The sequence below is a fragment of the Daucus carota genome, chromosome 2 (genome assembly GCF_001625215.2).
Source record: "Daucus carota subsp. sativus chromosome 2, DH1 v3.0, whole genome shotgun sequence".
Lineage (NCBI taxonomy): Eukaryota > Viridiplantae > Streptophyta > Magnoliopsida > Apiales > Apiaceae > Daucus > Daucus carota.
In genome coordinates, this window is record NC_030382.2 from 1417636 (window position 1) to 1489724 (window position 72089).

Here is a 72089-nt window from a genome sequence, read left to right on the forward strand (position 1 = left end):
ACTTCAGTTCTGTTTGTTTGGAACAGCTTGTGTGAAAGCTGTTAGTTGCTGGTGATACTCTCAGTGTTTTGATGATCACACTGCCAGCAAGCTAATAGCATAAAACTGGTGCTTGTTAGCGAGCTATCAAAGTTATATATGAATGTGCTAACAGCTTAATAAGTTTCAGTGATATGTTCTACTGTCAGCAAGCTTACAGGTTATCATTCAGGCTTATCAGCGAGCTTACAGCGTGAACATAATAACAAATGGATAAGGATCAAAGTCGAAAAGCAAGGAGATTTATTAGGAATCGATTTGTAAGGACTTTAATATTTATATATGACTTATATAAATATTAGAGCTCAGTTTTTAAATCAGTATTTCAAACAAAAACGATTTCCTAACTTGTAGGAGTGTTTATCTCTATTTCGTTCTTATCTAAAACTACTCCTATTTGATTTCAAATTATTGTTTTATAAACAAACGTTTACTGAGTTGTTTCAAACGTCTTTATGCTTTTACTCAGTAAAGATACATCGTTCAAACGTTCATTATTCAAGCAAATTAAACGTGAGGTTGTTGGGCCAAGAACGTTGGATAGTTTGTTGAGTTATGACCGTTTGGAATGATGGTATATAAACTTGAGTGTGGTTTCCGTTTTGGTAGAACAACAAGAACACACTTCAAGCTTCTGAAATACAACACACTTACATTGCAAAATCTTTACTTGAGCTCTAGTGCTTATATTTGATTATATATCTATATTGAGTTCATAGTTTCGGTTGTATTACATTCATACATTGTATTGTTCAAGGTGTAATGTTTTGTTGCTGTGTATCGAGCTTGTGAAACAAGGGAACAAGGGGACTAGTTAGCTAGAAGAGTATACTTGGGAAGTATAGGTCTTGGAGAGCTTTTGGTTCGTGGTTCAGGGGTTTCAGCAAGCTGATAACAGGAACAAGGGTTAAAGGGAGTTATATTATTGAATCATTGTAATCGTTAACATTATTGATTAATAATATAATCTCTTACCAGTTGGTAGGGGACCAGGACATAGACCATTAGGGTTAGGGGTCGAACCTGGCTAAAATTCTCTGTGTTGCTAGCTTACTGATTATATTTGTTTTGCATTGCATCTGCATTGTTAGCTAGCTGACTGTTTACTCTGAAATTAACAGCAAGCTGTCTGTGACAGTATAAATATTCGGTAACTTTAAAAATCGGTCATATTAGCCATAACACCTATTCACCCCTCCCTCTAGGTGTGTAATTTCAATTGGTATCAGAGCTGTGTTTGTACTAATACTTCTGTAACAGGAATAGTATCGATCGATATGGCTGATAACTTTCAGGGAAAGTCCGATTTTAGAGCTCCTCTCCTCACGGGTTCTGACAATTACAATTGGTGGAAAGGCCAAATGGAGGCTCATCTATCCAGAGATCCCCTAATGCAAAGAGTTGTGCAAAGAGGTCCTTATGAATATCTTGATAGCGATGGCAAAGTCAAGGACGTTGATGTTCTCACAGCGGACGAGCTATCAAAGGTTGCTGCCAATGGAAAAGCAAGGAGTACATTAATCAATGGGCTGAATCAAGCTGAATATGACAAGGTCTCTTCTCTCAAATCTGCAAAAGAAATTTGGGATGCATTGGAGACATATCACGAAGGCTCACAGGCGTTAAAGAAGGTCAAGCTTGGGAAGCTTATGAAAGAATTTGGAAGCTTTGCTATCAAGAAGGGAGAATCCATTCGAGAAAGCCAAGCTAGATTCCAAGTCACTCTCAACAGTCTTGAAAGACTTGGCAAAAAGATTCCTCAATCGGAAATCAACATGAATATTCTAAATGCTGTTCCATTCGAATATGGTGCCAAGGTCACAGCATTGGAGTCAGCTCTCAACATTGATACTATGGATCACCTGGCTATATTTGCTGAGTTGGAACAATTTGAAGCAAAGATTGAAGCTAACAGCTCAGAAATCAGCAAGCTGCCAACAGAGAAAATGAAGAATCTTGCACTGCACTCCTCTGTCAGCAAGCTGGAAACAGATGAGGAAACAGAATCAGATGAGGATCTAGCTCTTATGTCCAGGAAAATCAAGAGAATGATTGAAAAGAAAAACAAAATGAAGCGAGAAAAGGGCAAAGCGTTTGGTGCAAAGAAAGATCCAAAATATGATGCATGTTTTGAATGTGGCAAGAAAGGGCATTTCAAAAGGGATTGCTACAAGCTGAAAAACAAGTCAAAGCCGCCTAGACAGCAAGCTGATTACAAGAATAAAAAGAAATCCAAGGCACTTCTAACTTGGAGTGATGATGAAGATGAATCAGCTTCTGATGATTCTAGTGATGAGATGGTTAACTTGGCTCTTGTTGGTCTCGATGGCTCAATTGATACAACAGATTCAGATACAGACACTAACAATGAGGTAAACTCTATTAATTCTGAATTACATGCTATTGATACAACTACTTGTGAACTAACCATGCAGGATAAGAGTTGTTCATCAATAATGGAACTCATTGATCTTAAGAATGAGAATTATGAGCTCGAGAAAGAAAACGTTCATTTGAAGAAAGTCATAGGTGATTTCTTGAATGAAAAGAGTGCCAAAGCTAGTAGTGGAATCATTGCTGCCCTCAAGGAACAGATCTCACAACTTGAAGGGAACAACATGCAAATCCAAAGAAGGAATGATACACTCATGAAGGAACTCAGCTCGCTGAGAGCAGATCTTAAAGCTAAGGATGCAAGCTTGGAGGCGTTCGAGTTAAGCAAATCTCAAAGCTTAGCCGAAATCTCTATTCAAGCTGAAAAGATCAAATCATTGGAGCAAGAAGTCAAAGATCTTCAGAAAGCCATGGGAAAGTTTGTTCAAGGAGAAGAAAGTCTCAAATCTATAATGAAACAAGCTAAAGGTTCTCATGACAAAGGAGGCATTGGTGCAGCTTCTACATCCACTTCTTCAATGAGATATGAAGGGAAAAATGGCATTCCATATAATTATGCCATGCCTTGGGTGACTTGTCACAAGTGTGGAAAGAAGGGCCATCTTGCTAATAATTGTCCAATGAAGAATTCTCAATCAGCAAGCTGGGGAAGGAAGTCAGCTCACAGACAGTATGCTGACAACAGAAACAGACAGAAGACAGCTCCAAGACAGTATGCTGATAAGACCAGCAGAACATAGAAGAAGAGTTCTAAAGTGGTCCAAATGTGGATCAAGAAATCTGATCTTAATGTTCTATATGTTTTATCAACTAACACTGCTGGACCCAACAAAATTTGGGTACCAAAACGTTGAGTTGTTTGTGTTTGTTTTGTAGGTTTGTCTCGTGTCTAAAGTAAAGCCAAATCAATGGATATTGGATAGTGGATGCACTAGGCACATGAGTGGAGACAAATCTCAGTTTCTAAGCTTGAAGATGAAGAAGGGTGGACGTGTCACAATTGGTGATAGCAAAACTCTTCCTATTCTTGGCAAGGGAACTATAGGTAATAGTATCATCTCTATTAACAAGGTACAATATGTTAAAGGTCTTACTTATAACTTGCTTAGTATAAGTCAGTTATTTGATGATGGTCATATTGTTAACTTTGGTAAGAATAAATGTACTATACTTGTTGGTGCTAACAAAACTCCTCTAGTTGCAAAACGAGAAGGAAATATATATGTTTTGAACTTTGAAGAACAGGAGGCAGGTGTTTGTTTAGCAGCTGTGGATAATAATCCAGAAATTTGGCATAGAAGGCTTGGACATGCTCATATGGATCATCTCAGCAAGCTGTCAGCAAAGAAGCTTGTTCGAGGACTACCAAAGCTTAAATATGTCAAGATGGAGACATGTTCTGCTTGTCAATTGGGAAAGCAAACAAGGACTCCACATAAGGCAAAGAAAATGGTATCTACTTCTAAACCTTTAGAGCTTCTTCACTTGGATCTTTTTGGTCCCGAAGCGTATAAGAGTATTGGAGGTAAACAATATGCCTTTGTTATTGTTGATGATTACTCTAGATTCACTTGGGTATTATTCTTGCGTACTAAAGATTGTGCTTTTAGTGAATTTGAGAAACTAATCAAGTTGCTTGAGAACAAGCTAGAAACAAGACTTGTAGGTATTCGAAGTGATCATGGTGGAGAATTCCAAAAAGACTTCATTACTTATTGTGAAGAAAGAGGAATCTCACATGAGTTCTCAGCACCTCGTACACCTCAGCAAAATGGAGTTGTAGAGCGTAAGAACAGGTCCTTACAAGAAACAGCTAGGACATTGCTGCAGGAGAGCAAGCTGCCAAGAAGTTTTTGGGCAGAAGCTGTCAACACAGCAAGCTATGTTCTTAACAGAGTGCTTATCAGGCCAATTCTCAACAAGACTCCTTATGAATTGCTAAGGAAAAAGAAGCCTAATATCAGCTATTTCAAGGTTTTCGGATCTAAGTGCTTCGTACTCAAAACCATTGATAGGGATGGTAAATTCGACTCTAAATCTTATGAAGCTATATTTTTGGGCTATTCTTTAACAAGTCGTGCTTATAGAGTGTATAATCTTGCTAAACATACTGTTGAAGAGTCTATTGATGTTTCATTTCAAGAGTCTACTGATGATCTTGCAAGGGATGAGGAAGAATGTGCAGGTACAGGTACTAGCAGCAAGCTGACAGTGAAGGAAACTGGAAATCAGCAAGCTGACAAGTCAACTGCCACGACTTCAGAAGGAAATAAAGCTACTGAATCCACTCCATCTCTTGAAGAAACTTTGGATAAGATGTCAAAGCTCACATTGGATGAATCCAGAGGTCAAACTTCATCAGCAAGTCAAAATGTTGTTGATCAGACTCCTCCTAGGCAGACTACAAGGAATGAAGAGGTCATAGCTCAACATAATCTACCAAAGTCAACTAGAACAGTGAAGAATCATCCACCTCAGTTGATCATTGGAGATAAATCAGCTGGAATCAAGACAAGGAAAGCTCAAGCAAACATTTGTGCTTATGCTGCCTTCATAGCTCAAGAGGAACCAAAGAATGTTCAAGAAGCTTTACAAGATGAAAATTGGATCATGGCAATGCAAGAAGAACTCAACCAATTTGAAAGATGTGATGTTTGGGAACTTGTAGATCCACCAGAGGATGCTTCAATTGTTGGAACCAAATGGGTATTCAAGAATAAAGTTGATGAATTTGGTACTATCACTCGGAACAAAGATAGACTTGTTGCACAAGGATACAATCAGCAAGAAGGAATTGATTTTGATCAAACTTATGCTCCGGTTGCAAGATTGGAATCTATTAGGATGCTATTGTCATTTGCATGCTACAAGAAGTTCAAGCTACATCAAATGGACGTCAAAAGTGCATTCTTAAATGGATATCTAAAGGAAGAAGTCTATGTCAAGCAACCACCAGGATTCGAGGATGAAAAATATCCAAACCGTGTCTACAAGCTCAAGAAGGCACTTTATGGATTAAGGCAAGCACCTCGGTCATGGTATGAAAGGTTAAGTGAATTTTTGATCAAAAATGGTTTCATTAGAGGTAAAATTGATCCTACTTTGTTTACTATCTTTAAAGGTCAAGATATATTAGTTGTTCAAATATATGTAGATGATATTATATTTGGATCTACTAATGATTCTTTGTGTAAGTGGTTTTCAAAGTGCATGCATAGTGAGTTTGACATGAGCATGATGGGAGAGCTCAATTATTTCTTGGGGCTTCAAATTAAGCAAACTTCAGAAGGAATTTATGTGCATCAATCAAAGTATATCAAGAATCTACTCAAAAGATTTGGATATGAGAATATCAAGGCGAAATCAACACCAATGAGCGTTGTCAGCAAGCTGACAGCAGATGAAAATGGTAAAGATGTTGATATTCGAATGTATAGAGGTATGATTGGTAGTTTACTTTATCTTACAGCCTCTAGACCTGATATTATGTATAGTGTTTGTGTTTGTGCTAGATTTCAAGCAAAACCAAAGGATTCTCACTTACAAGCTGTTAAAAGAATATTTAAATATTTAAGTGGAACTATTACTTTGGGCTTATTCTATCCTATCACAAATGCTTTTGATCTTGTTGGGTATAGTGATGCAGATTATGCAGGTAGTCAAACTGATAGAAAAAGTACAAGTGGTGTTTGTGCATTTTTGGGTCAAAGCTTAGTTTCTTGGTTAAGCAAGAAGCAAACTTCAGTTGCTCTATCTACGGCTGAGGGGGAGTATTTAGCAGCTGGTAGCTGTTGCTCTCAAATGCTATGGATGAGACAACAATTGAAGGACTTTGGAATCAAGTGCAAGCAAACTCCTATCTTTTGTGACAACACAAGTACAATCAATATTTCAGAAAATCCAGTCAATCATTCAAGGACAAAGCATATTGATGTTCGACATCATTTTCTGAGAGACAATGTTGCAAAAGGTGCTGTCAAGCTGATTTTTGTTGCTACAGCAGATCAGCTAGCTGACATTTTCACAAAACCTCTTCCTGAAGAACGATATATCGTGCTGAGAAGGGAATTGGGTATGTGTGATGTGCAGTCAGCAAGCTAATAAGCTTGGTCCGGGTACTATCAGCTTACTCTTAGTACTTTCCATATTTTAAATTATTTTTGCATGCGGGTCAGTTTAAGGGTTTATTTGCAGTTTAGGTTAATTAATAAACTATCCGTTATGTGCTGATTTACATGAATTTATGTGTTGAATTTTTCTACGTGATTATGTGATAATCTATGTGAATTTAAGAATAGGTTAAAATTCAAATTTTAGGAGTTGCTATTTAAGTGGAGATCTGATAAGATTAGTTAACTTAGATTTGTTTGTATATTTTATCTGATATATATTATGTCGTTTCTCCGAAAAATTAGTTTTAAAGATTTAATCCCTAAATCCTCTCCCGAAATCATTATCAAAAGATTTTTAAAATCTATCCTATCTCCGAGTCTATACAGTTTCTTCTTTAAAAGCTCTCAACAACCCACTAGGGTTTTATCTCTCTTCACAAATCGACTCTTTCTCTTCACCATTGCGACAATCGGTGCTCGGGTAGCTATGAAGAAGAAGACTAGAGCATCAATGAAGACATCCACTTCTGGTTCAGTCACCAAACGGAGGTTAATCGATGAGGATGATATCGACATTGATCCTGATTTGGTCGATATCGAAAGTAGTGATGAGAAGTCTGGGGCTCCGAAGGTGGAGAAATCGGGCAAGAAGGCTCGTATGTCAGCTGAAGAAAAGCCAGATGTTTTGGGTCTTGATGATCGCAAGATTATTTTGGGGAAACCTCTATCGGGTAAAGCTTTCTTTAACTGTGGTGTAGTTAAGCTTTTCACTGATTTAGGTTATGAATCCTTCTTAATTGACATGCCTAAGATTTGTTATCCCACTCTTGTTCGTGAGTTTTATGTCAATCTTCAATCGAACACTTCGGGTCATTATGTTTCGCATGTGAACAACACTAAAATCACATTGTCTTCTCTGTTTTTGAATGCAATTCTGAAAACCCCTCCATCTTCTGTGTCGATCTATACTAAGCGTGGGTTTAAGCAGTTTGATGATTTTGATGTTAAACAACAGTTTAATGTGTTGTTTGGGGTTGATGGTCCAGTAGATACTTTTCCCTCTACTACTCAGATATTGCCTTTAGCTCATGCTGTCTTTAGAGTCTCTATTGAAAATTTGAGTCCTAGATTGGGAACTCGTTCCAATCTGTCTGCACAAGATGTTATTGTTGTTTCCATGTTGTTGGCTGGGAAACAATTTGATTTGGGGGATTTAGTTTTGAACAATATGATTGCTGCTGTTGAAGGGAAAACCACTGCTGGTTTACCTTATGGGTTACTCCTCACTAGGATTTTTGAGTGGTATGGAGTTAGTTTGGATGGTGTTGAGTCTATTGCTGCCAAAGAATTTCTAGATGTTAAGTGTTTAGCTCAGTCCAACTTGAAAGTTGAGAAAGATGGTTCGTTGTCGGTTGTGGAAGTTCCGGTGGTTCCTACTCCACAAGTCTCTCCAGTTCCTTCTGCTTCTATTGATCTTGGTATTCCTGCTAAAGATATTCTTGACTTTATGGATGAACTGCGAGCCAATCATAAGCAGTTGGTGGATGGTCAGAAACAGCTTTCTGAACAGATGGAGGAATTGTCAAATCAGTTCGATTTTTGGAAGGATATTGTCTTTGGAGGAAAAACTGGTAATTCTCCTGAGAAGTGCAGTTCTGGAAGTTTTGGGTATGAGTTAAGCAAGCGGATGTTTGGGTCTTGCGGGTCTTCTGATGTCAAGTTCACTTTTACCTCTACGGATGATGCTTCTGACAGTCCACGACCACGTACGGCGATGGATGCTCTTAAGGAGGCTGCAGGTACTGATTCTGAGTTGGCTGCTGCTGGAAATCTAATGCTGGAACAGAATCGCATTGCTGTGGAGCTTGCCAAGAAGCTGGATTCTGAGAAGGAGAAAACTGTGGACGATGACGAGGCTTAAATTTTTCACCTTTTCGATGATTAAGGGGGAGACAATTTAGGAATCTATCTACTTAATAAATAAGACTTGTGTGCTTAACTGTTTAATTGCTTCAGACTAAGTTGTTGAATTTGGTTGAATTTGGTTCTCAGGTGGTTTATCCTGAGTTGAATTTGTTTAAGTTGTTTTTGGATATTTGTTGGTTGCCAGGTGGTTTATCTTGGTTAGGATTTTATTTAAATTATTTATGCAAGTACTTGATTTGGTTGATATCTGATTGCATAATATATTCTGCTTTGCATAAAATATTTGTTATATCTGATGTATGTGCTGTATTGGTATATTTGTTAAGGTTTAATGATATTAGATTGCTGTATTCAGGGGGAGTATTATTACTTTTCCTAAATATGGTGTAATCATCAAAAAGGGGGAGATTGATACTCTCAGTGTTTTGATGATCACACTGCCAGCAAGCTAATAGCATAAAACTGGTGCTTGTTAGCGAGCTATCAAAGTTATATATGAATGTGCTAACAGCTTAATAAGTTTCAGTGATATGTTCTACTGTCAGCAAGCTTACAGGTTATCATTCAGGCTTATCAGCGAGCTTACAGCGTGAACAGAATAACAAATGGATAAGGATCAAAGTCGAAAAGCAAGGAGATTTATTAGGAATCGATTTGTAAGGACTTTAATATTTATATATGACTTATATAAATATTAGAGCTCAGTTTTTAAATCAGTATTTCAAACAAAAACGATTTCCTAACTTGTAGGAGTGTTTATCTCTATTTCGTTCTTATCTAAAACTACTCCTATTTGATTTCAAATTATTGTTTTATAAACAAACGTTTACTGAGTTGTTTCAAACGTCTTTATGCTTTTACTCAGTAAAGATACATCGTTCAAACGTTCATTATTCAAGCAAATTAAACGTGAGGTTGTTGGGCCAAGAACGTTGGATAGTTTGTTGAGTTATGACCGTTTGGAATGATGGTATATAAACTTGAGTGTGGTTTCCGTTTTGGTAGAACAACAAGAACACACTTCAAGCTTCTGAAATACAACACACTTACATTGCAAAATCTTTACTTGAGCTCTAGTGCTTATATTTGATTATATATCTATATTGAGTTCATAGTTTCGGTTGTATTACATTCATACATTGTATTGTTCAAGGTGTAATGTTTTGTTGCTGTGTATCGAGCTTGTGAAACAAGGGAACAAGGGGACTAGTTAGCTAGAAGAGTATACTTGGGAAGTATAGGTCTTGGAGAGCTTTTGGTTCGTGGTTCAGGGGTTTCAGCAAGCTGATAACAGGAACAAGGGTTAAAGGGAGTTATATTATTGAATCATTGTAATCGTTAACATTATTGATTAATAATATAATCTCTTACCAGTTGGTAGGGGACCAGGACGTAGACCATTAGGGTTAGGGGTCGAACCTGGCTAAAATTCTCTGTGTTGCTAGCTTACTGATTATATCTGTTTTGCATTGCATCTGCATTGTTAGCTAGCTGACTGTTTACTCTGAAATTAACAGCAAGCTGTCTGTGACAGTATAAATATTCGGTAACTTTAAAAATCGGTCATATTAGCCATAACACCTATTCACCCCTCCCTCTAGGTGTGTAATTTCAGCTGGTGATGCTATTTCAGGTGTTTAGCATTTCGGTTGCAGGATTCAAGTTCTTGTGTAATCAGTATATAGTGAACTGATTGTATTGGAACTAATTTTGATAAATTATAATGAATTCTGCTTTGACTTGTTTTCTTACTCTTAATACTTATTCTAACAGATTTAGATTTATTTTGCAGGATAAGAAACCACTAACGAAGACTGTTCTATTGTTAAGTTTTAGCTTGAAAATAGATATGCATTTGAGAAATCTGATTGCGAACAATAATCATATTCGAACTATTCTGACTTAAAATTTGTGTCCACTGTTGACATTATCGAGTATATATTTTATGCAAAAAAAATCTTGATATTTACTTTGCAAATAAAATTTGCAGGACTTTCTGATTCGAATTATTCAGTTACCTTTTTTACTTAAATCATGTCCGTATGAGACATTATTCGACTTAAGATTGTTTACAATACTGTAAATTATGCAGTCGATCATTTGCAAAATATTACAAGTCGAATTCAATAAAATTCGATCAGCAAATTCGAAAAGAAAACACGATTCTTTGATGAAATAATCTAAACTCTTGAAAGAATATATCATGTGAATAAGCCCAAAGAACAAAAGCTTTACTCGGCTACTTACAAACTCAAGAATACAAGCTCGATACCTAAGAATCAAGACACAATGAAGATTCACAAACAAAAAGTCTTGTTAATATCATGACAAAATTAGTCAAAAATGACTTTGAAGCAGAGATCATATCTTTGTAAATGGAATCTATTATACATTATAGTCTTTTCAAAAAGAGACGAATCATAGATTCTTAACAAATATATCCTTTGGTTATAAAAAGGAATGCACTATTGATATTAATATATATGTAAATTCTCAAGAAAAGAATATTATTGCAATATTAAGGGGAAGCCCTATCCTTTTAAATTTTTTTGGTCTTTATCAACCAAAAGGGGAAGAAGACGTGCAAGTACCAAATTTGAAATTTTTTTTTGCACGATCTAAAATTAAAATTTTCCTATATAAAAAGGAAAGAAATGTGCATATCAAAATTTAAAATTTAAATGCACAATCCAATTTAAAAATGAGAGAAACATCAAAATTTTTAAATTCTACTAATCATTCTTATTTTAGGAAATGATCAAAGGACTTCTCGATACGCTATCAAGAAATTATTGCGAGGATTACAAGTATACTTCCTAAACTCTTTATATGTTATGTGAAAAATATTTTTTTAATTCATGCATACATCAAGGGGAAGCACACACTTGTAAAAATTTAAATTTTAGGTTTGTTTGATAAATACCAAAAATGATTATTTCTAAGTGAAAGGTTAATTTTAGCAAGTGATTTGAAAAATGATTTCTATGTCAAAAATATTTTCAAAAGATTTTCTATGCAATAATCATGCTGTGGAATATCGCTACTATACGATTTTCTCTTTCTTACTATTGCAAGATCAAATTGACATGAAGATGGGAAAAAGGATTTTCACATGTTGATATTCTTTAAAAGCTTCATGTAACATTATTTTCAAAATCTAATATTTAAAGTGATTTATTCCCTATTTTATCAATTTCTTATTTTCCGGGATAAATTAACTTTAATTACTTAAAAATAAATCTTTCTCTACAAAAATCATTTTCTATCCAAAAGAAAGATTTATCCTCTCATCTCATTAATATTTTGCCTTACAAATATTAATATCAGTTTTTTTACCATGTGAAATATTTTCTCTTCGGTCTGTCAAATTACCCATTTTTCGGAGAAAAATATTTTAATACTTAGAATGCTTTCCAAAATTATCAAAATCATGATTTATCATGAATTTCAATATTCTAAGTATTTTGGTGTCAAAAATTAGTCAAGGGTCTACTCGTTTTGACCAAATACTAATTTTTCCAGTTTTCGTATATTTCCTTATTTATCGAAGGAAATCAATTTAAATACTCAAATATACTTCCCAACACTCCAAACTACTTTATCTTTGAGGGAATATATTTATAGTATTTATTCAAGTCAAGAGTTTTGTCTAAATCCTTTTTCAAATCATCAAAAGAATTTTCGTATTTTATCGTATTCCGAAAAGCGATTTTTATCGTTTTAATTCCGGATAAAATACTTCCACTTGCAAAAATGACTTGAAACTTTGGGGATGTCATTTTTATATGTATAGGCATGTTAGGTAAAAGTTTCGTAATTTTTTGAGAACTTTCGTTTCGTAGCGTTTTTCTGTCTGTCGTCTCGAACTTCGAGTGAGCGTTTGACCAAGCTATAGTTGACCAAAAATCACCAAACTTCACAGAATTTCATTTTCCAATATTTGGAGATTTATCATATTTTTGGTTGAATTTATTGAAGACTTTCGAAAATTCGTCATATTTATTAAACGATACGTAATACGCATTTAATTGCAAAACCGAAGCGTTTCTATTGTTTAATATATATATTCAAATCTGATGAGAATTGTGGCACATGCTTGAATTCCCCACCAACCAACAAACTTGGCTCACAATTGGCCGCATCACTCTCAATCTCATCATACACTTACATTTAATCCTAACCCTTCATTCTACCTAACCCCTTTTATAAATAAACCCCCACCCCCACCCATTTTTCTTAAGCTAAAAGCCATAGAAGTGCTGAGATTTTTGAAGTATACACTCTCTCTTTCATCTACAAACACTCTCTACAAATACTTCTTCTCTAAAACCTCCATTCTTATATATATACATATATACACAAGGTTTTAGTTATATAAGCTTTTGTTCATCCAACCAAGCTTTGTCTCACCACTTTAGCTCTTTAACCACTACCATCTTGCCTCCCGAAGGGCTGCCCAAATTCTTCCGTGTGCTTATAGTCCTACCGAACCTCCGGCGAATTTTTCCGGCGAACTTTTCGGTCGTTCTCGTAAGTGGTTATATTTTTAGCTTCATCAATCCGTGTCTTAACCGACCATTTTATTTATACAAGAGCTCGTTATTATCATCGATCTACTCTCTACAAAAGCTCTTCATCTCATATCTCTATTAAAAGAGATTTCTTATTTCGAACAATTTAATTACACGAACTAAAGATTCGTGATATTCGAAATATACCAACACGAACTAAAGTTTCGTGAAATATTTAACGAACTAAAGATTCGTTATATTTGAGTTTTATTATACAATAATAACCTTTATATCATACGATCTAATATTCTCAAATATATATTATACAAACGAACATTGATTCGTAATATTTTGTATACGAACTAAAAATCGAAAAAGAGATTTATATTTGACGACGGTCAAATCGATTACATCAAGCTTGATCAAATTCCCTACTAGCACCTTGTGTTCCGTTGGGAAGGAAACGATCTAAAAAGCAATTTATTTTCTTTAACGTTTATTTAGCACTTATCTCGCCAACTTATTTAATCTAACTTTCCGCGATTAACTTAACTTGTTATTTTTGCCTGGTTAACATCCTACTAGCACCTTTAGCGCTCCGTGGGAACAATAACCGGATAGGCCTACTATACGTATTTATATACTTTCTGCACTTTATAGTTGTTATCATTATAAGTGTATAAATATTGTATTGTTGGTTTTGCGGAAATATTATTGGCTTGTGCTAAAGTAAAAGAAAATCTTGACTCTCTCTATGAACTTCATTGATTTAATCTAGTCTCGAAAGACTATATAAAAGAGAATAGTTATATTGAAAAGAAGCAAGGACTTCGCTATTGTATTACTTCGAAAATAGACGTATTTTCATATAAAGAAGTAATTATATAAGTCTTGTGCCATCGAGCCTAAATAGACTTAAAACTCCGAATATAGTTTATTCGATCTACACGGAGTTTATAAATACAAGTATTCCTTGATTCTTTAAGATCGTATATTTATCAAAGAAAGAATACTTTTACTCCACCCATAAATTATTTGGAGTAAGACATAACATATACTTCGATTTAATATTTATCTTTCGAAAAGTATACAAGTTATAAATATTCATTGTTGAATATTACTACACTCGGCCTAGACATTTCTAGTCCAAAACCTTTTTATAAAACCCAAGTTATTTGTCGTAGATATTGTTTTCTAAATTTTGTAGTGAGGAAAAGTGAAGTGAGGTGATCTTCGTTTCAAGACCCAAGTCCTAAACGGGTAACGGGGAGTTATTCGTTTTGCGCCGTGAGGAAGAGGAAAGACCCAAGACCTAAGACCTTTGTCCAATACCCGCAAAAGTTTAGAAGTTCAAAGACTACACCCAAGGTACAACGACTTTGAGGAGGTGACGGGGAGTTACGATCCAAGATGAGTCTTGTAAGTTTACATTTATAGTGAGGAGGTAACGGGAAGTTACGCTCCAAGATATATATTTGTAAAGGCTTCTCCGCCTACTGTAAAGGAGTATCTTTATAGTAGAGAAAATCTCGAGTCCGGGGAGGAGCTCGGGGACTGGAGTAGGGGTGAGTGGACTCCAAAGGTTGAGTTAGCCACCGCGAACCTGGATAAATCCTTGTGTGTGGTACTTTACTTTCTTTGCTCTTTGCTTCCGCACATATATATATACTGCTCATCTCTCGATACAATTTTTAAAAAGGCGATAAACTTTTTATTACACCGTATAAATTTTTAAATTGGTGATTAAGCTATTCAACCCCCCCTTCTAGCTTAATTAACCTCGTATCGGACCTAACAATTGGTATCAGAGCAGTTACTTTTAAACGTGCTATTTGAGATTACAAGCACAAGAAAAAGTAGATCCAATATGGCTTATATAAACGCTATTGGATGTAGTGAAGGTCTCTCAAATTCTAGACCTCCTTTATTTGATGGTACAAACTTTGCTACTTGGAAAACGAGATTTAGAATATATGCAAGATCTCAAGGAGTCAAAGTTTGGATGGCCATAGAAGATGGTCCTATTATTCTGACTAAAATTGTCGACGATGTTACTATCGAAAAGAAAGTAAGTGAATATACTCACGAAGAAGAAGATAGAATGAATATCGCCGCTAAAGCGGAAATGGTTCTCACAAGTGCACTTGCAGAAAAAGAATATAAACGAGTAAACAATTGCAAGTGGGCACAAGAAATGTGGAACAAGTTAGTGGTAACCTATGAAGTTACTACGGATATAAAAGATTCTCGAATGGATACTTTGATCCAAGAATACGAGAACTTTAAACTCCAAGATGGAGAAAATATCATCGATATGGAAACAAGATTTACTCGTATAATCGATGAATTATCTCAACTCGGGAAGAACTATACTCAATATGAAAAGAATCGTAGGGTTCTTAAATCTCTCCCTCCGAGTTGGAAAGTTAAAGTCACTACTATTAAAGAGATGCACAATCTCAATGACTATCACATCGATAATCTATTCGGAAACCTTCGTGCTTACGAGGAAGATAATGTTCCGGATATTGTCGTCCCCAAGGTGGAAGACAAGAAGAAAAATATGGCATTAAAATCCATATTAATCGATGAAGATGAAAATGACGAAGATTTAAACGAGGAAATTCAAAATCTCGATGAAAGCGAAATTGCTTTACTAACGAGACAACTTCGTCGTGTGCTTCAAAGCAAAGCTCAAAGGTACGGAAAAGGCTTCCTTAAATCGAATAATCAACAAAGAGTTTTTAACTCTAATGAAAGGCCTAATTACTCTCAAAATTATTCTCCTAACTATAAGAGTAATTTTCCTACCAACTCGGGCTATAAAGGTAAAAATAATCAAAGTCCGAATGGCTATAATAATGCCAACACGAGCAACAATAATATTTACACTCTTCCAAAACCAAAAGAACAAAATCCGGAGGAAACACAAGATGTGTGTTTTGAGTGTAAACAACCGGGTCACTATAAACGAGAATGTCCTAAACTATCTAAGGGTCGAATTCTCGTGGCCGAAAACGGTTGGGATTTAAGTGAAGATGAGGAATCTCCCGAAGCAAGTGAAGAAGTGGTTAATCTTTGTTTGATGGCAATCGAGGATGCTTCTACATCAACGGAAATCTCCACTAATAACCAAGAGGTAAGTTCTTCTTCACCAACTTTAGTTGATATTCCTTTTCTTAAACTCTCTAGTTTATATATATTAAATATGGAAAAAGGTGAGTTGATCAAGCTATTAGTGGAAGTAAATACTCGTTATGATTATCTTGATCAATTGTTCCTCACTACTTGGTCCGAGAAAGAAAAGCTTGAAGATATATATCAAACTCAACAAAAAGAGTTTTCTCGGATAAAAGAATCAAAAATTAAACTTGAAGAAGATATGGTAAATCTTCAAAATTCCTTTATAAAATCCAAGGATGCAATTACAAAGTTGGAAATTGAGAACGTTTCCTTGATATTAGAAACGGAAGAAATAAAAGATGAGAAGCTTCAATTAAATGAAAATATTCAAAAGCTTCATGTTGATCTATTAAATTTGAAAATCCAAATTGAGTCACTTACTCAAGAAAGATCAACTACGAGTTATCAAAAAGATAGTCTCGAAACCTGTTAGGTCCAGATATGATTGTAGAAGGGGGGGGGGGGTTGAATACAATCAGTACCAAATCGTCGCGGAAGTGAATCTGATTGAATTTGATTTGTTAATCAGATTATAATTAATTAATATAACAATGTTTGAAGTCGTTATATAATTAAAATGGTTCAGTTTTAATGTCCACTAAAGTTCGTAGAATAAATTCGACAGGGTATATTCTAGATTTAGTGATTAAAACAACCGGGTTATCAAAGCACAGAAAACTGTGAATATAACGATCAAGCAAGTTACAAACAACTTGAAAGCTTTACAAATGCTTTGAATACAAAGTGAATGAACACTTGAAAATGAAGAATGGATGCCATATTTATAGGCAAAGCATTGTACATGCAAGACAATCACTAGACAAGACAATTACAAGCTAGCAAAGACAATTACAAGAAGGGTAAGACAATCTAGGCTTGGGCAAGACAAAAAGGGGCAAGGGAAGACAATCACAGATTGTCTACCATGCTTTAACCAAGTCAGAAAGACAATCAAAGGGGAAGGGAAGACAATTGCACTGCCAGTAAGACAACTGCCAGAATCGGCAAGACAATCCAGGATTGTCTTGCACACCAACCACTTGACTCGGCAAGACAAGACAAAGAGATTGTCTTGCTGTCATACTCATACCTTCGGCAAGACAATTCACAAGAATTGTCTTGCACACCATTGAACCACTGAAATGAATCGGCAAGACAATTAGAAATTGTCTTGCTGATTCAACCAAGACCCAGGCAGACAATGGAGAATTGTCTTGGAAGCAAAGTGAAGTCACTCGGCAAGACAATCCAGAATTGTCTTGCTGAGGTGGTTTTTGTGATTAAATAAAGAAATAAAATAGTATATTAAAATAGAAAATTATTCACTTAATTAATTTAATCATATAAATTCATAAATTAAATTAATTCGAGAGTGAATTAATTTAATAAATAAATTACATAATTAATATAATTATTTGAGAAGTGAAATAATAGTCTATTAAAATATTTAATCACACAATCTTCAGTAGAACAGCTTCCGGTCTTCTTTAAACTTGAATAACTTCTTCTTGATTTGTCGAACGAACGAACTACCACTTCTGCTTGACTTCAAATATTTAATTTGAATAACTGATACACAGATGTACTGTCTGGTTCATCTGTATCTAGTTAAATCAAATATTCTTCGTCAAATAAACAATAAGAATTTGGTTAGTTCGTCGAGTCTTCGTCTTGTACGTACATCTTCATTAAATGGAATCTTCTGATGAAATAAAGTATAGAAACTTTATGTCTTCTGAATTCCTGGACGTGCCACAAAAGATTATTTGTGCACCGAGGCTTGAACATATTAATGAACTTCTTTCAGTGGCGTGCAGCAGCATCCTGGAACTTATCTGACATATGATTTCCATAAATCATTTGACGTTCTTCGTACTGATTCCGATGACTTGCTATTTACTGAGCTTTCTGATCTGAGTTGAGTTGTACCTCTTTAAATACAAATAGGCTGAACATATGCCTTTCAATCTCCCCCTATTTGTTTGTTAACATAACATGCAAATTTCCTAGAGGATAACTCAACTAACAGATAAGACAAAGATTTAAACAATAGAATATAAATAGCAAAAGTTTATGGCTTGCATTAAACATTAAACCATGATCATAAATAGATTACAAAAGGATGTTCCTTGAACATATATAACAAATATCCTAATCAATCTATTCACTCAGAACGAGTGACTTCTCCTTCTTCAGCATCAGAATAGTGAATAATTGGAGTAGAAGGCTCATTCTGAGTAGGCTCTTCAGCTGCAGTGGATTCTCCACGCTTCTTTCTTTCACGAGCCAGAGCTAGCTGGTGAAGTACTTCCAGATCCACAGGGTCTTCACGAAAGTCAGATTGCTGAGATTTTGTTACACCCTTCATCCTCCGAAAGTATTGAGAAATGTTTCTTCGAGTGCAGTAGGATGAGATTACATCATCAGCATCAGACTTGGCTTTAGATGCGAAGCCCTTGGTCCTTAGTAAGGTGGATGCTAGAGCCAGACGTTTGGCAGGGTACTTTGGCAAAGCCTTTTCATTTAGATAGACAGTGTAGAGGATTTCCAAGTGAACAAACTTGACACAGTATGGGTTCTTAACAACCTGAGGACTGTTGAAAACAGCACAATCCAACAGTTTGTCACGAAGAAGTTCATTCAAGTTTGAGCAACGCTTGACTTTGTTGCGAAGTACCCAGAGCTCAGATACAGAGAATGATTTGAGAAATTCGACAGATAGTCTGAATGAACCATTCCTCTGTGTGTAGACAATCAGCTCCCATTCTTCTAGCAGTCCCCTAACAGCAACAGTTACATATTCCAGTTCTAAGGCAAAGGCATGCATAAAAACATCCTCATCAGGGTTCACCTCTCGAAGATCATAGATCAGAGATAAGAACTTCTTATCATCGAAAGTTTCCCTTTGAGGTCCATTGAATATTCTCCTACCAATGTCCCAGCCTTTTCCTTCTTTTCTTTTAATTTCAAGATTCTTCTGCTTGATCGCAGCATCATAGATTTTCTGCTTTTCAATCTTGATTTGTTCCTCTGTGATCAACTTGTCTTCCAGAAGTTTTTGATAATCACGAAGCTTACGCTTCCTGGCTTCATTTTCTGCTTTGAACTTCCTGACATTCTCCTCGTGTTCAGGATCAACAGGTTCTTCCTGAAACAAATAGCTTTCCTCAAATTTACCTTCTTCTTCAGCCTGACGATAGGTAGCATCGAATACGTCATCATCATCCATGTCTTTGGGATAATCATCATAATTGTCAGTGTTGAAGACATTTTCAGATTGATGTAGTGGTTCTTTGCCTTTAGACCTTTTATCAGCTTCAGAAGATTCTTTGCCACTTGCTCTTTCTCCACCCTTGTCACTCCTGTCAGCATCATCCTTATTACTCCTATCACCAGCATCAGCATTGCTGTGATCATCTTTGTCATCCTTATCTTCCTTATCCTTCTCCCCCTTAGTTGAGGGATCCTCTGGAGTAGACTGAGCTGTTGACGGATTAAGCTTTAAGTGATGAATAACTTGAGCCAGAGTTTGCTCCAAGTTTCCAAGCTTTGTCAGACAGAGCTCCTGAGATTGATCAAACTTGTCCATCCTAGAGTGAATACCCTTGACATGAGCATCTAATTCCTGTTTGAGAAAAGAATATGAAGGATCAACAACCTTTTCCTGTAGAGTCACCAACTCTCCACTTCTGAATCTGGCATTCTCAGCATTCAACCTTGAAATCTCAGCTTTCAGAGCAGCCAATTGTTCCTGTAACAGATCAGTGTTGGTGTGTGCACTCACCTCACGAACACTCAAAGATTTATCACTATCCTCTCGTGCATGTGTTTCGCTCGGTGTTTGCCTGATTTCACTCGTGTTTGTCACACCGTCACCAGTACCTGTATAGACAACCATAGTTCCCTGAGATGGAACTGTAGGTTGTGAAGGAACAAATTGTCCTTCAGATGCCTGTGAAGGCTGATGTACTTGCAGGTTGCCAAGTATAGCCTGATCCAAAAAGAAAGAGTGATCAGAAAGTTTTTCATATGACAATTTTTGAATATCTGTGCTCTCTCTAAGTGAAGAATTAAAAGACAAAGGTTCAACTAGCGTGAGTGCTAGTTGCGTGCTTGACTCTTTACAGGATACCGCGGTCGGACGACCAATTTCAATAAATGCATTCTGTGGAGAGAATGAATCTAGAGACTGTATATTTACCATGTCAGTGTCCAAATCCTTTTGGGAGGAAATGGATGCGGCTGCAGTTGTCTCCGGTTCTGCCACCCTTTGCTTCTTATGAGACAGAGCTGCGGGTTCTCTCAGAATTGCACTACCACTCCGTTTTCGGGCTACCTTTCGAACAACTGTTGTATGAGTAGTGTCGGTTGATGTGTTTGACGAAGAATCAGTTGTTGAAACGAAAACGTCAGCTTGGTTATGAACCTGGGTGTTTACAGGTTCAATGCTGGGAGTCTGGAAATCAAATCCAATATCACAATCAAAATCTGCAATATCAATATTAAAGGTATCAGTGAGATTAGAAAGTACCTGAGCTACCTGTAAATCTGTCCTGAAGTCTTGTAGCTCTGTATTGATAGCAGAATCAGCAGGCAGAGGCTGAGAGGTGGATTATGGTGGAGGAATGGTATGTGGATGTGTAGGTGAAGGTATTGGTTCAGATTGAGAGGGAAGAATGGAGGCTTGTTGGTCTGGGAAGAAGTTGTATTGTGGAGGGGATTGGTGTTGAGATTGGTGAGGAGAATTGTATGATGATTGGTGAGGTGATTGTTGTGGTGAATTGTAAGGTGGGTTGTAGGGAGAGTAATGTGAGGATTGGCTGGATGATTGATAATCTTGTAGAAGTTGAAGTGGTTGGAAGTTTTGAGGAGGGGATTGTTCTTGATGTTGTCCTTCTTGAAGTTCAGGTTGAGCCGGTTGTTGTTGATCAGGTTGATATTGTTGTTGTTGTAGTGGCTGTGGAACTTGGACAGGTTGAAGGGGAACATTAAACTGTTCCAACATGTAAGGAGTCACAACAAGAGGCACACTCTCATGCTTCTTTTGATTAGCAAGTCTTGATTGAATCTTGGTGCAAGTTCTTAGAATGGGCACCACTGCAGAATCAACATACATGGCTCTATCTGCATCATTCATCTTGTCACTTAAGAATAGCATTAAGAACCGTGGAAAGTGACACTCAACCTTGTCATTGTCATGAATGGATCTCTGAGAGACAGAACCCATTTTTCTGATAATCTCCTTTAGTAATATCTTCCCGAAGTTAATTCGACGATTGTAAGCCACAGAGAATCCAAAGATTTGAAGCATAGAAGATATGTTGTGAAAATTCTGCCTTGTAGTGGGAGCAAATACCTTTGCCAAGGTATCGAAGAAGACATCCCATTCAGCCTTCAATTTGCTTTTAGACATTCTAGGGAGAAAAATCTGTCCCTGGTAGTGGATGTCTTGGAAGAATTGAGTGAGTTCAGCACTGGTTGGTTCCTCTTGAAAGTTATTCCTTGGAAACCCTAGAATCCGGTTCACATCATCAACAGAGATAACAATCCTTCGTCCATTTGGTAGATCACCAATCAACTTATAATTCTCGAGAGTTGTAGAGTTGACGGCATTAGAGTAGAAGTCGAAGAGTGGTTGCACTTGTATGGGAATATCAGCGGTTAGTGCAGTACTGACAAGACTTTGTTGAGTCAGGAAATGGATCCACCTCTTGAATCGATCAGAACAATCCTCGAAGTTCAGGTTAGCACAATAGTTGGTCTCAGCAATCTCAAATTCTCCGGCCATTTTTAGTAATTAAAAATTGAATTAAGCGAGAAATTTTCAAATAAAAGATTAATTCTCAATTATCTCGCAAAGTTCAATTAATAATTAAAATTGATTAATTAATTATTAATTCGAAATATTAGAATAATATCGAATTAAGAGTTAATTAATTAGAATGGCACTTAATCAATTAATCCAACTCAGAATTTCACAAGCCAAACGAGTCCTTAATATCAAAAACCCCAAAATCAACACAAACCCTAACTCCAAAATCGATTCAAATCAGTTCGAAGGTCACACCAAAAACACAGATTAATCGAACTCTAGGCAAACCACAGCACAAACTCAGTCGAAAAAGCCTTGAAAACGGACTAAAAACCGACGAGAATCCGGCAGAGGTTCGGCTGAAATCCGGCGATTTGAACCAAACCAGCAAGCAAACGCTTGAAAAGATGTAAACCAGCAAGTTTTTGACGAAAAACTTGAAAAACAAAGGTCGGAAACCGTGTGTGTAGAAGTGGGCAGATGAAGAAGATGAAGTATGATCAGCAAGACAATCGAATTGTCTTGCACGATTGTCTTGTAGATATATATATACGCACGCAGTAAGACAACGAGGAGAGTAGTCTCGGTAAGACAATTCAAAATTGTCTTGCCGAGACCGAGTATTGCAGACAAACGGCTGTGTCAGTAAGACAATTGAATTGTCTTACTGAAACATAACATGACTATTGGCAGACTCGGTAAGACAATGAGATTGTCTTGCCGAGTTGATTGAAAAACGGCGAAAAACCGGTTCAGCAAGACAATTTAATTGTCTTGCCGAGCCAAACTATAGACAATTACATTGTCTTGCAGAAAAACAACTAATAATAATATGATTTTTGATTATTTTAAAAGATAAAACATTTTGCAATTAAAATAAAAAATCTATAATAAAGAAAATACTATAAATTACACAAATATTTTGTAAATTTCAACTTTAATTAAGTATAAATACTTATGACTTTAACTTTAATTCAAAAAGATGAATTAACTTAAAATCAAATATTTATGCTTAATTAATTTTGAAAAATACAAAATAATTACAAATAATTATCTAAATGCTTAGAGAATATTACAGGGGAGTGTATGAGCACTTAGAAAATTACTTACTAATGTACAAGCAAGCATAATTACTTAGAATATTATCAGATAATATACAGGAAATCATATAAAATCTAATAATATAAATATAGTTACACAGAAAATTCACAAAAAGTATACAAACACATATAATACATATGAAAAATATATACAAGAGAACTATGTCATATTTAACATCCCTAACTCACAAACCAGCTTAGAGAAAGTGGATTCATCCAGTGGTTTCGTGAAGATGTCAGCAATTTGCTCAGTCGTGGGTACAAAATGTAACACCACTGTACCATTCATGACATGTTCTCGTATGAAATGATACCTGATATCAATGTGCTTGGTTCTTGAGTGTTGAACCGGATTGTTGGAAATGGCTATGGCACTTGTATTATCACAAAATATAGGAATTTTGTTTACTACAACACCATAATCATTCAGTTGATTCTTGATCCACAAGATCTGAGCACAGCAGCTACCAGCAGCTATATACTCAGCTTCAGCAGTAGAGGTAGACGCTGAGTGCTGCTTCTTGCTATACCAGGAAACCAACCGACGTCCTAGAAATTGACAGCTTCCAGACGTACTCTTCCTATCAATCCTGCATCCTGCATAATCAGAATCTGTATAGCCGGTTAAGTCAAAACCAGTATTCTTAGGGTACCAAATACCCAATCCAGGTGTACCCTTAAGATATCTAAAGATTCTTTTGACGGCTATAAGATGTGATTCTTTAGGATCAGCTTGGAACCTAGCACACAAAATGTTACAAACATGATATCTGGTCTACTTGCAGTAAGATAAAGTAAAGAGCCAATCATACCACGATAGCTTGTGATATCAACTTTCTTACCAGATTTATCCTGGTCAAGTTTTGTGGCAGTGGCCATGGGTGTCTTTGCCGGTGAAGTGTCTTCTAGATTGAATTTTCGAAGAAGATCTCTGACATACTTGGATTGGCAAATGAATATTCCATCTTCCTTTTGGCTTACTTGAAGACCAAGGAAGTAGGACAGCTCACCCATCATACTCATCTCATAGTTACTCTGCATTAACTTAGCAAATCTCTTGCACAAGTTATCGTTAGTAGAGCCAAATATAATATCATCAACATATATTTGTACAAATATCATATCCTTATCATGCAATTTGTAAAAGAGAGTTTTGTCTATGACACCTCTAGTAAAGTTGTTTTCTATTAAAAACTCAGAGAGAGTGTCATACCATGTCCTTGGTGACTGCTTGAGTCCATAGACAGCTTTGAATAGGAAGTATACAAAATCAGCAAACTCTGGATTTTCAAAGCCAGGAGGCTGTTCCAGATATACTTCTTCTTCTAGCTTTCCATTCAGAAATGCACTTTTCACATCCATTTGATATACCTTGAAGTTGGAGTGTGCAGCAAATGCAAGAAATATTCTGATGGCTTCAAGACGAGCAACTGGAGCATAGGTTTCATCGTAATCAATTCCTTCTTCTTGTGAATAACCTTTTGCAACCAGTCTGGCTTTGTTTCTTACAACAATGCCATCACCATCTAACTTGTTACGGAAGACCCATCTAGCTCCAATGGTAGATTTTCCTTTTGGTCTTGGAACCAGGGCCCAGACTTCTTGTCTCTCAAATTGATTGAGTTCTTCTTGCATGGCAAGAACCCAATCAGGATCAGCAAGTGCTTCTTCTATTTTCTTTGGTTCTTGTTGAGATAAAAACCCAGAGAATAGGCATTCATTTGTCGTAGCACTTCTAGTCCTTACACCAACATCAGGATCACCAATAATTAAATTAAAGGGATGACCTCTGCTCCAAATCCTTTCCCTTGGAAGATGTGTCCTTGATGATTCAGCAGTATTATCATTGAGCTGAAATGTGTGACTAGTTGATCCATCTGCTCCCCCTGAGTTGTTGTCAGGTTGACTTGATGATCCACCACTGGCACTAGTGGAATCTCCAGTGTTTCCATCATTTCCTCCACCATTGCCTGGATCATTACCATCATTGTTGTCATCTCCTGTTGCAACCTCAGGTGGTATATCATCATCTGAATCAGAATCTGGATAGTTGTCAAACTTCAGAGATTCAGATGGATCAGCAGATTGTAAACTAGGGAGTTTAGTGTCATCAAATGTAACATTGACACTAACTTTCATTGACAGAGTATCAATTACAAAAACTCTATAAGCACTTATTGTATAACCAACAAAAATTGCTTCAGATGCCTTGGGCTCAAACTTGTTCAAGTTCTCTTCACCATCCTTGAGAACAAAACACTTGGCTCCAAAAACATGAAGATGTTTGACATATGGTTTCTTGTCTTTATACAAATGAAATGGAGTTTTCATATGATCCTTGTTGATCAAAGTTCTATTCTGGGTATAGCAGGCAGTAGACACAACATCAGCCCAAAAGTACAGAGGAAGCTTTGCTTCAGCAATCATAGTCCTTGCAGCTTCGATCAGTGTACGATTCTTTCTTTCGACGACTCCATTCTGCTGAGGAGTCCTTGGTGCTGAATACTGCCTTCTAATTCCCTTCTCAGAGTAAAAGTTAATTAGAGTTTGATTCTTGAATTCCGTGCCATTATCTGACCTTACAGCTTTCACTGGAACACCCTTTTCTAATTCAACTGACTTTATATGATCAATCACTGTCATCGGGGTTTCATCCTTAGAAGCTAGGAAGTAAACCCAGGTAAATTTCGAGAAGTCATCCACAATGACTAAGGCATATCTTCCTCCATCAATTGATGCAACATTCACAGGACCAAACAAATCCATATGCAGTAAGTGAAGTGGATTTGTAATGGTATTGATGGTCTTGCCTTTGTGAGATGCTCTCTTCGCTTTTCCTTTCTGACAAGCTTCACAAAGATCATCAGATGAGAATTCCAGGGAAGGCAAACCTCTCACCAGATCTCTCTTGACTAGAGAGTTCATTGTTTTGAAGTTGAGGTGTGAGAGTTTCTTATGCCATAACCAACTATCTTCAGCAGACGCTTTGGCGTAGAAACAGTGAACTTCGTTTCCAGGTCCTGAAGACAAATCAGCTACGAATATATTGCCTTTCCTTATGCCACATAGTGAAGGGCGTTTATCCTTGATATGTTTAATGATACATATCTCCTTTTCAAAATGAACATAATATCCCTTGTCACAAAACTGACTAACACTCAGGAGATTATGTTGAAGTCCTTCCACTATAGCAATTTCTTCTATGATGATCTTTCCAATTTTGTACTTTCCATATCCCACAGTACGACCTTTGCTATTATCAGCAAAGCTCACTGTTGGGCCAGCTCCTTCTCTTATGTCTTCCAACAGGGATCTATTGCCAGTCATGTGCATTGACGCTCCACTGTCAAGCACCCAGGTAACACGAACAATTCCACTGGCACCCTGAAAAAGACAACTTGATTAAACATTCTTTGGGACCCAAACTTGATTGGGTCCAGCAAACTTAAAGAACTGATTTCTATCAGGTGTAACAATAGAGCCTCTTGGACTGATACTTGGTTCAGACTTGACTGAACTTACTTTCTTAACAACAGCCTTATAAACCTTAGTTTTAGGCTTTGGAACATAAGTCTCCTTCCTAACATGAGTAGGACTAGCAGTCTTTGATCTAGCATGCTTGTTGTTTGTGTGTTGTCTAGGTGATGTGTTTTCATTTTTAGCATGCAAATTTTTAAAATAAGCAGACATCAAATTGAAAGCACAAGTCATACAATTATCAACACTACAAGATTTATGACATGCATCAAAAGCAGGAACAACAGAAGTATCAGTCATAGTAGTAGGAACATCAATAGATTCTACTCTAACCTTGTTATCAAATTTAAAGTTCTCAGTAGAATGACACCTATTGTTCTTGTTCTTACTATTAACAAAATTATTGGGCTTGTTGAATTTAGTTCTCTCAGAGTTGACACCTAAACCAGCTTTAGGCAACCTAACATTGCCTTTCACTTTGATTGGTTTCAGTGATGTCAAGATCTCATCTCTCTTCTCATTACTCTCTTTCAATTTAAGGTCTTCCTGTTTGAGTTCATATCTAATGACAACAGGAGTCTCTAAAAGAGGTTCAGCTTCTGAGGTTTTAAACAAAGGTTTAAGGGAATCTTTCAAAACAAAAGGAATCCCTCTTTCCTCAGCACTCTTCTTAAAAGGAGTAATGTTACTAGCCTTACCTACGGATTTGTTATAGTCAAAACCTATTCCAACAGTTCTCTTGATCTCTTGTTTATCATTAAGTTCTTTGACTATAGTGGAGGCATCCTTAAAGGCTTTACACTTAACTTTCTCTTCGTCTAGCTGAAGTCTTAAAGCAATCTCACCTTTCTCTAGAACTTTGACTTTAGCACATTGTAATCCTAAGTCCATAGTCAATTGTTCTATTTTAGGTTTTAATACTTTCATCTCATTCATCTTATAAGCATGAATTTCTAAGACTAAAGTATCAATTTTAAGATTGGCAGCTTTCATCTTTTTAATAGCATCATCTCTTTCAAGTCCTAATTGCATAAACAGTTTAGGGCATGTAGGATCTACCTGAAAGCTTCCAGCAGGAGGAGGTGAAGATGATCCAGTATTAGCCATGAAAGCAACATTCCCTAGCTGCTCCTCTTCATCACTATCTGTATCATCCCAGCTTTTGCCTTCTGCCATATAAGATTTGCTTTTGAAACTTTGACTTCCAGAAGTACCATGATGCTTTCTAACCAGTGCATCATACTTCTGCTTCAGCTCATCATACGAATCTTTTCTTTTTCCTTGAACCTTGGGCTGTTTGCATTCAGTTGCAAAGTGTCCAGGTTCACCACAATTGAAGCATTTGAACTTGCTTCTGTCCACCATCCCAGTCTTGTATCCTCCTTTGCTTGTAGAAGATGAATAGCCTCCCTTCTGAAACTTACTAACAGTAGGTTTGTATTTATAGGAAGGGTTCTTCCTGAATCTCATGTTTCCAAACTTCTTGGCAAACAGTGATAGAGATTGATCTTCTAACTGTTCAAGCTCTTCCATTGTATAGAACTCTTCGTCACCACTGGAAGAAGCAGTTTGACCAATCTCAGGTACAACAAATTCCTGAGTAGTCTTAGAAGGAACAACAACATCCTTCTTCTTTTCTTCCAGTATAGGTGACTCAACAACTAGAGCTCTCGAATGGTTCTGTGTTTTACCCCAGCCATATCTCTGTTTACTCTGAACTTGCTCCAGTTCATAAGTTTTCAAAACTCCGTAGAGTCTTTCCAGAGAAATCTTATTCAGATCTCTGCTTTCCCTGATGGCAGTGATTCTGTGTTCCAGATGTTCAGGAAGTGTTAAGAGAAACTTCATGTTGACCTCTTTCTTGTCATAGAATTTCCCATTCAGATTTAAATTATTTATCAAATTATTAAGTCTGATAAACACTTCTGAAATCCCTTCTCCGGGATTGGAACCAAACTGTTCATACTGAGCCATCAGTATCTCTTTCTTGTTTTCCCTAACTTCCTCTGAGCCTTCATTGATAATCTCTAATGTATCCCAGATTTGCTTGGCGTTTGTACAATTTACAACAGCATTGTACATCACTGGATTTAGAGATTCAACCAAGATTAGTTGAAGAGCATCATCTAAGTTCATCTGTTCACTCTCTTCATCTGTGTACTCAGAAAGTTCTTTCGGAATGACCTGATGAGGTATCAACACACCATCCTCTTCGTGTGCTAATATTACATTCATCGGAGTAGTAACACCTTTGTCTAAAATCCCGATGTATTTTCTGTTCGCTGTTCGGAGGAATAGGAACATGTGCCTTTTCCATAGGCCAAAGTGTTCCTGGCTGAACGGTGGGATTTTAATGCTACTGATCTTTTGCGTACTCATTTTTTTTAAGAATTTAAAGTGAATAGTGTTTGGAGAGATTTGGATTTTTGAAAGAAAAATATTTTTAATCAAAATTAATTTTTGGAATAAAATTAATTCGAATAAAAAATATTTGGACGTTACAGAGTTTGTATAGGATCTGATACGGTAAAATGGTATCAACCGCTCTGATGCCAATTGTTAGGTCCAGATATGATTGTAGAAGGGGGGGGGGTTGAATACAATCAGTACCAAATCGTCGCGGAAGTGAATCTGATTGAATATGATTTGTTAATCAGATTATAATTAATTAATATAACAATGTTTGAAGTCGTTATATAATTAAAATGGTTCAGTTTTAATGTCCACTAAAGTTCGTAGAATAAATTCGACAGGGTATATTCTAGATTTAGTGATTAAAACAACCGGGTTATCAAAGCACAGAAAACTGTGAATATAACGATCAAGCAAGTTACAAACAACTTGAAAGCTTTACAAATGCTTTGAATACAAAGTGAATGAACACTTGAAAATGAAGAATGGATGCCATATTTATAGGCAAAGCATTGTACATGCAAGACAATCACTAGACAAGACAATTACAAGCTAGCAAAGACAATTACAAGAAGGGTGAGACAATCTAGGCTTGGGCAAGACAAAAAGGGGCAAGGGAAGACAATCACAGATTGTCTACCATGCTTTAACCAAGTCAGAAAGACAATCAAAGGGGAAGGGAAGACAATTGCACTGCCAGTAAGACAACTGCCAGAATCGGCAAGACAATCCAGGATTGTCTTGCACACCAACCACTTGACTCGGCAAGACAAGACAAAGAGATTGTCTTGCTGTCATACTCATACCTTCGGCAAGACAATTCACAAGAATTGTCTTGCACACCATTGAACCACTGAAATGAATCGGCAAGACAATTAGAAATTGTCTTGCTGATTCAACCAAGACCCAGGCAGACAATGGAGAATTGTCTTGGAAGCAAAGTGAAGCCACTCGGCAAGACAATCCAGAATTGTCTTGCTGAGGTGGTTTTTGTGATTAAATAAAGAAATAAAATAGTATATTAAAATAGAAAATTATTCACTTAATTAATTTAATCATATAAATTCATAAATTAAATTAATTCGAGAGTGAATTAATTTAATAAATAAATTACATAATTAATATAATTATTTGAGAAGTGAAATAATAGTCTATTAAAATATTTAATCACACAATCTTCAGTAGAACAGCTTCCGGTCTTCTTTAAACTTGAATAACTTCTTCTTGATTTGTCGAACGAACGAACTACCACTTCTGCTTGACTTCAAATATTTAATTTGAATAACTGATACACAGATGTACTGTCTGGTTCATCTGTATCTAGTTAAATCAAATATTCTTCGTCAAATAAACAATAAGAATTTGGTTAGTTCGTCGAGTCTTCGTCTTGTACGTACATCTTCATTAAATGGAATCTTCTGATGAAATAAAGTATAGAAACTTTATGTCTTCTGAATTCCTGGACGTGCCACAAAAGATTATTTGTGCACTGAGGCTTGAACATATTAATGAACTTCTTTCAGTGGCGTGCAGCAGCATCCTGGAACTTATCTGACATATGATTTCCATAAATCATTTGACGTTCTTCGTACTGATTCCGATGACTTGCTATTTACTGAGCTTTCTGATCTGAGTTGAGTTGTACCTCTTTAAATACAAATAGGCTGAACATATGCCTTTCAAAACCGAAATTGCTCGAATCCTTGAAGAAAAAGAAAAAGAGCTCAAAATAGAAACTCGCAAAATCAAGGATGAACATTCCAACATCTTAGCACAATGCAAAGATCAAGAAAGAATTTTAAATGCTAAGATTGATGCCTTAATCAATGATAAAAATGATCTTGAACGAACGATTCAACGATTTACAAAAGGCAATGAAATGTTGGATAGAATGGTACATTCTAAAATATCCTATAATCATGAAGGATTGGGATATGATAAAAATGCTCAAGGAAAGAGCAATGCTCAACCAAAGGAACGAATTTTTCAAAAAGATTCTAGTTGACCAACACTAAAATGTTCATATTGCAATAAAAATGGACATGACGTTTAAAGTTGCAAATTCAAGAATGGTGAATTTAAGGGGAAGCATATATGGGTTTGTAAAGGAACAAAACAAAATCCCAAGGTTGAAAAATATGTACCATACAAAAATGTTTCTAATGAGCAAAGGCAACCAAGATTTAATTATCATCAAAAGCCTATACCGTTTCAATATAGAAATACAAGGAATAACATATTTCCAAATGGTCAATCCTCTAGGAATTATCATGTACCAAGTTATGATTTCTATTCTCAAAATACAATGCGTTATCCAAATAATAGATCATGTGTATCAATATGCAAATTCTCATAAAAATGATTCGAGAGATACACGGTACTATGATAACTCAAGATATCAATGTAGGAACAATGCACCTAGAAATGAATATGCTACAAGAAATGTTCTTCCTACTTCAAACCCTTATCTTTATTATGAAGTACTAACCCCAGGACCCTCAAGACAAAAGGGTACCTATAAATTTAATTGATTTATTTTGTAGGAATGCCTTGTTGCTAAGCAAAACATGTGGTACCTTGATAGTGGTTGTTCAAGGCACATGACAGTGAATAAATCTCTTTTGAACGACATTAAAAAGGTAACCGCTGGAGTTGTCACGTTTGGAGATAGCAGCAAAGTTAATATTATTGGCATTGGGGATATTGGAAATGAACATTTTAGTATTGCCAATGTGCAACTAGTTACGGGACTTAAGTATAACCTACTTTCGATAAGTCAATTGTGCGATAATGGTTATAAGGTAATTTTCTATCCAACTCATTGTTCGATTCTTAATAAGGATGGAAAATTAGTCCTTACTTGTCCTCGTAGTAAAAATGTGTATACTTGTGATATAAGTAAGCACAATAATGTATGTCTAATCACTACTCAAGATGATCCTTGGTTATGGCATCGAAGATTAGGACATGCTAATATGAAGTTGATTAAAAATATATCAACAAATGATCGTGTTAGAGGTATACCAAAGTTGAATTACCAAAAAGATCATACTTGTGAGGCTTGTGAGATTGGCAAGCAAATAAGGGCATCTCACAAATCTAAATTCATGGTATCTACCTCTAGACCTCTCGAGCTATTACATATGGACTTAGTTGGTCCAGTACCCGTACAAAGTCTCGGAGGATGTTCTTATACCTTGGTTATTGTTGATGATTTTTCACGATATACGTGGACGGAATTTCTCAAAGCCAAAAGTGATGCTTTAGAGTCTTTCTCGTCCCTGTGCAAAAAGATTCAAAATCAACAAAACAATACCATAGTCTATATAAGAACTGATCATGGTAAAGAATTTGAAAATTCTAGCTTCACTGAATTTTGTGAAGAACATGGAATTACTCATAATTTTTCCGCTCCCTATACTCCTCAATCAAATGGAGTTGTTGAAAGTAAAAATAGAACATTACAAGAAATGGCAAGTACTATGCTTAATGAATATCGTCGTCCTAAATATTTTTGGGCTGAAGCTATGTCTACTGCTTGTCATATACTAAATAGAGTTTTGTTATGCCCTATAACTCAAAAGACTCCATACGAGCTTTATTTTGGCAAAACTCCTAAACTTAGTTATTTTAGAGTTTTTGGATGTAAATGCTTTATTCTAAACTCCAAAAATTACCTTACGAAGTTTGATCCTAAATCAAGCGAAGGTATATTTCGCGGTTATTCAACAAATAGTAAAGCATATCGAGTATTCAATCTCAAAACTCTGGTGGTGGAAGAATCTATGAATGTTGCTTTCGATGAAGCAAAACCACCCTCGAAGTATATTGATCTTGTTGATAAAGAAGATGCACAACAAGATGGGATTGAAGATGTTATTCGACAATTCCTATTATAAGGAGTCATCCATTAGATAATGTTTTGGGTGATTTAAGTAAAGGAGTTCAAACTCGTTCACAAGTTCAAAATGTTGTGAATCATCTTAGTTTTCTATCTCAAATAGAACCTAAGACTGCTAAAGAGGCTTTACTTGACGAGGATTGGATTTCTACAATGCAAGATGAATTAAATAAATTTACTCGAAGTAAAGTGTGGGAACTCGTTCCAAAACCCAAAGATACTTCCATAATTGGAACTAAATGGGTATTTAGAAATAAACTCGATGAAAATGGAACGGTAGTTCGTAATAAAGCGAGATTAGTCGCTCAAGGATATACTCAAATGGAAGGTATAGACTTCGATGAAACCTATGAACCAGTGGCACGAATAGAATCAATTCGAATGCTTTTAGCATTTGCGTGTCATAAAGTTTTCAAGGTATATCAAATGGATGTTAAATCCGCCTTCTAAAACGGGATTCTTGAAGAAGAAGTTTATGTAAAACAACCTCCCGGTTTTGAAGATTCTGTTAATCCAGAGTATGTATATAAATTATACAAGGCTTTATATGGATTAAAACAAGCTCCAAGAGCTTGGTATGAAAGGTTAAGCAAATTCCTATTAGATAATAAATTTAAGATGGGAATTGTCGATAAAACCTTATTTACGAGACAAGAAAATGATAAGAAAACCTTATTTACGAGACAAGAAAACCTTATTTCCTATTATAAATTATTTAAGATGGGAATTCCAAGAGACGATATCATTTTTGGATCAACAAATGATAATCTCTGCAAGGAATTCTCTGAAAATATGAGTAAGGAATTCGAAATGAGTATGATGGGAGAATTAAATTTCTTTTTGGGCTTGCAAATTAAGCAATCCAATGAGGGCATTCATATTTCACAATCAAAGTATTGTAAAGAAATGGTCAAGAAATTTGAAATGGAAAATGCTAAACCCATTTCTACTCCTATGTCTTTATCGGATAAATTAACGGAAGATCCTAAAGGAATACCCGTTGACACTAAGAAATATCGTGGAATGATCGGAAGTTTATTATATATAACTGCTAGCCGACCCGATATTCAAAATAGTGTTTGTAAATGTGCAAGATTTCAAGTTGCCCCTAAGGAATCTCATTTATCCGCCGTAAAAAGAATTTTGCGATATTTAAAAGGCACTGTTGACCTTGGCCTTTGGTATCCAAAAGGTGTCCATTGAATCTAGTATGTTTTTCTGATTCGGATTATGCCGGACATTTGGTAGACAGAAAAAGTACTAGTGGTACGTGTCAGTTCCTTGGTGGATGTTTAGTTTCGTGGTTTTCAAAGAAACAAAATTCCATATCAATATCCACTACGGAAGCTGAATATATTGCTGCTGCAAAGTGTTGTGCTCAAATATTATGGATGAAACAAACTTTGGCATATTATAATATTAAATTTGATGTTGTGTCAATTCTATGCGACAATACAAGTGCTATTGATTTAAGTAAAAATCCTGTACTGCACTCAAGGTCAAAGCACATAGATATCCGACATCACTTTTTACGTGATCATGTCAATAAAGGCGACATAAAAATGACTCATGTTGAAACTGAGTTTAATATCGCTGACATTTTCACCAAGCCATTAAGTTCCGAAAGATTCGCTAAATTACGATTGGATTTAGGAATGTTGGAACCGGCTAAATAATATTTTGGCAAAATTTATTATAAAATAATATATGAGTAATGCTCATTATTTCAGATATTTCATGTACTTTAAATATGGTAATTAATTCGGATCTTTCAAGTATACTCTAAAAGTTTAGATTTGTCAATAAAGAAATTTATTGATCGAATTTTTCTGAGTCAAAATTCGGGAGTTCATAATTATAATTATATTTATTGTACAAGCAAATTTTAATATTTGTGAGATATCTAAATATGAGAATTATTCATGAAATATTATGCCAAAAATAATTATATCCATTATATTAATCTTTTGTCCATTAACACTATTATAAAATTAATTTATGTGGACAAAACCTCTTTAAGAGTGAATAAAATAATTTAATATGAATCTATTTTTGTCCTTGTGATTCAAGAATATATAATATATGGACAAATGAATATTTAAATAAATAGATTCAAATTCTTTATTTAGTGAGAATTTATCCAAATCAAATAGTTAATTGTCCAATTATTAACTTATTCAAAAACTCGAAGTTAAGGACAATTTACAAATCATGAATATTCAAATATTCCGAGAATTTAAAATCAAGAGAACTAATATCAAATCTCGAATATTTATATTTCAACAAAATAATTCAAAGAAACTTTCTACTTGTCCAAATAAGATTACAAAGTTGATATTCTGAAATGGACAAAATTACATGTCAATACTCGAAATTAAAATTTGAATTAATTTTTTTAATTTATTTCGAAAAATTATCCGAAATAATCAAAATAAGCGTCCAATTAATTCAATACTCAATTTTGGGCAATATCTTTTATTCTTGTATTAAAAAAATCCAGTTATTTTCTCAAATATTTTTTGTAAATGCTGGATAAATTATTTTCAGTTTTAAAATTGTTTTCTCAAAATGTATAATATTTTTAAAAATGATTTTTCAAAAATCAGTTATAAAAACGGCTTTAAACCGACCCGAATGGATCAGACCCGACCCATCCTACATCTTTTAATCTCAGCTGTTGATCAGTTTTAGGGATTTAATCGTAGCCGTATATTCAATAAATACATAAGCCGTAAAATCAGCTGCTTACCTCATTTTTTTTCACCGCCTCTCAGCTGTCTCTCTCGAGTCTCTCTCGCTCTCTCGATTCTTCTCGAAACCCTACCTTTTCTCTGACCAAATCGCCTGATTTCTTGATTGAAATCTCAGTTTTATGTTCGGATACTATACTTTCATGGATCATCTCATCGATTTTGAGATCGATTCTCTCTGCATGTCGGGTTTGAGAAATCAATATTCGATTTCGTGTCCACACACTCAATGTCGATTAATTGATATTGAGATTAAGGCCGAAATCTATATTTGCTGCCTAGATCAATTTAAAAACTCGCGTTTTCATGTTTGAAATCTCTGAAATCGCAAAAATGTTTTAGTTCGATTTAAACCCTAGTTTGAAAATCTCTTGTTTTGGGTTCCAATCGACTTAAATCAGTGTTCTTAGGCATTATTCTTACAAAACAAAAGCTATTCTTCAAAAACCCCAAATATTTTGTGTTCGATTTTAAAACCCTTGTTTCGAATTGGTGTGGTTTTGTGATGAATCGACTCGGAAATGGCTTGATATGCTTTTGTTGATGATTCTGAGTTGATTTGCGTAAAAAGCCCCAATTTCGATTCGCGATTTTGAAACCCTAGTTATAATCGATTATATTTTGAATTGCTCTTACTGTATTTCGAGTGTTTATTGCAGGAATGTGACAAATCGGAGTCAATCAAGTCACTTCGGAATTATAATGAAAGCCGAAGCTCTCAAGTGCATGGCTTTATAAGTGTTTGTTCGAGGCTCGATTTGTATTTAAAGGTAAGTCTCGAGTGTATTTCGACCTCGAGCTCTGGTATGATCTAAAACCCTAATCTTTTTTATTATTTTTTCACTTTTTCGCCCCACTGACACTTTTATTTAGACTCTCTGCAGGTGTGGTGTTGAAATCGGTTCAATTAAAAGATAAAGATTGGTTTTGGCGCTCGAAAATTTGAACTAATATGGCTTGCTAGGCGCTTGAATTTTGTATTTTTGGTTGTGGATTTAGGTAAGTCCCAAGTAGACTTCTAAGCCTTGGGCACATGTATGATTTCACGATCCCTTGTAATTTTAAATTAACATTGGCTGCTGGATGTTGAATTTGATATTGGATGTTTGTGGTGACTGTTGCCAGTTGGATTTTATGGATATATGGATGATGTATGTGCATATATATATGTGTAGTTGTTTAAACTGAATTGAGTTGCTTATTTTAATTGCTCGATATTTGTGATGTCTAGTATGTGTGAATATATGATACATCTTGGTGACATGGCCTTTATGTGTACAATTCATATCCTTTAGTTGCCTTATATATGTATACATGTGTATCATCTGTAACTTATCACTTAACATATAATGCATGCCTAAATAAGACACATACACACACTATGCCCTCATGCAAAGACCTGGCCCGGGAGTCCATTGAGCTCCTTGGTATGTGGATCCCTGGCATGAAACGGCCACATAGATTTTAAGATATAAAATGCTTATTTTGACAAATTGGTGCTTGAATTAAATGTTGTTATTTGATTGATGTGGCTTGTGATGCTTAATTGAGTCCATTAGACTGTTTAGAACCCTTTCAATCAGTCATTTATGTTGAATTTCAGCCCCTGTATGCAATAGTTGTATTTTTTATATTAAGAAAGTGGCTTAGGTGTCTTGGAACTTGTTTCATTACTACTTTTGTGTGCTCCTTGTCCCCCCTGCATTTTTAGAAACTGGACCCCAGCTTTAGAACATTGAATGCTTCTCTTGACTTTATCTGCACACTCACACACTTTTTTTTTCAAAAACAGTGCATATCTCACATTTAATTTATACTCAAGTCACATTGTTGTTGATAGAGGAATTTGGTAATCAACAAAGATGAGGTTCATGGCCGGAATCAAGATCCGTGACGGTGGTTTTGGTCGCCGGAGAGTGGTGGTTGTTTGTTTTAGGGGGTGGCTGAGATTAGGGTTTTGAGTTGGTCTCACGTGCTCTCAACTCATGATCCCCTAATGTGCCTACGTACCCCTATATTTATAGGGGATCAAGCCGTACGTAGTTCTATTACCAAGACTCCTAGTTTGATCAGGACTAGGCCTCTTAGGGATAAGACCAACACGGAGATGGTGACTTATCTCTTAGACGTCCAACGCCTTTAGAGTCCTACTCCAGTTAGAATTAAGCCTTGAGGCCAACTACCTCAGACTCCTAGTCCAAGTACATCACGGATACGACATCATCTCCACTACGGGAGATGACACTAACCGCTACTTTTCGTAGCATGGAGGAGACGTCTAGTAGAGCTGTGACCAATTCCTTGAGGTGCAGGGCGCACCCTTCCCCCTTAGTGAAGGTTCTCACTAAGAGGTAAGACAAGTAAGGAGCCAAGTTACACAATCGTCTCAGTCCCCCAATGAGGGCTAACTCACCAGAATACAGGACCCAGACATAAGATCGGCCTTCATGTCACCCCTGAGGGCCTTCTACAACCGTGATCACCCCAAGCCCCCGCACGAGGACAACCCGGCAGATAGCAGGATTGGGGATTATAGATCACGCTCGGTCGTAACCCGGGAACTACCAGATGAGCCTGATAACTTCCAGATGAGCCTGGCACTAGTCTTCATATACCCCGGAATGGGTTGTCTTCAATATCCCCCGGAGGGGTAGTCTTCATATCCCTTGGAAGGGTCGTCACTGAGACTCACTCATCCTCTCACACAATACGTCCACATGTGGGCGCGAACCCTGAGGGCGCGCCCTTTGTCTTCGCTGTCTTGTCCCATTAGTTGTCTCAACAACAGGTCAGACTTGTCTTCTAATATCCGAAGGCCGCGCCCACGGGATCACCCCGCAAAGGGCGCGCCCTTGGTCTTCTCATGTGGTCAACTTCTTACAAGGACCGCGCTCCTCGGTCACCTCCGAAGAGGGCGCGCCCTCCTCCAACACCATGACCAATTTTGGTCGTAACAGGGTGGACGGAGGGTCGGTCGCGTCCTTCCATCAACATTCTCAAGTAAGGCGTCCCTCCTTGTGACTCGGAGGACGCGTCCTCTTCACGCAACATCGGCGGATTAGTCATGCCACGGAGGGTACGCCCTTCCGTTCAGATTGGTGTCTTCAAGGGTCGGTCACGTCCCTCATTTGTAAGCAGGAGGGCGCGTCCCGATTCTTCTTATAGGACTCTTAGCCCAATTCATGTCTTACTTAGTTAAACTAAGTACATGCCCGGCCCAACGAGGACCTAGCCAAATTTGGCTATAACAAGTACTCCCCAAATTTTCTTGATATTGGAGATGTCAGGGGAATTTTTACTCCGTACCACACATCCTCTTCCGAGAGCGCGTCCGCGCATAGAGGCGCTACATAAGCCACTTCTATTCCTCGACATTTCAAGGTGCAGGCTGTGCACAGGCCTTGCAAGTATATAATGTCAGTGTCTTTGATCATTTAGCAAAGTTGCTAAGCATGAGGCTGGCGCATTTTTATGATGTGTTCATAAGTAATGAGCAATCTTTATGTTGATAAAAGAAAACAGGGGGTGCGACCTATCTGTCGTTGACAGTGGCGCAACTTCGCTTATTCCTCCCAAAGGACACATTCAACCATAACATTCGCGCCAATGAACTTCAACAAAAGAAGGGCGCGCCTTCGCGATGCGAAGGTTGGTGGCTGTTTTTCAGCCTTAATGTGTCCATGGTACCTAGGAACAGTAAATATAAGCCGCGACTTACAGAATGGCGCTGGCTTGTTATAACATGACCCCTTTTTTATCTTTTTTAAAGAATTGCCCAAGTAGAGGGCGCGGCCGATGGCGCTGCCTTACTTGCAATATTTTTTTTTCTTCCAAGGACTGTATAAGCAGAGGGCGCAGCCTTACTTGTAGTGTGAGCTCTCTTGATCTTTTCCAAGGATTAAGCAGAGGGCGCGACCTTTGGCGCAGCCTTACTTTTTCACGCGTGAATCACTTGCTTAAGAAATTCAAAAGAACCACTCCCCAGTCCATACATCATCCCATATGGGGCATCACAAATCTTATCATGGTTTAAGAAACTCCGGTGCATCGCACGGGTCCCAGAGCTTATAGCTCAATGGGGAATCAATAGTATAAAGTGTTATCCAGAGCATATCATGGATATGTAAGATCCAGAGCGTATCATGGATGCGCAAGTATAATGTCCAGAGCGTATCATGGATGCGCAAATATAGTATCCAGAGCGTATCATGGATGCGCAAATAATCATAGCATCCAGAGTAGATCGTGGATGACATCCAGAGCGTATCATGGATGGTTAAAATTCATAGTACCCAGAGCTGGTCATGGATAATTAGGCAACCTTTGAAAGGTCTTAAGTGTATCATGATCAGAGACCTTGCAGGTATCATGCTACGTTCCTGTAGAACGGAGGGCGCGCCCTCATCAAGATGGACAACTCCTTTAGCATGTTGGACTTGACATGCACTCAATTATGTATACGACTTAATAGTGACGGTCAGTGTTACCTCATGACGCGCCCTGTTAGGGGAGCGGCGCGCCCTCTTAGGAAATATTAATCCCGGCACACGACTTAGGAACTCGGGGAGCATCCAACTAGGAGAAGGCACGTCTTTGAAGCATCTTCCTTCTCAACATTTTTATCCTGGAGGCGCGCCCTCATGCGCTTCCTCAAGTGATGAGTACTCCCGGGAGGGCGCGCCCTAGGGAGGGACGTGACCTCTTCAAGACTAGTGAGCTCCTTTCTGAGTATGTTTGTCTTCACAAAAAACCATATGAAGCAATTAATGCATCAGACATACCTGAGGGCGCGCCCTGTCCGAGGGAGGCGCGCAATTCGCTCTCTGATAGAATACTGGTTGGATCCGGCGTACCCTTTTATGATGGCGCGCCTTGTTAGAGGAGGGCGCGACTATTCCTCACGGCGAAGAGGTGTATTTCTCATAAAGGTGATCGAACACCACATTACCTGAAGGCGCGCCCGGTCAGAGGAAGGCACGCACCCTTACAACTTTTCGAGCTAGGCTCCATCTGAATAGCTCTCCCCTCGTAACTTTCCCTAGAGGCGCGCCCTGGCAAGGGAAGGCGCGACTTCTTCGAAAATGTTAAAGGGTGCATCCCTCATGGTGGTGGTCGAACACCACGTTACTTGTAGTTTTCTAAGTGCCATACTTCTAGAGAATGCAGTAACAAGGGGGTTTAGAGTAGAGTTTACCTGGAGGCGCGCCCTGTCAGGGGGAGGCACGCCCTTTGAAACTTTTCAAGCTTCACCCCATTTGAATAACTCCCCGCTCGTAACTTTTCCTTTCATGTCATCATCTACGGTCAGGCCTTCAACACGTGCCTCTCGCGAACCTCGAATCATTTGCTTTGGGGAGGGTACGCCCCTTTAGAAAACCTTTGAGGCTTCCAAGGAGGCGATCTCCTTCCCGTAAAGGCTCAAACCACAACAGACTTGTTAGTAATAACATGTGAAAACGTAGTGAGAATCTTACCTGAAGGTACGCCCTATCAGGGGGAGGCGCACCTTCTTCGGAGGTGTCAGGGATTGCATTCTTCACGGTGGTAGTCGGACACCAGATCTCCTGGAGGTGTACCCAGTCAGGGGGAGGTGTATCCCGTGAGGGGGAGGCGTACCTTTCGAACGCGTCAGGTCTCCGAAAAATGCATCCATTGACGACTCCCCGGTCTAGAAAACCCTGTTCGCAAATTAGGTTACCTCCTAGAATTTCGTTGATGATCGTCCTCCTTCAAACTCCCGATGGAGATATCATCCTTTTCTGGGGATGGAGATGAAGGTCTCCTCTTTTCTTGTGCTCTAGCCATCGCCCTGCCGGAAAACGCTCCTCCTCTATGTGCGAATCTCCGTCGTGTGACATCTCTATATGCGAATCTCTATGTGTGAATCTCTATCGTGTGACATCTCTTCCTCCTAAGATGAAGACCTTGAATAGCCCCTCCTTCTAGCGCCAATTTGTTGATAGAGAAATTTGGTAATCAACAAAGATGAGGTTCATGGCCGGAATCAAGATCCGTGACGGTGGTTTTGGTCGCCGGAGAGTGGTGGTTGTTTGTTTTAGGGGGTGGCTGAGATTAGGGTTTTGAGTTGGTCTCACGTGCTCTCAACTCATGATCCCCTAATGTGCCTACGTACCCCTATATTTATAGGGGATCAAGCCGTACGTAGTTCTATTACCAAGACTCCTAGTTTGATCAGGACTAGGCCTCTTGGGGATAAGACCAACCCGGAGGTGGTGACTTATCTCTTAGACGTCCAACGCCTTCAGAGTCCTACTCCAGCTAGAACTAAGCCTTGAGGCCAACTACCTCAGACTCCTAGTCCAAGTACATCACGGATACGACATCATCTCCACTACGAGATATTACACTAACCGCTACTTTTCGTAGCATGGTAGAGACGTCTAGTAGAGCCGTGACCAATTCCTTGAGGTGTAGGGCGCGCTCTTCCCCCTTAGTGAAGGTTCTCACTAAGAGGTAAGACAAGTAAGGAGCCAAGTTACACGAGCGTCTCAGTCCCCCAATGAGGGCTAACTCACCAGAATACAGGACTAGACATATGATCGGCCTTCATGTCACCCCTGAGGGCCTTCTACAACCGTGATCACCCCAAGCCCCCGCACGAGGACAACCTGGCAGATAGCAGGATTGGGGATTATAGATCACGCCCGGTCGTAACCTGGGAACTACCAGATGAGCCTGATAACTTCCAGATGAGCCTGGCACTAGTCTTCATATCCTTCGGAAGGGTTGTCTTCAATATCCCCCGGAGGGGTAGTCTTCATATCCCTCGGAAGGGTCGTCACTGAGACTCACTCATCCTCTCACACAATACGTCCACATGTGGGCGCGACCCCTGAGGGCGCGCCCTTTGTCTTCGCTGTCTTGTCCCATTAGTTGTCTCAACAACATGTCAAACTTGTCTTCTAATATCCGAAGGCCGCGCCCATAGGATCACCCCGCAAAGGGCGCGCCCTTGGTCTTCTCATGTGGTCAACTTTTTACAAGGACCGCGCCCCTCGGTCACCTCCGAGGAGGGCGCGCCCTCCTCCAACACCATGACCAGTTTTGGTCGTAACAGGGTGGACGGAGGGTCAGTCGCGTCCTTCCATCAACATTCTCAAGTAAGACGTCCCTCCTTGTGACTCGGAGGACGCGTCCTCTTCACGCAACATCGGCGGATTAGTCACGCCACGGAGGGCTACGCCCTTCCGTTCAGATTGGTGTCTTCAAGGGTCGGTCGCGTCCCTCATTTGTAAGCAGGAGGGCGCGTCCCGATTCTTCTTATAGGACTCTTAGCCCAATTCATGTCTTACTTAGTTAAACTAAGTACATGCCCGGCCCAACGAGGACCTAGCCAAATTTGGCTATAACAATTGTTACTTCTTTTAAAGCCAAACAGCCCTTATTCTTTTTACTATAAGTAGCACACACATGCACTGCAATTTTATAACTTCACTTCCTATTTTAAAACTCCTCTGCATACACCTTTCTGCATGGATTTTCAACAACTTCCAAACCCTAGTTTCAAACCCTTGCACACACTTCCACTCATCAACATTATAGACAGGAAATACTACAACAATGCTTTATCCTCTCCTGTCCATAGAAATCAGGTGCACAACAACAACAAATTCTTCCACAAGAAACCAAAATTTACACATCAAAATCAGCAATCTTTTCACAAGCAACCCATTGGCAGAAACCCTAACCCTAACCCTAACCGAAACACTCAAAATGGTGGCCCTTATGCTACTCAGAGTGCTCCCATAGACAAACCTTCTATGCAAACCCCTAAGAGTATTCTAGTAAACTCTGCCAACCTAGGAAAACAATTGATAAGATGCAACACAACATCCAACCTGGGATGATGGTGTCCATTCCACAGAAAGGGGTAGTACATGGTATGCTTATGGCTGGGCAGTGGGATAATTTAATCTTCTTTAGGGGTCAAAACTATCATGTTCATCTTATGGGTGAGTTCTATGCTAACATGATCATACAAAAGGGTTTTGATGATATGTATCTTTTTAATACTGTGGTTCATGGGAAAAATATGCTTGTTGATGTTAACACATTTGCTAGGGCACTTAAGCTAGGATTGCACACACCTTCTCAGCCCCGTGTTAACATTTATGAAAAGTTTTCTTTTCAAAAGAAAGAATATGAGTTGTTTGTTGGATTCTTTTACAACTCTGATGTGCCTGCTGGTTTGTTTGAGGAAGAATGTGCTATAGATTTTAGGCATTTCACCCCCATTTATCAACAACTTGCCATAATCATAAGGTCCAATCTTTTGCCAAAACCTAAGCAAGCAAACTTATTTGACTTTGTTGATCTTAAGGTGATGTTTCAACTAGTTACTAATCAAGTTGAATTCAATATTTGCTATGTGATGCTTCTAAATATGGTTTATGCATTTCAAGAAGATTATATGCCTTATGGATTAATGCTAACTGCCATGTTTGAGCTCTATCACATTCTTACACCTAGGATATTAGCAAACAAAGTTGAACTTTGCAATGTTGCTGGCTTGGTTAGAAATCAGATTCCCTTAGGTGAATGCAATCCTATCCCTGCTGTTAAGATAGTTATAGCTCCTGCTGTCTTGATTCAAGCTCCTGAACCTCTGACTAATATGGATAATAGTCTAGATATTAAGACTTTGCAATTTGAGGTTAAGGTGCTTCAAGAAAATCAAGAGAAAATGATTGCTAGGCTTAATGGATTAGAGCACAAGGATAATGATTCCACTGTTGGGAAAAATGAAGGGATTAGTGATAAAATAAACTTGATGTTTGAGGATAATGTGGTTGAAAACATGATTGATGCTGGTATTAAAGATGATCCTCTTCCTAATCTCACTGATCTATCTGATGAACTTGGCTTTGTGGCTGTTGATGGATCTGCTATGTCTTGATCTGTGGTTGTTGGTATGGTGATCATGCTGTGATTATGCTTCAATCTGGTTCCGGATTTTGGTACTGGTATTTGGTGATTTCAGTTGTGTTTGATGGTTCTTAGAACTCCTTGCTGGAGTTGGTTGTTCTGTAGCTTGATACTGCTATGTATTTGGCTCTTTTAATGTTCTGTATTTTTTTAATCATGTACTTCAGTTTTGTTTGTTTGGAACAGCTTGTGTGAAAGCTGTTAGTTGCTGGTGATGCTATTTCTGGTGTTTAGCATTTCGGTTGCAGGATTCAAGTTCTTGTGTAATCAGTATATAGTGAACTGATTGTATTGGAACTAATTTTGATAAATTATAATGAATTCTGCTTTGACTTGTTGTTTTCTTACTCTTAATACTTATTCTAACAGATTTAGATTTATTTTGCAGGATAAGAAACCACTAACGAAGACTGTTATATTGTTAAGTTTAAGCTTGAAAATAGATATGCATTTGAGAAATCTGATTGCGAACAATAATCATATTCGAACTATTCTGACTTAAAATTTGTGTCCACTGTTGACATTATCGAGTATATATTTTATGCAAAAAAAATCTTGATATTTACTTTGCAAATAAAATTTGCAGGACTTTCTGATTCGAATTATTCAGTTACCTTTTTTACTTAAATCATGTCCGTATGAGACATTATTCGACTTAAGATTGTTTACAATACTGTAAATTATACAGTCGATCATTTGCAAAATATTACAAGTCGAATTCAATAAAATTCGATCAGCAAATTCGAAAAGAAAACACGATTCTTTGACGAAATAATCTAAATTCTTGAAAGAATATATCATGTGAATAAGCCCAAAGAACAAAAGCTTTACTCCGCTACTTACAAACTCAAGAATACAAGCTCGATACCTAAGAATCAAGACACAATGAAGATTCACAAACAAAAAGTCTTGTTAATATCATGACAAAATTAGTCAAAAATGACTTTGAAGCAGAGATCATGTCTTTGTAAATGGAATCCATTATACATTATAGTCTTTTCAAAAAGAGACGAATCATAGATTCTTAACAAATATATCCTTTGGTTATAAAAAGGAATGCACTATTGATATTAATATATATGTAAATTCTCAAGAAAAGAATATTATTGCAATATTAAGGGGAAGCCCTATCCTTTTAAATTTTTTTGGTCTTTATCAACCAAAAGGGGAAGAAGACGTGCAAGTACCAAATTTAAATATTTTTTTTGCACGATCTAAAATTAAAATTTAAATGCACAATCCAATTTAAAAATTTCAAAATTTTTAAATTGGATTGTGCATATCAAAATTTCAAATTTAATATATATGTAAATTGGATTGTGCATATCAAAATTTCAAATTTAAATGCACAATCCAATTTAAAAATGAGAAAAACATCAAAATTTTTAAATTCTACTAATCATTCTTATTTTAGGAAATGATCAAAGGACTTCTCGATACGCTATCAAGAAATTATTGCGAGGATTACAAGTATACTTCCTAAACTCTTTATATGTTATGTGAAAAATATTTTTTAAATTCATGCATACATCAAGGGGAAGCACACACTTGTAAAATTTAAATTTTAGGTTTGTTTGATAAATACCAAAAAGGGGAAGATTGAAAGGATATCTTCGATATTGATTTATTTTGGTATTTATTAAATAAACGTAAGATTTAAATCACTTAGATTTTCCCAATAGGACATTTAATTTAAATGATTATTTCTAAGTGAAAGGTTAATTTTAGCAAGTGATTTGAAAAATGATTTCTGTGTCAAAAATATTTTCAAAAGATTTTCTATGCAATAATCATGCTGAGGAATATCGCTACTATACGATTTTCTCTTTCTTACTATTGCAAGATCAAATTGACATGAAGATGGGAAAAAGGATTTTCACATGTTGATATTCTTTAAAAGCTTCATGTAACATTATTTTCAAAATCTAATATTTAAAGTGATTTATTCCCTATTTTATCAATTTCTTATTTTCCGGGATAAATTAACTTTAATTACTTAAAAATAAATATTTCTCTACAAAAATCATTTTCTATCCAAAAGAAAGATTTATCCTCTCATTTCATTAATATTTTGCCTTACAAATATTAATATCAGTTTTTTTACCATGTGAAATATTTTCTCTTCGGTCTGTCAAATTACCCATTTTTCGGAGAAAAATATTTTAATACTTAGAATGCTTTCCAAAATTATCAAAATCATGATTTATTATGAATTCAAATATTCTAAGTATTTTGGTGTCAAAAATTAGTCAAGGGTCTACTCGTTTTGACCAAATACTAATTTTTCCAGTTTTCGTATATTTCCTTATTTATCGAAGGAAATCAATTTAAATACTCAAATATACTTCCCAACACACCAAACTATTTTATCTTTGAGGGAATATATTTATAGTATTTATTCAAGTCAAAAGTTTTGTCTAAATCCTTTTTCAAATCATCAAAAGAATTTTCGTATTTTATCGTATTCCGAAAAGCGGTTTTTATCGTTTTAATTCCGGATAAAATACTTCCACTTGCTAGAATGACTTAAAACTTTGGGGATGTCATTTTTATATGTATAGGCATGTTAGGTAAAATGTTCGTAATTTTTCGAGAACTTTCGTTTCGTAGCGTTTTTCTATCTGTCGTCTCGAACTTCGAGTGAGCGTTTGACCAAGCTAGAGTTGACCAAAAATCACCAAACTTCACAGAATTTCATTTTCCAATATTTGGAGATTTATCATATTTTTGGTTGAATTTATTGAAGACTTTCGGAAATTCGTCATATTTATTAAACGATACGTAATACGCATTTAATTGCAAAAGCGAAGCGTTTCTATTGTTTAATATATATTCAAATCTGATGAGAATTGTGGCACATGCTTGAATTCCCCACCAACCAACAAACTTGGCTCACAATTGGCCACATCACTCTCAATCTCACTACACACTTACATTTAATCCTAACCCTTCATTCTACCTAACCCCTCCTATAAATAAACCCCCACCCCCACCCATTTTTCTTAAGCTAAAAGCCATAGAAGTGCTGAGATTTTTGAAGTATACACTCTCTCTTTCATCTACAAACACTCTCTACAAATACTTCTTCTCTAAAACCTCCATTCTTATATATATACATATATACACAAGGTTTTAGTTATATAAGCTTTTGTTCATCCAACCAAACTTTGTCTCACCACTTTAGCTCTTTAACCACTACCATCTTGCCTCTCGAAGGGCTGCCCAAATTCGTCCGTGTGCTTATAGTCCTACCGAACCTTCGGCGAATTTTTCCGGCGAACTTTCCGATCGTTCTCGTAAGTGGTTATATTTTTAGCTTCATTAATCCGTGTCTTAACCGACCATTTCATTTATACAAGAGCTCGTTATTATCATCGATCTACTCTCTACAAAAGCTCTTCATCTCATATCTCTATTAAAAGAGATTTCTTATTTCGAACAAATTAATTACACGAACTAAAGATTCGTGATATTCGAAATATACCAACACGAACTAAAGTTTCGTGAAATATTCTAACGAACTAAAGATTCGTTATATTTGAGTTTTATTATACAAGAATAACCTTTATATCATACGATCTAATATTCTCAAATATATATTATACAAACGAAGATTGATTCGTATTATTTTGTATACGAACTAAAAATCGAAAAAGAGATTTTTATTTGACGACGGTCAAATCGATTACATCAAGCTTGATCAAATTCACTACTAGCACCTTGTGTTCCGTTGGGAAGGAAACGATCTAAAAAGCAATTTATTTTCTTTAACGTTTATTTAGCACTTATCTCGCCAACTTATTTAATCTAACTTTCCGCGATTAACTTAACTTGTTATTGTTGCCTGGTTAACATCCTACTAGCACCTTTAGCGCTCCGTGGGAACAATAACCGGATAGGCCTACTATACGTATTTATATACTTTCTGCACTTTATAGTTGTTATCATTATAAGTGTATAAATATTGTATTGTTGGTTTTGAGGAAATATTATTGGCTTGTGCTAAAGTTAAAGAAAATCTTGACTCTCTCTACGAACATCATTGATTTAATCTAGTCTCGAAAGACTATATAAAAGAGAAGAGTTATATTGAAAAGAAGCAAGGACTTCTCTATTGTATTACTTCGAAAATAGACGTATTTTCATATAAAGAAGTAATTATATAAGTCTTGTGCCATCGAGCCTAAATAGACTTAAAACTCCGAATATAGTTTATTCGATCTACACGGAGTTTATAAATACAAGTATTCATTGATTCTTCAAGATCGTATATTTATCAAAGAAAGAATACTTTTACTCCACCCATATATTATTTGGAGTAAGACATAACGTATACTTCGATTTAATATTTATCTTTCGAAAAGTATACAAGTTATAAATATTCATTGTTGAATATTACTACACTCGGCCTAGACATTTCTAGTCCAAAACCTTTTTATAAAACCCAAGTTATTTGTCGTAGATATTGTTTTCTAAATTTTGTAGTGAGGAAAAGTGAAGTGAGGTGATCTTCGTTTCAAGACCCAAGTCCTAAACGGGTAACGGGGAGTTATTCGTTTTTGCACCGTGAGGAAAAGGAAAGACCCAAGACCTAAGACTTTTGTCCAAGACCCGCAAAAGTTTAGAAGTTCAAAGACTACACCCGGGGTACAACGACTTTGAGGAGGTGATGGGGAGTTATGCTCCAAGACGAGTCTTATAAGTTTACATTTATAGTGAGGAGGTAACGGGAAGTTACGCTCCAAGATATATATTTGTAAAGGCTTCTCCGCCTACTGTAAAGGAGTATCTTTATAGTAGAGAAAATCTCGAGTCCGGGGAGGAGCTCGGGGACTGGAGTAGAGGTGAGTGGACTCCAAAGGTTGAGTTAGCCACCGCGAACCAGGATAAATCCTTGTGTGTGGTACTTTACTTTCTTTGCTCTTTGCTTCCGCACATATATACTCCTCATCTCTCGATACAAGTTTTAAAAAGGCGATAAACTTTTTATTACACCGCATAAATTTTTAAATTGGTGATTAAGATATTCAACCCCCTCTTCTAGCTTAATTAACCTCGTATCGGACCTAACAATCAAGTACACGTAATACTAGCATTTTAGAGCAAGAAACATGGCATGCTTTGTTTAAAATCTCATGTAAAAGGCACAAAAATCAGCAAACACCACATACTTTAAAAATCGTGACATGCATACATATTCCAACTTTTCTTGCAAAACTCTTGACATGCAAATGTTAAAACTTTGTAAAACATATATTTAGAGATCAAAACTCTAATAAAACCACAAGCATCATTTCATTTTCTCAACAAAAATCATCAAAATGATGAATCCCATCGGCTCCTTGGGAGTCATTGCCGAAGGCTTGAGGATCAAGAACATGGTTTGACAAATAGAAGTGAATCACTTCTTCAATTCTATTTCTTGCTCAAGTTCTGTGAGTCACAATGATTCCAACTCTAGACTCATAAGAATCAAAGTCGAAACCCTTGGGTTTAGTGACATGCAAGCTTCAAAACTAACCTCAAGTGAAGATATCTACTAGATGATGAGACTCCTTGCTTGGATGGGTTGAAAGATGTAAGAAAATGATAAAATGAGGGAAGTTTGGCAAGGGTTTGGGGGAGTGTTTGCTTCGGCTGAAATGAGAGAGAAAAGAGAGGAGAGAGTGGAGTGTAGTGTGAAGAAAATGAGAGTACTTCTCTTGTTTTTTATTGCTTTAACTTGACTAAAACTTGAGTAGAATTGAGAAGTGACTAGACTTCCCTTTTCCAAAGCTTTGATCAATTTGCATGAAAGGTTTTATGATTCATTTTGTTGGTTAAATGGAGTTAGTGGGGTATGAAAGGTTGGTCTTACCCTTGAACTCTATTACAAGCAAGAATGCATGCAAGGATATATTTGTAATTGAATAACTATTAAAAGTGTGATTAAAAAGAATTAGTTTTAGTAATTAAAGTATAAATCGATAAATCATGAAATTAATACCATAAATACTATGAGATTTTATAAGTTTTATAAAATCATTTTCAAAAATTTTGGACAAAGAAATATTTTTAAAAGAATTTTAAGAATAACACTCTAGTATATAATCTATATAAAAGAAAATTCACACACAATAATTCACATAATAAAACACAACGAATCGACTTTTCACCACAATTATATACATATATTACATCACATAATCGAACCTATAGCGATTTACAACTAATTACGATTATCTCAAATATTATATAATCGCGTAGTCGCAGCTTATTCAAGTATTATGAAGTCGAGCAACATATTTAATCGCGTAGCGAAATTTCTGGCATATGGGTACTATACGCAATATAGAATCTAATTATGCCACAAAGCGACATAACAATCTCAGTTATCACTTAATCGCGTAACAAAAATCTTACTCGTGTACACAAATAATACGCTTAAAAGTATTCTAGTAACACTTGCAATGCCACACAAGAAAAATATATATATAATTATATAACGAATTCACATAATCATCATTAAAACATAGAATATATATATATATATATATATATATATATATATATATATATATATATATATATCGTACTTATGAAATAGCTCAAAATTTACCTGTTGTCACATCCTCTCCCCTTATAGGATTCTGCCCTCGGATTCTAGGAGAATAATTGAGGATACCGATTCCGCATCTCAGACTCTAGCTCCCAGGTTGCTTCTTCTACCTTAGGATTCCTCCACAATACTTTTACCAAGCTCACTGATTTCTTTTGTGTACTCATTCTGAAGGTTTTAAACTGTATGGTGTTTGGATTAGATTTAGAAATTGAATGAAAAATAATTTTAAATCAGAAATAATTTTTGGAATAAAATTATTTCGAATAAAAAATTATTTGGAAGTCATAGAGTGTTGTGTATAGGATCTCATAAGATATATTTGTATGAACCGCTCTGATGCCAATTGTTAGGTCCGGAAACGATTGTAAAGGGGGGTTGAATACAATCGTTACAAAATAATCACGGAATAAATCTGATTTGTATTTAACTGGATAAACAGATTTTAATTAATTAATATAACAATATTTAAAGTCATTATATAATTAAAGACGTTCAGTTTGAAAGTCCACTTAAGTCTGTAGAATAAATTCGACAGGATGTATTCTAGTTTAGTGATTAAAACAACCGAGTGATCAAAGCACAAAACTTCTGTGAATATAACATATGCGCAAGTTAAGCAACTTGATTAAGGTTTACGAGTGATGAACACTTCACAAATGAAGAGGTTGAGCCATATTTATTGGCAAACCGCTTGAACTAGTAAGACAAAGCTAGGAAACACAAATACAAGCTTGCTAAGACAAAATTATGGTTTGGTAAGAGAAATTAATAGCATGGTAACACAAAACAAGCAAGGGTAAGACAAACTGTCTAAGGGTAAGACAATTTGGAGCTCGGTAGGACAATGTGGAACATTGTCTGCCAAGCTACATTCTTTAAGACAATTTGCCTCTTTGTCTGGGAATTTTAGGGGCAAGACAAACTGAACATTTTCCTTGACAGACCATCAAGCAAACGGTAGCACAAACTGCTAGTTTGTCTTGGTAGTTCATAAGGCCCTCGGTAGGACAAACCTCAGGTTTGTTTTAGCGTGCCTTTCAAAGGGACAACAGGGGCTCGGTAAGACAAACAATTAGTTTGTCTTGCCGAGTGTAAAAAGGTTTAAAGGAATACTTTTTATAAAATATAAAATTGTATATTATTCATTTAATTAAGTTAATTGCATATATTCATAAATTAAATCAAATCATGAGTGAATTAATTTAATAAATAAATTACACAACTAATATTATTATTTGAGAGGTGAAATAATAAACTACTAAATATTTCACCACCTTTCTACATCAGCAGAGTCTTCGGTTTCTTTAAACTTTTAATATGTTCATCTTGAATTATCAATCGATTGAACGACCACCTTTGCTTGATGTAGAATATTTAATCTGAGTAGCTGATACACAAATGTACTGTCTGGTTAATCTGTATCTGGCTGAATCAAATATCCTTCGTCAATTGAACAATTAGGTTGTCGCTTCGTCGAGTCTTCGTTTGAAAGTTCTTCTTCATAAGTAGTGTTACATATTTGATGATGTCTTATCTAACTGAGTTGTTTAGTTTTCAGAAATGCATATAAGAGTTTAACCGGAAATCAGAGTTTACGGACTGCAAGCTATATCAGAGTTTAAGATGGTCAGAGTTTGTAGGCCGCTGATTTCTAAGAGCGAATCTGGATAAACAAGGAAGATAAAGATTGAGGAGATTGCACAACTCAGGACATCAGAAGATAGCTAATGATTGATTTATTTTAGGAAGCAGATTATCATCAAGTCAATCAGTAGATATCGTGTAACTGTGTATATAAACACAACTTAGGGTTTACTCTAGATGAGTTAATCATCGAGTATATTATTCTTATAACCTAGCAACTCTTAGTGATATAATATAAATCACTAAGAGATTATTTGTAAGCTACTGTGATTGAGTTTTGATAAAGTAAATAAGAGTTTAATTAATTTATTCTCTTCCTCTTGCGTTTTGTTCTTGATTGTGTTCACTATATATATCTATATACTGTTAATATTCGGCCTAACATGTGGTATCAGAGCCAGCTCTGTTGATATACCTACAGTGAGATCTTTATCACACAATCATGTCTGAAAAATCACAAACTTCAAAAGGTAGATATGAGTCAATTAGGGTCCGATCCTTAGGGCATCTGAGTATCCAGTCTGGAAGGTGAAGATGGTCATATTTCTGGAGGCCACGGATCCAGAATACTTGGATAGAATTTATGATGGTCCACACATGCCGACCAAGCTCTCTGTTGTAGTTGGAGATGAGCCTCAGAAGATGATTCCAAAAGGAAAGAAATATTATACTCCTGAAGATATCTCATCAATGAGCCAGGATGCCAAGGTGAAGCACCTACTACATAGTGCTCTTGACAATGCTATGTCTAACAGGGTGACTGGATGCAAGACTGCAAAAGAAATATGGGATGCTTTGGAAATCCGATGTCAAGGAACCAAAGCCATTAAGAAAAACAGGAGGACCATACTTACTCAAGAGTATGAACACTTTGATTCAAAGTCTGGTGAATCATTGTCAGATTTGTATGACAGATTTGTTAAACTGCTGAATGACTTATCCATGGTGGATAAGGAATATGATTTTGAAGATTCAAATCTGAAATTCATATACTAGCTCTTCTTGAAAAGTGGGATGTGAAAGCAACAACCATAAGAGACAATCTTGGACAGATGTCTCTTGATGAAATCTATGGGAGGCTGAAGACCTATGAACTGGAGATGGAACAGAGAAGTAAAAGACATAGATGAAAGCCTAAACTTGTTGCTCTGAAAGTTTAAGAAGAGGCTGCTATTGTGAAAAACAAAGGGAAAGCTCATGTCACAAAAACTGATACTGAGTCATCAAACTCTGATAATGACTCAAACTCTGATATCTCCTCAGAATTTGAGGACAGTGACACTGAGATGATGCAGTTGGCATCTTTGATGGTCAAAAGCTTCAAGAATATGGCTTACAAGAACTTCAACAAAGGAAAGAAGTTCACAAGGAAAGACAAGAACTCCGAAAGGAAAGGCTTCAAGAAGAATGAGGGAAAGAAAGAAAAATCTGGAAAAGTCGACAAGTCCAAGTTTACCTGCTTCAATTGTGGTGAAAAAGGTCACTTTGCAACTGAATGCAAGAAGGTCAAGAATGACAAAGGACAAGCCTTTATCACCAAGACAGAAAACTGGGAAGATACATCAGACTCAGAGGAAGAAACCAGCTATGCCTTGATGGAAAACACTGATAACAGCTCGGATACTGCTGAGACTAAGGTACCTCATTCTACTCTTGCTTTCGATACTGAAGATATAACTGAGTTAAGATTGTTTCTTAAAAGCTTGCATATCAGTTATAGAGATCAGACCTTAGCAAATGAAAGATTAAAATATGAAATCTTAGATGTCAAGAAAAGAAATGATTATATTGAAAAAGAATTAGTCTAGTTGTTAGAAGTTCAGAAAGAAAAGGATGATGCTGTTTTTATTAAAAATGAGTTATTAAAGAAGCATGCCTTTCTTGAGTCAGAACTTGCTAAGGAGAGAGAAATAATCAGAACATGGACAAATTGAGGAAAAACTACTCAGAATATCTTAGGCAGTGGAAACTGGAAGAAAGGATTAGGTTATACTGAGAAAGGGGATGAAACTGAGTCATCAAAACCAGAGTTTACTAAGAGAATTGAGAAACCTGAGGTTACACGAGTGAGATTTGTTGCACAATCTGCTAAATTAACAAAGGAAATCGCTAAATCAGAGACTAAAAACAAATCAAAGTCTGATAAAACCAAGCAAGTAAACATAGGTTTAATGACTCGGAAATAGCTTAAGCACAAGCTCAAGGAGGGTACACAAGAAAACAAGGTTAAGGAACCTAGGAAAAACAGAAATGGAAAAGTAGGTATAAACAAAAGCAATAACTACATGCCTATTCCTAATGCTCCTAGGAAAACTTGTCATAACTGTGGAAATTCTAACCATCTTGCTTCTTTTTGTAGGAAGAATAGGAACATAAATTCTATGTCTCCCAAATCAGAAGTTAAGGCTAGAAATGTTAGGTTTAGACCAGAGAATCCTTGTTTTCATTGTGGTAGCCTATGGCATTCCATCTACACTTGTAATCAATACCATAGCTTATATTATGATTATTATGAATTGAAACCTTCTTTGAATAAAACCAAGATTGCTTCTTCACATACAAACTATGATAATAAGTCTGTTAGCATAAACTTTGATTTAAACTCTGATAAATCTTCCGCTGCTAGTGTTAACAAACTTATCAAGACCAAAGGATCCAAGCAAGTCTGGGTCCTTAAAACTAACCATTAGTGGTCTTTGTGATTGCAGGGCAAGAGGAAAAACATCCTACTTCTGGACAGTGGATGCTCAGGACATATGACAGGAAATAAAACCCTGCTATCAGAATTTGTGGAGAAGGCTGGCCCAAATGTTTCTTACGGAGATGGCAACATAGGGAAAACTTTGGGATATGGCAACATCAATCTTGGAAATGTCATCATTGAACATGTAGCTCTGGTTTTAGGACTTAAGCACAATCTGCTGAGCATAAGTCAAATCTGTGACAGAGGATTTCATGTCAACTTCTTTGAAGAACACTGTGAAGTTATGAGCATAGAGTCATTAAACCTAAAGTTTGGATTCTCACAAATTATGCTCTCTCTGTGTGCACAAAAGAAAAGAAAAGAAATCAAAAAGAATAAACTCAAGTACTCCTTTGAGAGCTTAGATACATATCAAGTGAAAGGGAAGAACCAAGTGCATTGCTGGTATTAAGCAAAATGCATCAGAAAAGCAATATTTTTCTTGGTGATCTTTCACAATCTCTGATTACTAGGAAAATACTCTGAGCTTCAGCTAACTGATCTGATGATGGTTATAACTCACTTACCATTTTTGTTCAACACAGAGAAGCGTGATTCAAACTCTGATCCTTACCATAGTCAGCTCTGTTGCAAATAGAGTGCTTAAATGATTTTCTGATAATCTGGTTCCTTCTAAATGTCTTGAGAAATTTATCAGTCTCTGTAGATAACATAGAATCATGGTTACACACACACACACAGCACTCCACTTATGAGATCACCAAGTAATTCGACTTCGTGTGGTTTTGACAAAATTCAAAGTTTTTCTGTAAACTCTGAGGATAAATCTTCGTCTTGTTTCAAGACGCTTACTCGGTCATTCTTCTTAGACGTAATTCACGCATATATTTTGAGTTTGTATTAAAATCTGATATTTATTTAAATTCTGATCATGGTCAATCTCTGGTTGACTTCGGAATTTATTTGTTAATTGCTTATTTATCTTGGTAAATATTCATGATAATATAACAACGGTTCAAAACTATTTTGTATCCGTTAGTGGGCTAAAACATAGGGTATGATTATGTTTTACTTGGAAATAGGAGTGTATTCACTGTTTCACGCAACTGTTAATAATTACCGCCCCACTATCTTCTTTTAACTGTTGCAAGTCTGCCACGTGTCCCACTACCTCACTCGATAATACGCGTGCACACATATATACCGATAAAAAGATTTTTCTTTTTACTGTTTTACACGCCTCTTTTACTGCCGCCTTTCTAACCCTTTCTTTCTCTCTTGCTCATTTTATCAAACACCTTACGCTCACTTCAGTTTATTCGGTTTTCTCAGCAAAATGACAACCAAAGCTTTCTAGATCGATGGTGCTAAGTTTGTCACAAACAACTATGCTGCCATTTTGGACAACGATGAAGCTCCAAGCGAGTTTCATCTCATTCAAGACTTCCTGGCACATAGTGAGCTCATGTATGCTCTGAATCAACCTGAGTCCATTTCAACTTCTCAGGTTCTCACATTTTGGAGAACTGCTCGTTTTGATGATGGTATGGAACAGGGTGAACGAGGTATTCCGACTCTTACCTGCGCCTATGAAGATCAGGAGTATATTGTCACTCCTCAAACCATACGACAGGCTCTTCATCTTCCAGAGCCTGAACGATTTGACACTTCAGTCTCTCATAAAACTCTGAGAGATATGATGCATTCACTTGGGCATGATGGTAATACTGATCAACTGGGGGATCTCAAGCGTCAAAATTTACGCAAGGAATGGAGTTTTATCTACGACTGCATTACTAGGGCTTTCTGTACCAAGTGTAGCAACTTTGATGCCATTTCGATTTTCAGTCAGCAAATTGGGTAGTTTCTCATTCATAATCTTAAATTTGATCTTGCTACATCTATTTTGAGATTTATTGGTGATAGGAGAAAAGAGAATATGAATATTGCCTACTTTGCTAGATTCTGTCAGTTAATATTCTCTTATTGCTTCCCTGATATTCCTATGCCTGAGGATGATGTAATGCTGCCTCTGAAAATCACAAAGAGAGCTTTTACTGATATGATCAAAAAGGACAGCAAGAAATCCTCTGTGCCTGCACTCATCATTCCTGTTACAATTCAGGATGCACTAAAATAGGCTCAACCTGACACCTATAATTCCATATTCTCTGCAGACAATCAACCTCACCAGACCACCTCTGAACCTCAGAATATCTCATCATCTGGTCATTCTCAAAAGGGTCCAGTTGTAAAATCTAACCGCCCATCTCCTAAGAGAACTAGAACACTGAGATCATCTTAATCATCACAAACAACACCTCCACTATCATCTCCCAGAAAGAGAAGGAGATTTTTTCAGAGAATCTCAGACTCTGATGAAGATACATGACAACCTTCTTCACCACCAGCTCAGAAGCAAAGGAAGAAAATCAAAGCCACCACTATCATTGATCTTACTCTTGATCTTCCAACCCAGCCAAAGGATAGGTCACTTGCTTTGATACCATTCTCTGGTATAGCTATTCCATCAGAGGATCTAGTGATGATTGAACCTTTGTCTGAGGTTCCTTTTATTGAGTCTCAAGTTGAATCTGATATCTCTAGATCAGACAAAACTCCCGAATTACAGATTTAAGAAACTCTGGATGCAGATCTTTCAGCAAGAGTATCTCTACACCTGAATCAGGAATCTCTGATTCAACCTGAAGAATTTGTTCCAGCTCCTGTTCAGGAGATCTCTTGTGCTGCAAACTCTGATGCAGCTACATAAGCTCTTACTTCTCATACTCTGAGCATCTCAGTTGTTGACGATGATGATGTTGAAGAGGTAACTTTTGTTCTAATTCAAGCTCCAATCTCTGATCCTCCTCACCCTACAGCACAACCATCAAGCTCTGAGCCTTCCAGACCTTCTGCCAAGGTCAAGGTTTATACTGTTCAATACCATCAGGGTATGTGCAGAGATGTGCCTCCATCTCTAGAAACCAGGGTTGCTGGTATTGAAGCTACTCAGACTTCTATGCTCAGCACTTTATTTGAGCTCAGCTCTTCTGTTGCACAGTTGGTTCAACTTATCACCTCTGCTGATGTCAAAAAGGGGGAGAAAGCTACCAAAGACAAATGCTCAACTGATCAACATCTGCATAAGAAGAAGCCAGATGATGATAAGGATGGAGCTGGAGCTGGAAATACTGAGAAGCAGCTGGTTTTTCAAATCTGAAATAAAGAAAAATCTGCTAATGCTGAAGGGAGTAATAAGGGTGGAAAATCTGAAACAGTTAGTAAGTCAAAGCTAGTCTCAAAGCAGCTGACTGTGATTAATCAACAAGGAGAAACTCTGATCTCTGAATCAGAGAAATTAATTGGAGCTGGGGATCCTGAGTCTCAGAAGTTTGTTTAAACTCTGAGATATAAAAGAAAAGAAGCCACTTTGTTTTATAAGCATCCTTCTCTCAAGCTGTTTGATGAAGCAATGGCAAGAAAGCTTCATGAAGAGGAAAATCCTGGTGTTGATATTTGCACCATCAGACAAAAAGAATAAAGATTGGCTGCTGAGAAGATGAAGGTCATCAAGTCAAAGTCTGAAAAAAAAGCTCAAACTCTGTTCTTACACAGAAGCAATCCAGACCAAGGGAGAAAGGGATTGTGATCAGAGAAACCGACAACTCAGAGATTAACAAACTAAAAGGACATCTTCGATAAAAAGATTATTTTGATATTTGCATAACTTACATAAAATTTAAATTCACTTAGAATCCTCTCCAATAGGACATCTTTATTTAACTGATTCCGTCAAAAGTCAAATGGTCAAACTAGCTCAAAAAGAATCTCCAAAATTATATTTATATCATATATTTATAAATGATACTCCTTGTTTCGATTTTCAATATTTTTCTAAGGAGTATTCAAAGTTTTTACACCGCAATTTATCGAACGAGAAATATCGATTAATGGTATCTTCTTGTTTTACAATTGCGAAAGCAAAAATGCAAAAGAAGCTTGAACAAGGAATATACATTCATTATATTCTTTAGAACACTCTTTTGACATTTATTTGAAAAGACAAAAATTTATTACTCAAGTCTTTTATTTTAAAGTAATTTATTCCCAACTATTCAATTTATTATTTTACGGAATAAATTATTTTAAACTATATTTCCTTCAAAATTCAAAATGTTTTATCTTCAAGGAAATATATTTCAAAGTGTTTACTCAAGTCAAAATATTAGCCAAAGTTCTGTTCAAACTCGCAAATGGCTAATCGTATTTTATTCAAACCCGGAGACCGGTTTTTATTATTTTAAATCCAAATAAAATACTTCTACTTGCTAGAATGACTTGAAACTTGAGATGGATCATTTGAATGATGTTTTTGGTGCATAGTAAAATTTTCGTAATTTTCTGAGAAGTTTGGTCCGGACGCTATTTTTAGGGGCTGACTGGTATCTTTGACTGGACGTTTGACCAAGTGAACATTGACCAAAATTGACCAAAATTTCCAGATCACCATTTTCCAATATTCTATGATTTATCATATTTTTGGTGTAATTTATTGGAGGTTTCGAAAAATCATCATATTTAATAACGATACAAAGTTACGTTATTAATCAAATTCTCGGGAAGCGTGCTTGTCTTTTAGTGACACAACTCAGCTGAGATTTCTCCCATAAAGTTGTTTGTCTTATTATGCAAGTGGCAAACAAACACAACAAAACCACAATCCACACCTTTTCAATCTCCACCCTTTATTTTCCTTTCATCTCAATCATTCACTCCACCCACTTCCCTCTATAAATACCCACCTCCCACACACCAAATACTCCCAAGCTAAGAGCCAACAAAGTGCTGAGATTTTTAGAAGTGTTCAAGAAATCCAAGTTTACACTCTCTCTCTAAAATACTTCTTCTCCAAAATCTCTCTCTCCTATATATATATATATATATATTCATATATACAAGGTTTTGAATTACAAGCTCTCTCACACTAACCAAGCACTTTCACAACCACTCTCCGGCCTTCGTAAGGGCTGCCCAAGATCGTCCAAGTGATAAGATCCGGTCGAACCTCCGGCGAATTTTTCTGGCGAACCTTTTAAGTTCAACTCGTAAGTGGTTTCTCTTAAGCTTCGTATTTGTGTCTTAACCGACCATTATTGTTTTAGAACTTTGTGCTCAACATCTCTTCATCTTTAAAAGTTCTCTAAACACGGATCTCTAAACGAGTCCGAAGATTCAATCAAGTTCAAGACATATCTTCGTCTCGCTAAAGAGAAAAGATTTGAACTAAAGTGCTCCGTCTCAACAAGAGATAATCCCTTTGAATCAAATTTCAAGGAGTACTTCATCTCTACTAAAAGAGATATTTGACTAAAAGTCAAAATTGTGATAAAAGCAATTGTGACATATCTTCGTCTCGCTAAAGAGAAAAGATTTGAACATATCTTTATAACTTGTTTGTTGTTCGTAGATATTGTGTTCTAATTTTTTGTAGTGAGGTGAAGTGAAGTGAGTTGATTCTTGTTCTAAGACCCAAGTCCTAGATGCACTAACGGGGAGTTAGTCGTATTCGCACCATGAAGAAAAGAAAAGACCCAAGATCTAAGACCTAAGATCCAAGACCCGCAAAAGCTTAGGAATACAAAGACTACACCAAGGCTCTACACCGACTTTGAAGAAGTAACGGGGAGTTACGTTCTAAGATAAGTCAAGTAGAAGTTTTACATTTATTGTGAGGTTGTAACGGGTAGTTACGAACCAAGATAAATATTTGTAAGTTGAGATTGTAAAGGCTTCACCGCCGGCTATAAGGAGTACATCTTTCTTATAGTGAAAAATCTCGAGTCCGGAGAGGAGCTCGGGGACTGGACTAGGGGTGAGAGAATCTATTAGAGGTTGCTCCATCGCGAACCAGGATAAAATCGACCGTGTGATATTTGCTCTTTACTTCCGCACATATAATTGCTAAACAACAGGGTAAAAATATTTAAAACTGCGAAAATATTTTTAAAAGGCAATTATAATTTTTAAATTGGATATTAAGCCTATTCAACCCCCCCTTCTAGCTTAATTTACGCCTAATTCAGGACCTAACAATTGGTATCAGAGCAGTGCTGCTTAACGTGTTTGTCAAGTGATTTTCAGATCTACAGGCACAACAAGCAGTGATCCTAAAATGGCGTATTTAAATACCATTGGTTGCGGTGAAGGTCTATCTAGCTCCCGACCACCTCTATTTGATGGCACCAACTTTGCAACATGGAAAACGAGATTCCGCATCTATGCCCGGTCTCAAGGCGTCAAAGTTTGGATGGCTATAGAGGATGGCATTATCATTCCAACCAAAATTATTGATGATGTTATCTTCGAAAAGAAAGTGAGTGAATATACTCACGAAGAGGAAGATAGAATGAACATCGCTGCTAAAGGTGAAATGGTTCTCACAAGTGCACTTGCTGAAAAAGAATACAAGCGTGTGAACAATTGCAAGTCTGCAAAAGAAATGTGGAACAAACTTGTGGTCACCTATGAAGGAACCACCGATATTAAAGATTCTCGAATGGATACTCTAATCATGGAGTACGAGAATTTTAAACTCCAAGAAGGAGAAAATATCATCGACATGGAAACAAGATTCACTCGTATTGTCGATGAGCTTGCTCAACTCGGAAAGAACTACACGCAAAATGAAAAGAATCGGCGAGTTCTTAAATCTCTTCCTCCGAGTTGGAAAGTCAAAGTTACAACAATCAAAGAGATGCACAATCTCAATGATTATCACATCGACAATCTTTTCGGAAATCTTCGTGCTTACGAGGAAGACAATGTTCCGGATATAGTCGTTCCTAAAGTGGAAGAAAAGAAGAAAAATATGGCACTCAAGGCCATATTAATTGATGATGATGATAACGACGAAGAACTAAACGAGGAACTCAAAAATCTCGATGAAAGCGAAATCGCTTTATTAACAAGACAACTTCGTCGTGTGCTTCAAAGCAAAGCTCAAAGATATGGAAAAGGCTTTCAAAATCAAACAATCAACAAAGAGTTTTCAACTCAAATGGAAGGCCAAATTACTCTCAAAATTATGCTCCTAACTACAAGGGTAATTTTCCTACTTCGGGCTAGAACAAAGGAAAAGGAATTCAAAATTCAAATTCGAATTCCTATAACAATGCAAACAACAACCACATCAACAACAATAACTATACTCCTCCTAAACCTAAAGAGAATGTTCAAGAGGAGACACAAGATGTTTGTTTTGAATGCAAACAACCGGGTCACTACAAGAGGGAATATCCAAAGCTAGCAAAGGGACGTGTTCTCGTAGCAGAAAACGGTTGGGATCTAAGTGAGGATGAAGAAACCTCTGAAGCTAGTGAAGAGATCATGAATTTATGCTTAATGGCTTCGGATGATGCATCCACCTCTTCTGAAGACTTCTCTATAGATCAAGAGGTATGTGGTCCCTCACGAGTGTTAAATAATTTGCACTTACTTAATGTCTCAAATTTAAGCCTACTTGATATGAGCAAAGATGATTTAATGGCTCTAGTCATGGAGTTAAACCGTCAACTCTGTGATGTGAATCAAAGATTTCTGACATTATGGTCCGAACATGAAAAACTCAAGAATTCGAGAAATGATCAACAAAAGGAGTTGATTCGAATGAAGGAATCAATGATCGTATGTGAGGATGAAATTAATTCCCTCACTAATCAAACCGATCTTCTAAAGCTTGAATACAACAAGTGCAAGGACAACTTCATAAATCTTGAAGTTGAAAATATATCCTTGGTACTACAAGCCAAAGAATTGGAAAATGAAAAGTTACAATTGAATGATAATAATTGTAAACTTCATGTTGATATATTAAACTTGAAGATTCAGAATGAATCATTAAATCAAGATAAATCAACTCCAAGTCAGCAAAAGAATTCTCCTGATGAAGAAAATCTTCTATTAGAAACAAGAAGACTGAAGGATGAAAACTTCAAACTCTTATCTCAAGTCAAGGATCAAGAAAAATCTTTAAATCTGAAGATTGATTCCTTGATTAAGGAAAAAGAAAACCTTGAAATAGTGGTTCAACGATTCACAAATGGCAATGAGACTAAACAAAATGGTATACTCAAAGACGTCCTTTGAACGCGAAGGTTTGGAATACAATGCTGACACTCACACTAAACGAGTGATCCCATGTGTAGAACTACCTAAGGTTACTCCCAAATCACCAACTCTTAAATGTTCTTATTGCAACAAAGTCGGACATTCTGTCTCCTTTTGCAAACATAAGAGTGGTGAAATCAAGGGGAAACATGTATGGATTCCAAAGGAGTCAAAATCATACACTCGGGTTGACAAAGCAATACCAAAGAAAAATGGTGCCAACATAAATAAAAGGCAACCAATGTTCGGCTATCATCAACAGCCACTATCAGCTCAAAAACGAAACGAAAGGCAATTTATAAGCTCTAGAGGAAATATTCCTAGAGAATATAATATGCCTAGACAAAGTTTCTATCATCATTCAGCTCCACACTATAGTTATAATAGAAATTATGCATATCCTAGGATGGATATAAGGCAAAATGCTTATAATGCTAGGAATCATGCATCTAGATTATTGTATGTGCCTCAAAGTGATTATCCTATGCCGAAATTCTATTATGCAAACTCTAGAACTGCTTATGTTGGACTAACCCCTGGACCCTCAAGACAAAAGGGTACCAACAAGTTTTATTGATTGTGTTTGTAGGTGTGCCTTGCTGCTAAATCAGACATGTGGTACCTTGATAGTGGTTGTTCGAGGCATATGACTGGAAACAAGTCAATCTTAAACAACATTAAAAAGGTTGCTGCTGGAGATGTCACATTTGGAGATAGTAGCAAAGGTCGCATCATTGGAATTGGAGACATTGGAAATGATCGAGTCAAAATATCAAATGTTCAACTAGTTACCGAATTGAAGTACAATCTTCTTTCAATCAGTCAACTGTGTGACAATGGTTACAAAGTCCTCTTCTATCCTACTCACTGTTCTATTCTGAACAAGGATGGAAAGTTAGTTCTCACTTGCCCTCGTAACAAGAATGTCTATACGTGTGACATGGGAAAAGTCAAGAATGTATGCCTAATCACTACTAATGATGATCCATGGCTATGGCATCGAAGATTAGGGCATGCAAACATGAAGCTGATCAAGAATCTTTCATCAAAAGATCATGTTCGTGGAATACCAAAGTTAAACTATCAAAAAGATCACATCTGTGATGCTTGTGAGATTGGAAAGCAAATTCGAGCCACTCACAAAGCATGTCATGATTATATATGCATGTATATAGTGATTCTGTGATGCAGGTCGTTGTCCACTATTATGGCCGTGTTTTAATTATTCTGTTATGTTTGGGTTCCACGTGGTTTATCGTGGCTGTTGTAAATCACGAGGGTTGATCGTGATAGTTTAATCTTGTAATTCAATTTGTAATTGTTTTAGATTATGATCTGATGTAATAGAATAGGCTGGTTCGTCTGTACAATTAGTATGTAATTGTTTGATCAACGGGGCTGCAAGAAACAAGGATCTTCCGCTGCTGCGATTAGGGTTTCGGGGGTGCTGCACTGTTTTGGGCGTAACTTTTGCATACGATGTCCGATTTGGGCGAATGAGCACTTTTCGGAGACGGCAGAACGAGACGAAGCTAGCCACAAAATGGCTCTCGAAGTTTTCTGGACAGATCTGGATTCTGATGAAGGATGAATTCGAAGCTGATTTTTCCGGGGCCATAATAGTGGATGTGCTTTATTATGATTCTTGATTATTGTTATTATGTGTTTCTTGTTTGTGTTGTTATGCCATGTGATACTAACCCTTCGCATGCTAGAATGACATGGACATAGGGATGTTTTTAATTAATGCTTTAATCATGCTAGTATGCTGCCATGTTATGTGTTCTTTATGTGTTCTTTATGTTGCTATAACCATGATAGTATGCATGTGGACTTCGAAGAAATAACATAGGGCGATGCATCTAGATTAAAATCCTCAAAGCAAATTCTAAGTGGGAGAGGGAGTTAATATGGTATTAAATCCCATGGTCTCCATCATTGTTTGTATGTAATTTAACATAAAGGCGAATATAAATTATGTATACGTCACCCATCGTGGCATGTAATTTATGGTGTCTAGAATGTTATAGATATTACTGGAACAAACTTCTTAAATTAATACGAATAGATACGAATTTTCTTTATCTCTGATTTGGGGCGATTTCTAAGGCTTATGGGTATTAAGTGAGACCGATGTGACTCCTCCACTGCCTAGAAATCAAACCAGACACGAATATTGAATTGAAGTATTCTATTCCAGAAATATTGGAAGGTATACATGCCGCCCATCGTGGCGTACCAAGTTCCATAGGTTTCGGGTAATTTAAGATTTGATGATGGTATACACTTAGCTATGAAAAATAATATAGACCACCCCAACGTGGCTTATTGTTTAGTAATAGGACCGAAGTAACGTTTAAACAAATTTAGGTGGTATACATGTCACCCATCGTGACATACCAGAAACTTATGGTGTTTAAACGTTAGTGCATTTAATTTTAATAATTGTTAGAGGAACCAATAGAACTTAATTTTTTATGCACCCTTCTTTATGTGTAATGTGATTTTTTCATGCATGATTCTCAGGATATAATGGGGTTTAATCCACTGTTCATCATACTTAAGGATAACAAACTTACCGGACCTAACTATATTGAATGGAAATGTAATTTGGACATTGTGTTGACTGCTGAGGAGTACAAGTTTTGCACTTATGAACCCAAGCCTGAGCAGCCCGCTGCTGATGCTCCTGATGAGGAGAAAGAGTATTATAAGCGGTGGACAAAGGCTGATGAGATGTCGCGATGTTACATTCTGGCAGCAATGTCGGGTGTTTTGCAGCATCAGCATCAGGCTATGGCCACTGCTTCGGATATGCTCTTTAATCTCAAAGAACTTTTTGGAGATCAGAATAGGGCTGCTAGGCAAGTAGCCATGAAGGCTTTAATGAACACTCAGATGGCTGAAGGTACACCTGTAAGGGATCATGTTCTCAAGATGATGTCACATCTGAATGAGATAGAGATCCTTGGTGCTGAGCTTGACGGGGAAACCCAGATTGGCATTATCCTTATGAGCTTGCCCAAGAGTTTTGAGCAGTTCCGCTTGAATTACAACATGAACAAGAGGCAATATAGTCTTGCGGAATTGCTGACAGAACTTCAGGCAGCTGAAGGATTAATTCGCCAGAGTGTTCAAGTGAATGTGGCTGAGAAAGGTTCTTCCTCTAAGCCGAAAGGCAATAAGAAGAAGAAAAAGGCTCAGACACAGAAAGCTGTGAAGGCAGTGGGAGTTCAAGGTGGTGTGAAAAAGCCTAAGGGGAAGTGCTACCGGTGCAAGCAGTCGGGTCACTGGAAAAAGGATTGTCCTCTTCCTAAGAAGACAAACGATACCGGTATGTCTCTTTCTCTAGTTACAGAAAAATTTGTAGCGGCTATATCTACGAGCACTTGGTGTGTAGATACTGGAGCCACTGATCATGTTTGTAACTCTATGCAGGGGTTCCAGCAATCCAGAATGCTTAGAGATGGTGAGATCTACGTGTTCATGGGAGATGCTACGAAAGTAGTAGTAGTTGCAGTAGGAGTTATTCATTTATCTTTTGGTTCTGATAGGATTTTGGTTTTGAACAATTGTCTTTATGTACCTTCTTTTAGAAGGAATTTGATTTCGGTTTCTAAACTTGCTATGGATGGTTATAATGTTTGTTTGGATCGTAATGTTTCCATTATGATGAATAAACGGATTATATGTTCTGGTACATTGCAAGACAATTTGTATATAATTAATCCTAGTCAACCCGCACTGCAACTACAACATAGGGTATTGAATAACACATCTTCTACCTCTAATAAAAGAAAGGAACCTTCTAGTTTGAACCAAACATATCTTTGGCACTTGAGATTAGGTCATATTAACTTGAGGAGGATTCAAAGACTGGTAGTAGACGGGCCTTTAGGCTCATTGGCAGTGGAGCCATTTCCAGTTTGTGAATCCTGCTTGGAAGGTAAAATGACCAATAGGCCTTTTAAGGCAAAGGGGAATAGAGCCAAAGAAGTGTTAGGATTGGTTCACTCTGATTTATGTGGACCTATGAATATCCAAGCAAGAGGTGGTTATGAGTTGTTCGTCACTTTTATTAACGATTATTCTAGATATGGATACGTTTATTTGTTGCGCCGTAAGTCTGAGTGCTTTGAGAAATTCAAAGAGTACAAAGCTAAAACGGAGAAGCGACATAATAAAAGTATCAAGTCACTACGATCTGATCGTGGTGGCGAATACTTGCTTGGGGAATTCAGGGAATATTTATCAGAGAATGGGATAAAATCCCAGTTGACTGCACCAGGCACACCCCAGCAGAACGGTGTAGCAGAGAGAAGGAACCGGACTCTTTTAGAGAGTGTTAGATCGATGATGAGTTATTCGGATTTACCCAAGTCCTTTTGGGGACATGCCTTAGAGACAGCAGCTTATCTTCTGAACTTAGTACCTTCTAAGTCGGTTCCTAAAACTGTTAGGGTTATACTGAAATATTCGTTTGAAGTATATAACAATTATTTGAGAATCTTCAATGCATGTTTTCACATTGTCTGTATATTATATATTGTAGACAATCTAGTATCAAATGGGATAGTAGAAGATTAGATTGTCAGACTCCTTATATAATATAATAAAGGTTCACAGTCGAGGTGGTGTTAGACAAACCACTGGAATGGCTGAAGTATTATTTGGAAATAGTTTATCTTGACTATTGAATAATACTTATATACTTTGTGTATATTGAACGGGATCAAAATAGTAGAATAATTATCTCTTTAATTCTGACAATAAAGAACTAAGATTCTATGATGTTATTAATGCTTAAGTTCTTAATCCGGATATAGTGATTGACACTTGTATTTAATGCACATGCCTTGACTCATAAATTAAGTAATTTATTTTAAATTACGAATTTATGTATTGGGCAATGACATTATATACAGAGTGAGATATTGACTATAAAAGGAAACCGTGTCCGAAAAATATATTCGGGTGATGATGTCCTCTTGAAAGCTCATAAAGATAATTATGCTTTAGTCCTGCAGGCAGATTTGTTCTTGCATAATTATAAGGTTGGGTGGATGATCAAGGAAAAAAGATATTAATTAAATTAATTGTCAGAAATTAATTTAATTAATGGACATGCGATATCTTAAACATTGGGAATTTATAAGCAATTAATATGGGAGCCGAATTAAATAATTAATTTACGGAATTAGGAAAGGTAGTGCAAATATTAGTTCTTTAGTGGATAGAATTAATATTTAATGACATTGGGCCTGGCCCGGAATGTCATTAGAAGGCCTGACCTAATGATCCATGATCCCTGCTGTAGCCTATATATATTCTCGTTCTCCTAAAGCTGAAAAACACACCAAAACGAATTAATCTTAGAGTCAGAGAGAGGCAGACGTTTTTCTCAAGGAGACAGCTAGGGTTTTGGGTTTTCGGAGCTTTAAGGAGAGGCACACCTTGGGAGATCGAAGGCCACACTTCGTCTAAGGAGAATCAAGGAATACAGTAGAAGACGTGGATTTGAATCGCTTGCGCCGTAGCGATTAAGGTTAATATTCTGTTCGACCTTTTAATAAGTATCATAAAACGCAGGGCCAAGATCCCATTGTTCCTACAATGGCATCAGAGCCAGGTTGCGGTTCTGCGATTTATGATATGTAGTCCATGTCATGATTATATATGCATGTATATAGTGATTCTGTGATGCAGGTCGTTGTCCACTATTATTGCCGTGTTTTAATTATTCTGTTATGTTTGGATTCCACGTGGTTTATCGTGGCTGTTGTAAATCACGAGGGTTGATCGTGATAGTTTAATCTTGTAATTCAATTTGTAATTGTTTTAGATTATGATCTGATGTAATAGAATAGGCTAGTTCGCCTGTACAATTTGTATGTAATTGTTTGATCAACGGGGCTGCAAGAAACAGAGATCTTCCGCTGCTGCGATCTGTTGCCGCTGCTATTTAGGGTAACTTTTGCATACGATGTCCGATTTGGGCGCATAATACCTTTTCGGGGACGGCAGAACTAGACGGACAGGCACCAAATGGAGTTTTTCAGGGCGTTCTGAGGCTGTTTAGGCCTCCAAACGGGCTCGAAGATTTTCAGAATTTTTCGAAGGATGATTTCGAAGCTGTTTTTCCGGGGCCATAATAGTGGATGTGTTTCATTATGTTTTACATAATTTCTGCTTTTTCTTGATTATTGCTACTATGTGTTTCTTGTCTGTGTTATTATGCCATGTGATACTAACCCTTCGCATGCTAGAATGACATGGACATAGGGATGTTTTTAATTAATGCTTTAATCATGCTAGTATGCTGCCATGTTATGTGTTCTTTATGTGTTCTTTATGTTGCTATAACCATGATAGTATGCATGTGGACTTCGAAGAAATAACATAGGGCGATGCATCTAGATTAAAATCCTCAAAGCAAATTCTAAGTGGGAGAGGGAGTTAATATGGTATTAAATCCCATGGTCTCCATCATTGTTTGTATGTAATTTAACATAAAGGCGAATATAAATTATGTATACGTCACCCATCGTGGCATGTAATTTATGGTGTCTAGAATGTTATAGATATTACTGGAACAAACTTCTTAAATTAATACGAATAGATACGAATTTTCTTTATCTCTGATTTGGGGCGATTTCTAAGGCTTATGGGTATTAAGTGAGACCGATGTGACTCCTCCACTGCCTAGAAGTCAAACCAGACACGAATATTGAATTGAAGTATTCTATTCGAGAAATATTGGAACGTATACATGCCGCCCATCGTGGCGTACCAAGTTCCATAGGTTTCGGGTAATTTAAGATTTGATGATGGTATACACTTAGCTATGAAAAATAATATAGACCACCCCAACGTGGCTTACTGTTTAGTAATAGGACCGAAGTAACGTTTAAACAAATTTAGGTGGTATACATGTCACCCATCGTGACGTACCAGAAACTTATGGTGTTTAAACGTTAGTGCATTTAATTTTAATAATTGTTAGAGGAACCAATAGGACTTAATTTTTTATGCACCCTTCTTTATGTGTAATGTGATTTTTTCATGCATGATTCTCAGGATATAATGGGGTTTAATCCACTGTTCACCATACTTAAGGATAACAAACTTACCGGACCTAACTATATTGAATGGAAACGTAATTTGGACATTGTGTTGACTGCTGAGGAGTACAAGTTTTGCACTTATGAACCCAAGCCTGAGCAGCCCGCTGCTGATGCTCCTGATGAGGAGAAAGAGTATTATAAGCGGTGGACAAAGGCTGATGAGATGTCGCGATGTTACATTCTGGCAGCAATGTCGGGTGTTTTGCAGCATCAGCATCAGGCTATGGCCACTGCTTCGGATATGCTCTTTAATCTCAAGGAACTTTTTGGAGATCAGAATAGGGCTGCTAGGCAAGTAGCCATGAAGGCTTTAATGAACACTCAGATGGCTGAACGTACACCTGTAAGGGATCATGTTCTCAAGATGATGTCACATCTGAATGAGATAGAGATCCTTGGTGCAGAGCTTGATGGGGAAACCCAGATTGACATTGTCCTTATGAGCTTGCCCAAGAGTTTTGAGCAGTTCCGCTTGAATTACAACATGAACAAGAGGCAGTATAGTCTTGCGGAACTACTGACAGAACTTCAGGCAGCTGAAGGATTATTTCGCCAGAGTGTTCAAGTGAATGTGGCTGAGAAAGGTTCTTCCTCTAAGCCGAAAGGCAATAAGAAGAAGAAAAAGGCTCAGACACAGCAAGCTGTGAAGGCAGTGGGGGTTCAAGGTGGTGTGAAAAAGCCTAAGGGGAAGTGCTACCGGTGCAAGCAGTTGGGTCACTGGAAAAAGGATTGTCCTCTTCCTAAGAAGACAAACAATACTGGTATGTCTCTTTCTCTAGTTACAGAAACATTTATAGCGGCTATATCTACGAGCACTTGGTGTGTAGATACTGGAGCCACTGATCATGTTTGTAACTCTATGCAGGGGTTCCAGCAATCCAGAATGCTTAGAGATGGCGAGATATACGTGTTCATGGGAGATGCTACGAAAGTAGCAGTAGTTGCAGTAGGAGTTATTCATTTATCTTTTGGTTCTGATAGGATTTTGGTTTTGAACAATTGTCTTTATGTACCTTCTTTTAGAAGGAATTTGATTTCGGTTTCTAAACTTGCTATGGATGGTTATAATGTTTGTTTGGATCGTAATGTTTCTATTATGATGAATAAACGGATTATATGTTCTGGTACATTGCAAGACAATTTGTATATAATTAATCCTAGTCAACCCGCACTGCAACTACAACATAGGGTATTGAACAACACATCTTCTACCTCTAATAAAAGAAAGGAACCTTCTAGTTTGAACCAAACATATCTTTGGCACTTGAGATTAGGTCATATTAA

At 36.9% G+C, this 72089-nt stretch overlaps 2 protein-coding genes across 2 annotated transcripts; both read left to right on the forward strand.

Annotated features, from left to right (window-relative positions):
* Positions 1-14849: 14849 nt before the first annotated feature.
* Positions 14850-32865, forward strand: LOC135150181 (uncharacterized). The gene is made up of 6 exons (XM_064086326.1): positions 14850-15050; positions 15165-16121; positions 20750-20793; positions 20965-21097; positions 30630-30860; positions 31510-32865. Exons 1-6 carry the CDS (start codon positions 14850-14852, stop codon positions 32863-32865), a joined length of 2922 nt encoding a protein of 973 aa, XP_063942396.1.
* A 28822-nt stretch (positions 32866-61687) lies between these two features.
* On the forward strand, positions 61688-64258 carry LOC108203982 (spindle assembly checkpoint component MAD1-like). Its single transcript, XM_064086327.1, has 3 exons — positions 61688-62497; positions 62641-63637; positions 63720-64258. Exons 1-3 carry the CDS (start codon positions 61688-61690, stop codon positions 64256-64258), a joined length of 2346 nt encoding a protein of 781 aa, XP_063942397.1.
* Positions 64259-72089: the final 7831 nt, after the last annotated feature.

What these genes read in the sequence shown, in the direction of transcription:
- LOC135150181 (XM_064086326.1), top strand. Translation starts at nt 14,850, where the DNA reads ATGGCTTATATAAACGCTATTGGATGTAGTGAAGGTCTCTCAAATTCT. An exon ending in ATGTTACTATCGAAAAGAAA is followed by an intron (nt 15,051 to 15,164) that starts GTAAGTGAATAT and finishes AACAATTGCAAG; the next exon opens with TGGGCACAAGAAATGTGGAA. An exon ending in TGGATTATGGTGGAGGAATG is followed by an intron (nt 20,794 to 20,964) that starts GTATGTGGATGT and finishes GGTGGGTTGTAG; the next exon opens with GGAGAGTAATGTGAGGATTG.
- LOC108203982 (XM_064086327.1), top strand. Translation starts at nt 61,688, where the DNA reads ATGGCGTATTTAAATACCATTGGTTGCGGTGAAGGTCTATCTAGCTCC. An exon ending in TAACAAGACAACTTCGTCGT is followed by an intron (nt 62,498 to 62,640) that starts GTGCTTCAAAGC and finishes ACTTCGGGCTAG; the next exon opens with AACAAAGGAAAAGGAATTCA. An exon ending in CAATGAGACTAAACAAAATG is followed by an intron (nt 63,638 to 63,719) that starts GTATACTCAAAG and finishes TCCCATGTGTAG; the next exon opens with AACTACCTAAGGTTACTCCC.